We start from the raw sequence: 72089 nt of genomic DNA, 5'->3' as shown, positions 1-72089 counted from the left end.
TATATGTAACTGGAAAATAATAAAATCCTTAAAAGAAAAAAAATCAATACTACGGATGACATCAGGGAAAAGAATGCAAAAGACCATCACTGAAGCTGCACAAGAGAAAGTTCATTATCTACCTGTGGTTTAATCCCATCAGTCCTTCACTGATCTAGGCAAAAGAATCTATCTCCATTCCTTTTGTTCCCTTGGATTTGTCCCAGATGAGATTTGATGAAGTTTCTCAAGAAGAACTGGACCTTCTGGGAGGTGAAGGGGGCAGGGGGGAGAAGCACAGAGAAACTGATCTCTGGTTCCAAGAAATCCATTATTAATCATTATTTTCTCACAGGTACCACACACCATCTCCAAAACCTAGGAGCAGGGGGCAGCTAGGTGGTGCAGTGGATAAAGCGCTGGTCCAGGATTCAGGAGGACCTGAGTTCAAATCTGGCCTCAGACACTTGACACTTACTAGCTGTGTGACCCTGGACAAGTCACTTAACCCTCATTGCCCCCGCAAAACAAAACAAAACCAAACACCTAGGAGTGATCTTGAACTCCTCACTCTCTCACTTCACCACAGCCTCATACCCAAACTGTTACCAAGTCTTGTCATTTCTACCTTCATAACATTTCTCTCCTCTGACACTGCCCCCACCCTGGTCCAGGTCTTCCTTACCTGATGCCTGGACTATTATAATGGCTTTCTTGTTGGTCTCCTTACCTGGAGCCTCTCCCTACTCCAGTCCATCCTCCACTCAACTGCCAAACTGATCTTCCTAAAGCACAGGTGTGAACATGGAACCCCCTTATCCAATAAAATCCAATGGATCCTTGTCACCTCTAGAATCCAATACAAATCCTCTGCTTGACATTCAAAGCCTTCATCACCCAAGTCCCCTTATCCATTTCCAGTCTTCTTACCCCTTAATCTCTACACACACACACACACACACACACACACACACACACACACACAGAGTATTCTGTCCTCCTTACTGTTCCCCATTGTACTCTATCTCCTGTCTCTAAGCATTTTCATCAACCGTCCCCAAGCCTAGAACTTTCTCTCCTCAGCTTTATCTTCTGACCTCTCTGGCTTCTTATAAGTCTCAACCAAAATGTCCCTTGCTACAAGAAGTTTTCCTGAACCCCCTTAATGCTAGTGTACCTTTCTATGGATTATCTCCAATGTATCATTTATGTATCTTGTACATATTTGTTTGCATGTTGTCTGCCCCCATTAGATTGTAAGCTCCTTGAGCTCAGACACTTATGTGAGGGAAAAAACCATCCTCTTCTCAATAATTCTCAGGAACTCAACAGGGATGTGTCAAAGGCTCTTTATTTTCTTCTCATGAGAAGGAGGCACCCTAGTGTGCAGCTAGTGGGTGCCCAGAAAGGGGGCTCAAAGGCCCTGTTTTATACCCTAGTCCCTAAAGCGAATGGGCCCTCCTCTTTTTCATCACTGGTCTGATTACTCAAGGGTTACAATCTAGGGGCAAAAACTAGCTAATTGGAACACAGTATTCCCACCCCTCTTCCTTGTATGGGCATAACTCAGGAGTGGACCTTATACTCCCTTATATGGACACATCTCTGGAGTGGACCTTATTGAGACCAGGGCTCCTTGAACCATATGACCTTGCTAGCCTGAGGGGAAGGAGGGGACCTGAGACTTTTGTCCTACAAACAGGTCAGGAGGAGTATGACTGACCATCATATCCACATTGAGAGGAGACAACTACCCATTTTCTCACACTTACTAGCTGTGTGACACCAGCAAAGTCACTTAACTGCTGTATGCCTTGGTTTCCTCAACTGTAAAATGCATGTAATAATAGCCCCTACCTCCTAGAGTTGTTATGAGGATCAAATGAGATAAGATTTGCAAAGTACTTGGCATACTGTCTGGTACATAGAGGCACTTAATAAATGCTTATTCCCTCCCTACTTCCCCTTCTTGAGAGTAAGGACTATCTTTGTAGCCATAGCTCTTAACATAATACCTGACACCTTATAGACACTGAATAAATGCTTGTTGGTTGACTATGGTAAAAGTCTGAGCGAAAAATCCTTACTCTATAGTTATCTTCATCTGCTGGTGAGCTGCTACTAAAAGAAATAAAGGGGAACCAAGATATGCACTGGTGAAGGATTCCAAAAATGTATTCATTTCGGGGCAGCTAGGTGGCACAGTGGATAGAGCACTGGCCCTGGAGTCAGGAGGACCTGAGTTAAAATCTGGCCTCATACACTTGACACTGCATAGCTGTGTGACCCTGGGCAAGTCACTTAACCCCAATTGCCTCTCAAAAAAAAAACCCCAAAAAACAAAAAAAAAATGTATTCATTTCTCCCCCATAGTCCCAGGCTTACTATTTCTAAGTCTATGGGATTTTATTTGCTTTAGATAAAAAAACCCTTTCTGCTTGCTACTCCTCCTGTTTCTTCCCTTGAGATGGCTAAGGAATGCTATGGCAACATTTCACTACTAGCTTTGTGATTTCCTGAGGAAATTATTATTTTTTGAATTGTCTTCCACTTTTATCCAGACTACTCTTCCCCCAACTTCTATCACCATGACTACCACCAAACAGGAAGCATTGACTAATTTCTTTATTTAATAATTGTAATAAATAGAAGTGAGAAAAGAACAGAGTGGGGGGAATAGCCTGTGAGTAGTCACGGGCAGCTTGACACACTGCAGATTGCAGTAGAGTTAGTTGCTCTAACTTCTTCCATCCCTGGAGAGAGGTTGAGACACATGCTTCCTTCTCTAACTTGGGGATCCTGGAAGGGATTTTTGTCTCTAAAGAGCAGTTGGGAGAATCTCACCAAACTTGGTCTCGTCAGCATCAAATCGCTGGTCTTTCTTGGTCTAGAATCAACTGCCTTGTTAAGGGAAGCCTTCATTACAACCACCTCTTGACATCTTTCTAGGGAAGCCTTGAAGTACACAAATCAGTGGCCAACTAAGTGCTCAACTCTGGAAAAAGTACACATGATGAGAAAATGGAGGATAAAACTCTGAACCCTCTGCCTCTTAATCTGGCTCCTTCTTCTTTTTCACAAGATACTCCACAAAAATCCCAGATACCTCAGTCTCATGTTGACAGCAGCTGGTGGAATTTAACATTCCAAATCCAAGCATTTCTGCCTTAGAGAGAAAAATATTCAAATTGTCATAGTCTCCCCTATCACCACCCCCTGTATCCTCAGACATCTCTCTACCCCTGAGCAATTTGAGTTGAATTGATAGGAATCTTGAACAAGGAAAATGTCACATGTGGTTAAACTACAGGTTTGAGTTAACATTCTGGGACAAAATTTATTTATTTTTAGCCAGAACTGCCACATTCCTTCCCTGACCACTCCCCCAAAGGAATGAAAGGACCTGCAGCCTGTGATCAATATCTTATTCCTTTCTGAATGAAAGCATTTCCATTAGGCAAATCACAAGCCAATTAGGCCAGGAGACTGTACTAGAGGTAGCTTTCATTCAAGGTTTGGTTCCATCCAGTCTCCATAGGAAGGTAGGTGGAGAATAAAAATCCTAATTAAGAGACCTAACTAAGGGAACAAGTCTGAAAAGGGTTTTGGACTAAAACAGTGGTTCTCAAACTTGTCTGCAGTAGCAGAATCCTTTTGTTTAAACAAAACTCTGGCAGAACTATTGTGGTAAGATCCTGTAAAATTATTGTTTTTAATGCTTGTTAATAAGCATATGGTTGATATTTTTTTAATTGGGGTACTTCATGATTCTTGGTAGTATAGTTTGAGAAACACTGGACTAGAAAAATATATATTTCTCAATATCTCTAAAGGAAAAAAAAAAAGGTTTTTAACATGCTTCCAACCTAGAAATATGAGTTACCATTATTGTTATTATCCATTCAGATTACAACCAATATCACACAACTTAGGGTTGATTTGTTTTCTCATTTCATATCTGTAGATTTTGCCTCCCCAACAAGGTTAAGAGCTCTCTGAGAGCAAGGACCATATAATATCATGGGATCTCATCAGCCATCATCAAATTTGACTCAGTGTAGATAAAATCTAAAATTTAGAATGGCATGCTCTGGTATGTTGCCTTATCACACTCCTTCCTTGGCATTTGTTTCTGATATACTAATGCTAGAACAAGTTAAGCTATGATATTTATACCTTGGTTACAAGAACAGAGAGTATCACAGGATGGTTTAGCAAGACACTCCAGTAAAACTGGTTTGTTTACTATTGCCTGAACACTCTTCATTCTTTCTAGCATTCCTAACTTTGCTTGCATTGTTCCCATAAAATGTCCTTCTTGTAAACTGAGGCAAACACTCTCTTGAGGGAATTTAGTTCTCTCTTTCCCCAAAAGGGAAAGATGAATGGAGAACACAAAGGCCAGTTCTCAAGATCTAAATTCCCCTTTTCTCTAAAGGGAAGGAAACCAGAGGAAGATGGTGCCCGTGATATTAAAGAAAGATTTTATTAAGCAGGGAAGAAAAAAAGTATCATGCACATGGGTACTATTCAGCTTACACTGAATAGGATGCCAAGTAATGGATGGGGAAAATTTATATACCTTTTAAACAAAGGAAGGTAAGGAATTTGGGGCGGGGGAAAGGTGGACTTAGAAAGAAATGAGTCAGTGGGCCCCATTTCCAAGGGGAGAAGGAGTGAGGAATTCCAGGTACCAAGGATGTGGCCTTTGATACACAAATCAGAAGACATCCTTGGTGATAAGTAGTTCATCATTCAAGGCCTGATAAGGTAATGTCTTTTTTTAAATTTATTTATTTATTTTTTTAGTAAGGCAATTGGGGTTAAGTGACTTGCCCAGGGTCACACAGCTAGTAAGTGTCAAGTGTCTGAGGCTGGATTTGAACTCAGGTCCTCCTGACTCCAGGGCCGGTGCTCTATCCATTGTGCCACCTAGCTGCCCCAGGTAATGTCTTAATAAGGTGATGTTTCCAAAAACAGTATAATTCTGAGAGCCCCATAACCAAAGTTAGGGGAGTTGCTGGAGATAAGGTAATCTCCAAAAAGACCATAAATAGGATACATCCATAGTCTCATAACCTGCAATCAGGTAAGTCTTTGAAGATAGGGATGTCTCTTGAAGGTCCATAAACCATCAAATGGCTCAGGGTCTGCTTCAAAGCTGGCATGAGCTCGTTTTCTGCATGTTTAGCAAGGTTTACTCTAGGTCACTGCAAAATATTATTGGTATGTCAGCCAATGCAGCCAGTCTTCATATAGTTCTTCTGGTTACCTGGAAAATTAGGGAGCTCAAGCAATTCAAGGTATCCACTTTCACATTTCTTCTCGGTTTTGCCCATCCAATTACTACTCATGCTTTGTATGGCTTTCAAATGGTTTCTAGCTTTCCAATGAGACTCTAAGTTCCTTAGGGTAAGAACTAGTGACCTTTATTTCCACATAGAAAATGTTCAATACATACTTGTTGAATGAAGAAACCAGAAAATTATAGTTCTGTTGTTGAAGTAAATTCTAGTCTGGATATTTCCCTACTCCATAACTAATGCAAATAATTTCCTTTGGGTATACTTTCTTGCTTACTCAAACCTATGATGAATTTGGACCAAGACACAAGAATGTGGTTTTATGAGTTAACAGAACCCATTATCTTTCTCTCCTAACCTACTCCTCACCAGAGCTTCCCTATTCCAGGAATACTACCCTCTTTCCTGTCATCTTGGCTTCCTAACCTCTCTGTCATCCTTCAGGTCTCACTCTCATTCACTAAACTATAGATACGGATCCCTGTGGGCCATATGTTGAATTAGAAAACCACATAACATCTGTGTTTGATTATATTTTAATTTATTTCTTTAAACATTTCCCACTTACATTTTGGGCAGCTAGGTGACACAGTAGATAGCCCAGGCATGAAGTCAGGAAGACTCATCTTCCTGAGTTCAAATGTGGCCTCAGACATTTACTAGCTTTGTGACCCTGGGCAAATCATTTAACCCTGTTTGCCTCAGTTTCCTCATCTATAAAATTTGCTGGAGAAGGAGATGCCAAACCATTCCAGTATCTTTGCCAAGAAAACCCCAAATAGGGTCACGAAAAGTCAGGCATGACTGAAAACGTCTGAATAACAACAAAAGAAACATTTTAATCAGGTTCCTGACTCATTGGGGAGTGTTGGGGTCTGCATGCAGCCTGTGTTCTGAGTCACTAATGTCTCTACTCTAGACTACTGTCATAGTGTCTGATTTGGTTTCCCTACCTCAAGCCTCTCCTCACTCCAATCTGTCATTCACATAGTCACCTGAAGTGCAGGTCAGACCATGTCACTCCCCTACACCTGATATGCAATAAACTTCAGTGGTTCCCTATTACCCCCAGTATAAAAAATAAACTCCTACATTAAACAGTTATATCTGTTCACAACTGGGCCCTTTCCTCCCTTTCCAGTCTTCTTATACATTACTCCACTCCACACACCCAGCGACCCATCCTATCCATACTTGTCATTCCACACACATGAAGTATCCCACCTGGCCTATCTCTGTGCCTTTGTAGAGGCTCTCCTCCATGTCTGGAATTCATTCCTTCCTCATCTCTACCTTTTGAAATCCCTGGTTTCTTTTTTTTTTTTTTTTTTTGGTGAGGCAATTGGGGTTAAGTGACTTGCCCAGGGTCACACAGCTAGTAAGTGTCAAGTGTCTGAGGCTGGATTTGAACTCAGGTACTCCTGACTCCAGGGCCGGTGCTCTATCCACTGCGCCACCTAGCTGCCCCGAAATCCCTGGTTTCTTAAAAAAAACAAAAAAACAAAAAAACAGAAACAAAAACCTCAGATTAAAAAGCTACCACCATAGGGGCAGCTAGGTGGCACAGTGGATAGAGCACCGTCCCTGGATTCAGGAGGACCTGAGTTCAAATCTGACCTCAGACACTTAACAATTACTAGCTGTATGACCCTGGGCAAGTCACTTAACCCCAATTGTCTCACAAAAAAACAAAAAGCCACCACCTCTATGAAATTTTGCCTTGTCCTGACCAGCTGCTAGTGCCCTCCCTCCCCAAACTATCTTGTATTCACTTTGTATATATTTTGTATGTTTATATAGAATTGTGTGGTCTTCCTCATTGAAATGTCAGCTTCTTGAGGAGAGAAACCATTTCATTTGGGTTTCATATCCAAAGATCTTAGCACAGGGTCCTGATACATAGGAGCCACTTAATAAATGCTCATTGACTGAGCAATTGAGGGCATAGAGTCATGAGATTCAAGCCAGAAAGAAACTCAAGACAACCACCCAAGGCCTTAATTTTGTAGATGAGAAAACCTAGACCAGGATCATACAAAATTGGAAGCAGCAGATTCAAAATTTGAACCCAGAGCTTTTGACCCCAACACCAGAGGAGTTTATACTGCACCAGCCTTTGATGTATATGTTGCTACCACATTTCTGCAGTGCCCCATTGCTAATTAATGCTTTCTGGTTTTTCAATTAGGTGGCAAGATCCTCAAGGGGGCAGTATTTTATGCTTTCTCAATCAATCTACAGTCATTTATTCGGCACCTACAGTATGCTAAGCACTGTGCTAGGCACTATGGATGCAAATATACAGAACAAAATAATTCCTACTCACAAGGAGCTTACATGCTATTGTGGGAGACAATTATGATTCCAAGTACAAATATAAGTACATATGTAATAAATATAAAGTAAATAAAGACAAAGGAGTTCAATGCAAAGTAGTCTGGAGGAGCACTAGCTAGTGAGAAGATCAGGAAAGTCTTCATATGGAGCTTAATCTTCAAGTGAAGAAAGAGAAGGCCTCTATGAAATAGACAATCCCAGGAATGAAGGGTGGCCAGTGGAAAAGCATGAGGGTGAAAGATTGGTGTCAGATATGAGAAACAAAGAAGACAATCTGAGTGTTACAGTGGAATCTAAGAAATGTTCAAAGAACTCAATAAAGACATCTAATACACTGGATCAATCTTTCATGAAAAATTTATAAGAGTATATGGATAAGGGGGGCAGCTAGATGGCATAGTGGATAAAGCACTGGCCCTGGAGTCAGGAGAACATGAGTTCAAATCCGGCCTCAGACACTTGACACTAGCTGTGTGATCCTGGGCAAGTCACTTAACCCCCATTGCCCCACCAAAAAAAAAAAAAAAAAGTATATGGATAAGAATCATAAGGATAATAGGGCATGGATGCATTGAAATATTGTACCTATGTACATACTAAAGCTAGTACCACAATGACCAAGGCAGAATGCTCCCTATGCTTGGTAGCATGTGGTTCTGAAGAATCTAATTCCCCTGAGTAGCTTCTCCATCGTCGAAGCCACTTCTAACTGAGGGAGCTCAAGAAAATTGCTTAACCTTTCCAAGCTTTCTTTTCTTCATTTGTAAAATGGGGATAATTATACTTGTATTATCTCCCTCACAGGGCTGCTGAGAGGAATGTTATGAAAGGAAAGTATAAAGGTACATACTAATGACAGCTATTACTGTAATAGAGAGAAGAGATCCCAATAGACCAATTTTTATGCCACTGCTATTATGGAGGTAGCCTTTCAGGGGTCAGAAAACTATGTCTATTTTGGGCATGGGACAGATGAGAATGATGTCACTTACTTTTTTGGGTAATTTGGTGGTATGATAACCAGGGATCTACAGAGAAGATAAAGATAATAGAGTACAGGACAAAGCAATCAGGGATTAGTTCAAACCACCTTCAGGATAATTCTTCATCTGTTGTCCAGTTATATTTCATTGGTATCTGACTCTTCATGACCTAATTTGGGGTTTTCTTGGCAAAGACACTGGAGTAGTTTGCCATTTCCTTCTTCAGCTCATTTTACAGATGAGGAAATTGAGGCAAACAGGGTTAAGTGACTTGCCTATGGTTACACAGCTAGTTAGTATCTGAGGCTGGACTTGAACTCAGGAAGATGAATCTTCCTGACTCCAAGCTAGGCACTCTATCCACTGCAACACCTAGGTGTCCCATTTCTTCATAACAACTATAATAATTCTGATGTCCTCTAGCACAAAACTTCTTAAACTGTGGGTTGTGACCCCACATGGGGTTATATAACTGAATGTGGGGGTCATGAAAAATTTGGCAACAGTAAAAGATTATGTATACCTATTTTATATACCTATATACCTGGGGATATGTAAAAAATTTTCAGGTGAAAAGGGGTGACAAGTGCAATAAGTTTAAGAATCCATGTTCTAACAGAAAAAAAGTATCTTGATCGCTGAGACAGGTATAAAATTTCTGAATGCTTTGTTCAAGAAGTGATGTTTTAGAATGGAAAAATAAAACCACCTTGGCATTTAAAAAATTATCATTGAGTCATTTTGGTCTGGAGGTAAACTCACTAAAACTCAGGGGTTTCTTGTCTAGTACTATCTCTTGAATGAATGATTCTGTATAATCTCCAATGATCTAAATCCTACCTTTCCTTCAAAGACCTGCTCATCTCACCTCCTAATGAAGGTCTTCCTTAATTTCCACAACCCACAGTAATCTCTTCCAGTGGTGCTTCCTACCTCTCTTCCTTAACAGTGTCAAACACAATTGTGTGATATTTTTCATATGTTGCCTTGCACTGTCACTTACCTTTCACATGATGTATATAATTTATCATGTATTGCCTTGCCTCAAATGTGGAAACAAGGAAGATTCCTTCTTCACGAGTTTGGAGCTCAGAAAAAAACAGAATGAACCTCTTACAGAACTTAAAAGTAAATTCATTCTTCCATTCAACAAACATTTATTAGTCACTCACTCTAAGGTCTGGGGGAGAGTCTCCCATTGTTGCCTTTGCACATGCTGTACCATATTCATTATCTCCTCAAGTCATCTTAGAATCTCTTGTTTCTTTCAACTCAGCTCAAATACAGGTTCCTACATGAGGCCTTTGCTTGTTGCCCCTAGCTGCTCCCTGCCAAAAAATAACCTATTACTTATTTATTTGGATCAAATTTGTAGAGAGACATGTTGTCTTCCCAAAACAGGCTCTTTGAGGCAGATGCTCTTTCACATTTGTCTTCATCTCTCCAGTCGGCATGTAGTAGGTATTTAGCAAAATGCTTGATTGAGATATACAGCTTGTATAAGACAGGGTTCCAACTTGTGTGAAACTTCCTAATTTACAAACTTAGTATAATCAATCAGGGGGCAGTTGAGCTGCACAGTGGATAGAGTGCTAAGCTTGGAGTCAGGAAGATTCATCTTCTTGAGTTAAAATCTGTACTCAGCCACTTACTAGCTGTGTGGCCCTGGGTAAGTCACTTAAGCTTGTTTGGCTCAGTTTCCTCATCTGTAAAATGAGCTGGAGAAGGAAATGGCAAACCATTCCAGTATCTTTGCAAGAAAACCACAAATGGGGTCATGATGAGTCAGACACAACTGAAACGACTGAACAACAACATGATCAATCAATCAACAAACCCATTATGTAATTTTACAAGTATATTAGATACAAGTCTAAACACAGCCTGGATTTGAAGATCTTACTCAATCTGGTGCTGTTGAACTAACCTCATTTCATGCTCCTTCCCAATTCTCTCATCAGGCCACACCCTAATTTGTCATTTACAAGTTGTGCTCTATGCCTTGGCTCGCACTGTTACTATGTCCTACCCCAAAGCCCCCTCCCTTCCTTTCATTTAGTTCAAAGGCCCAACCCTTATCCTGCTACTTCCATGAAATATTCCCAACTATACCAACCCATGGTGATCTCTTCCTTCTCTGAATTCTTGCATCATATATCAAACTGTCCCATACAAAACAACTCTTAATCATATACTATATTCTACTGGCCACTGATTGTTTAAGGTATTTCATTTTCTTTTTTTTTTTTTTTTGCAGGGCAATGGGGTTAAGTGACTTGCCCAGGGTCACACAGCTAGTAAGTGTCTGAGGCCGGATTTGAACTCAGGTCCTCCTGAATCCAGGGCCAGTGCTTTATCCACTGTGCCACCTAGCTGCCCCCGGTATTTCATTTTCAATTTAAATCAACAAGCATTTATTAAACGGCAACCAAGTGAAGGCAAAAAACTAGGCTTTGTGGATACAAAGACAAAAATGTTAAGCTGTCCCTGATCTCAAGGAATTTATATTCTGTTGGGGTACAAATTCAACATGTAATCAGAAAAATAAATACTGGTTAATTAGAGGAGAATGTAGCCAGAGTTGAGGCAAGGTTTTCTATAGAAGGTGACAGCTGAATTGAGGATTCTTGAAGGGAAAAGTGAGGAAGAAGCACAATAATTTTAAAACCTGTGAGGCAGCCCAATTCTCTAAGCTGTCTCCTAAATCCTAGCCTGCCCTCACACTGTCAGGTCTGGGGTTTCAAGAGAATGACCCCCACCTATGTCCCATGTATCTCAGTGTCCTATGGCAAACCCTACTCAGACTCCCTCACTCATAAATATACCTCTTAAGCCCCCACCAGTGTGATTTGTATTCATACAAAATCATCTATTCACAATTGATAACACATTAGATTTTTGGTGAGGCAATTGGGGTTAAGTGACTTGTCCAGGCACACAGCTAGTAAGTGTCAAGTATCTGAGGTCGGATTTGAACTCAGGTCCTTTTGACTCCAGAGCTGATGCTCTATCCACTGTGCTACATAGCTGCCCCGATAACACATTAGATTTTAATTGTGACCACTTACTTAATGATAAAGTGAAAGTAATGAGAATCATAGCATCAGAGATACTAATATAAGATGAATGAAGGAATAACAACTACATTCCAATCCACACCTAAACCTGGGTCACATTACTTCGGTTTGAGGCATCTGCTCAGCATGAAGATAGAAACAATGGATCCTACATTTTCTGTTGAGGTGTAAATTCAACTGGAAGCAAAGAATCAGAGAAATCACCCAGTAGGTCAAATAATTTGGCAGAAATATCCTACCTAGTGAGATGTTAGTTAAGTACAGTGTGTAATCTATTCAGCTTAATAGTGGAAGGATCTGTTTAACACTGAACCTATTTCCAACAAGGAACTTTTATGGGTAGCTCTTGAGAAAAAACGGGGACACCAGAATCTTCACTTCCAGATCTATGTTACCCTGAGCATGTGGATTGTCTCTACTAGTGCCTCTCTACTACATTACTATAAGTATGTGTTCACTCTTCTCCACAGTGTAGATGAGGGAGCTGTCTAAGACGTCATCAAGTAATACTATATATTCTTTTGGGAAAAATATTTTATCCTAAAAATTTTACTCTAAAGTTGGCAAAAGTTGACTTGATTCTAATAATTTGCAAGATTCTTCTTTTTTCACCTCCCAACAACAACAGTACCCATGCAGCTAAGTATTTTCTGGTCTCTCTTCTCTTTTTCTTTTCAGCAGAAAATCATTATAGAAAGCTAAATAAATTCTCTTATTAGTATTTTTTTTTCCTCAGCTGCAGGTAAAAGGCACTGGCACTCCAGGCCCTCAGTGGGCGACAAGTGATGGTCTCAGAGCTTGGAGTCAGATTTAACTTCAATAATTTCTTCTTCTAAAACTTTCACCATACCCTGTTAAAGGTCACTCCTTTACTCAAACAGACAACAGTCTTTACAAAGGAACAGAAATAGGAGGTAGAATTATAATTTTGGACATTGCAAGTGGGCTGGTTTGTCTGGAACATAGAATGTGAGATGAAAGGTTCTATGAAATAAATTTGGAAAAGTCAGGTAGAACTACATTGTGCAGGGCTTTAAATATCAAGATAAGGGGGCAGCTAGGTGGTGCAGTAGATAAAGCACCGGCCCTGGATTCAGGAGGACCTGAGTTCAAATCTGGCTGCAGACACTTGACACTAGCTGCGTGGTCCTAGGCAAGTCACTTAACCCTCATTACCCCACCAAAAAATAAAAAATAAAAAAGATGAACTATAAATTCAAATCAAAACTATTCTTTTCACTCACTTTATTTGTGTGTGTGTGTTTTTCCTTTTGATCTGTTTCTTCTTTCACAACTGTGACTGATAATGGAAATATATTTTACATGATAACATCCCTGTAACCTATATCAAATTGCCTATCATTTTTGGAAGGCAGGGAGGGAGAAAAATTTGAAACTCAAAATCTCATAAAAATTAATGCTAGGGGCAGCTAGGTGGCACAGTGGATAGAGTACTGGCCCTGGATTCAGGAGGACCTGAGTTCAAATCCAGCCTCAGACAATTAACACTTACTAGCTGTGTGACCCTGGGCAAGTCACTTAACTCCAATTACCTCACCAAAAAAAACACAAAACAAAACAAAACAAAATTAATGCTAAAATTAGGGCAACCAGGGAGAATGGCAGAAATGGGTCAGGTCCACTGACTGGGTCCCTGCATGGAATTGGGACCCAAAGTCAGTAAAGTCTGGTTAGTTTTTATTGGTTTCTTTTCTGCACTGAGCAATATCAGACCTTGGAAACAGGGAACAAAGACTCTGGACCTAGAGACTGGTGCTGATTCATACAAGTTGGGGCCGGGGTCAGGGGGGGGGGATTCCTAAGGGACTGTAATGATAGTTGATAGCCAAACTCTCTAGAAAAGTGGCTTTCAATCATTCCTATCGGTCTTATTCTGACAGATTAATTCAAGGGATTTGAGCTTTCCCAAGGCATCTTCAGTTTAATGGCGTGAGGAGGCTACTCAAGTCCTTAGGGATTTTTTATTTGACCCTGGAGATAAAAGGAAGCTTATTGAGTAGGGGAAGGGGAGAGGTGATATTATCAGACCTATGCTTCAAGAGCATCTGAGTATGGAATGAACAAGATTGAGGAGAGATACTTGAGGCAGAGAGACCAACCTAAAGGCTAATGCAATTATCTAGATGTGAGGTGATAAGTGCCTGCACCAGGAAGGCAGTAGTGTGAGGGGAGAGAATGGGGTGAAAACAAGAGACTTGATAGGACTTGATAATAGATTGTATATGGGAGATGAATGAGAGTTAGGAGTAGAGAATGATACCTAGGCTGTGCACCTGGGTAACTAGGAGGATAGTGCTGTCCTCAACAATAATAAGGCATTTCAGAAAAGGGAAAGGGAAATCATCCCAGACTCCTAGATTTCAGCCATACCCCCTCAAGTGGTGCAGTGCATAAAGCACCAGCACTACATTCAGGAGTACCTGAATTCAAATCTGGCCTCAGACACTTGACACTTAACTAGCTGTGTGACCCTGGGCAAGTCACTTAACCCTCATTGCCCTGCAAGAAAGAAAGAAAGAAATGACAAGCAGGATGGTTTCAGAAAAACCTGAGAAATCTTATATAAACTGATGATGCAAAATGAAGTGAGCAGAACCAGAATGATGTACACAGTAATAGCAATATTGTAAAAATAATCAACAGTAAGATACTTAATAACTCTAATCATTACAATGATTGACCATAGCTTCAAAGAACTTATGATGAGAACTGCTGTCCATATATAAAACTGATGCACTCAGAATGCAGATTGAAGCATATTTTTTCCACTTTATTTTTCTTGTTTTTCTTTTTTCTGAAATGGCTAATGTAGAAATATGTTTTGCATAACTTCATGCATATGATGGGTATAGTTTTTCTTGTCCTCTCCATCGGAGGGGAAAAATATAGAGAGGGAAGATTTGGAACTCAAAATAAGAATGGAATTTAAAAGAAAAAGATGCCAGTTATTTCAACCAGTACTCATTTGGCATGATTAAATTCAACAAATATTTATTTGTTAAGTGCCTTTTATATGACAGGATCTATGGGGATACAAAGACCAAAGTGAAACAGTTCCTGCCCTCAGAGAGTTTATATTTTTTCTCAGTCCCCAACAGCCCTTTATTAAGGGGCAGCAACTCTTCCATAGAAGAGAATACTATTGCTTTTGTTGTGTCGAATGAGGAAGAGAAATGGGTGGTCACAATTAAATTCTTCCTTTCTAGAAGAGTTATATCCAATCACTATACCAGTGGCAGCTGCTGCTTCAGTGCCCTCCTCATTCACCTCCACATAGGCTTTATGGATGATTTTGGACACAGCCAAGCCCCTATGGGTTGTCATTCCTGAAAAGTCAGCACTTTGTGTATCAAATATATCTGTCATCCCCATAGCTTCCAATGTGGGCCTCAGAGAGTAAGTCTCTTCTACTCGAAACCGTGGAAAACACACATTAACTTCTTTTAGGGCCATATTCTCAGGATTCATCAACTCTAATAATTTCTCAAAGGTGAGATCTTGTTCCAACTACAAATGAAAAAGAGGACAAATGCTAGAATTATAAGGGAGGTTTTAAGTCATCAGAATTGTAAATGGTGTATGTGTCTATGGAGAAAACTGGTTTCCATTCACATTGTGCATGAAAAAACTGTGACATGGATTAATGATGTATTTTTATGCTTTAAAAGCATTCTTATCCCTGTTCCCCAGAGTCAAGAGAGGGGTCTGCCAGCAGCTGTCTGTCTTCCCCTCACCTTCTCCTCTTCCCTTCCCCTCCCAAACCATTCTCCTGCATTCTCTCTCCCCCTCTCCTACCCCACTCCTCTCATCCATCCCTTACCACCTTCCCCTACCTTTCTGGTCCTTTACCCCGCTCTCATCACCTCACAGATCCCTATGGATCCTGTGTGTACATGCATGTGCAGGAGGGTGGGGGGAAGTCAGCCCAACTGACCTATGCATTCAGAAAACATGTGCAATGTGTAACACCTTGGGGACCTCTCAACTCCAGGAAGGAGCAGGAAAAACAAATGTCAGCTCAACTATATAACACTTAAAGGACAAGATATTGGTGTCTAGAGACAATATCCCAGAGAATGCAAAGGTTACCACAAGTTTGCTCTCTGTGGAAACGCATCTAGTCTCAAAACCCTAAGAGGATAAGATACTTGTGCCAGGAGACACTGTCTCTGAGATCATTCCCTATTGTAGAGCCTTGCTCTGTGTGGAAACACATCTAATCTCAGAACAATGAAAAGACAAGATGCTTGAAGCATGATCCACAATATGAGATAACATTTCAGTTGCCTTAGGCTTGGTCTTTGTAAAAGCTAATATTGTTTGAGAAAACTCAGACCTCTCATCTTGGTCATGTTCCCTGAGAAATAAAAGTAGCCTGAGGCACCAAAAAATAAAAGTGTTCTTTTCAAGTGTTCTTTTACTGTAATCAGTCATAAGGAAGGTGATTGTGTCTATTTGTGGTTTCATAAACTTAAAAGCAAATTGCAAGAAAATGTTTGAATATACTCTGAGCAAAGGGCTCCATTTCTTTACCTTCTCTAAGCCATCGGCATCAGTAGGCAGCAGCACGAACATACTCAGATGTTTGTTTGTATATGGTAATTCAAGAATCTTCCCCTGAGATTCCTCCATGTATCCCATATTAAAGAAGCCCGTCTGTTTCATCATCTGCACAGGCCTGTTTGTGTCCTACAATAAAAGAAAACAGCACATAATTATGCAATAATATTTCCCTCAGAATTTAGCCTTTTAAAAATTAATTAATATAAAAAATGTCAGTATATTTTTAAAAAAATAAGCTAAGAACCCCGGCAAACTGCTCAGCTATGGCTATGGCTGCATGGGATTAACTAATGGATCATTTTAGAACCAGATTTAGAATGCAGGCCACTTTAACAACAGATTTCTCCAGAAAGAGTCAGATTAACAATCCTGTTCTACCTTGAAAGTATTTTTTAATCCACTCTTGGAAGGCATATAAGCATAACCATCAAACCAGGAGATTTGATACATATAGTTCTACATTAAAAAGTCTTGAAAATATATATTAAATACAGTGATTAAGGAGTAATAGCATGCATTTGGACCCTCAGAAAAGTGGCTGGTTGTTATTTCTGCCTTCCCACAAATGAAATTTTGGAGAAGCCTTGCAAATAGGGTAAACAAAGTGGCTAAAGGCTAAATTTGAGCCAGTTAATTAAAGCAGATTCATTAAAAATCATCTATTCATTTCAATCTGGGGGGGGGGCAATGAGGGTTAAGTGACTTACCCAGGGTCACACAGCTAGTCAGTATCAAGTATCTGAGTCCAGATTTGAAATCAGGTCCTCCTGAATCAAGAGCTGGTGCTTTATCCACTGTGCCTCCTAGCTTTCCCCTATTCATTTCAACCTTAAAATAACTCTTGATAGCCTTTCATGACTAAAATGTTGTCATAGAATACAAAACAGGAATTTTTTTCTAATCTTGTCATCAAAGTTCTCACAGTTGTTCATTCATGTCCAACTCTTTGTGACCCTATTTTGGGGTTTGCTTGGCAAAGATACTGGAGTGGTTTCCTTCTCCAGCTCATTTTACAGATGAGAAACTGAGGCAGATAGGGTTAAGTGACTGGCCCAGGGTCACACAGCTGCTAAGTGTCTAAGGTCAGATTTGAATTCATGAAGATGTCATCCTAATTCTAAGCCTGATGCTCTATCCACTGCGCCATCTAGCTGCCAACATTAACAAACCAACTAATAGAAAAAAAATTATCATCGCTTAAAATAACATTAGATTATGCTAACATACTGACCATTTTTCATCTCTAACATTGTTGAAATGTGTCAAGAGGAATGGCATTAACAGGGGGTGATTTTTTTTCTTTTAATGGATGGTGGTTAAATTATTTCAAAATCAAGGAATTATCTCAATGCTAGAGTCAAAGCACTCACTCTTCCTTCCCTTCCCCTTTTCCATCTCCCCTTTATGTGTTGTTTCCCTCCCATTAGAATGTAAACTCCTTGAGGTTAGGACACATATACCATATGCCTGCATGTATACATGTGTGTATATATATACATACACACGCATATATACATGTGTATATGTATATATACATGCACACACATACATACACAGAGGTATGTGTATATATAAATGTATATATTTATAAACACACATAGACATATAGTCACTCTTTAACTTTCACAGGGATAACATTCCTAGAAAACAGCAGTCAAAAACATGAATGCTGATACACTGAACCTATAAGGGGGTCAGGTTTCTGTGATCACCAAAAACTGTAATCTTTCATTAGGGATAGCTGAAAATACACTTTTCTCAATGTAATTCTCTATAAGAAAACATTGATTCTGATAATATGCACTTTCCTAACCCAGTAACCATGAAATAACCCTTAAAATGCAGTACACAAAATAAAATTGTAACATGCAAAACAATTTTCTTGCTAGTAATTCCCTAGAATTCTGTGACCTTTTGTGCTAATATTTTTTAATTTTAAAAAATTGTATTCCCACAAGAAAATTTATTTCAGACAATATTCACTTTTCATAACATGAAATCTCCAGTACGATAAATGCTGCATAGCAAATAAAATTCTTAAAAATAACTTTTTTTTTTAACCTGAATCTTACCTTCCATTGTGTCAGATGGTGGTATGAGGGTGTGTTACTACTTACTCTATTACCATAAACCTCTCTACGTTAGCTGCCCTCTGAAAACCAAGGGAGGTGTTGCTAGGACTTTAATTATTATTGTACATGTGTGTGTTCATATGTGTGTGTGTCTATATATATGCAAATGTGTGCATGTATAAGTGTAAATATGTATTATCTTCGAGATATTATTATAATTTATAATATATATCTTAGAAAGATGTATTTATCTCTTTCTACATCTCTATCTCCAACACCAATCTCTCTTCTGAGCACTAGTTCTACATCACCTATTTCACATTAAACTTTTCAAAGTTGATGTGCCAAAGACATCTCTACTCAAAATGTCCAAAACTAAACTTAATATCTTTACCTACATCCATGCCCTCTTTCAAACTTCCCCGTTTCTGTTAATGCCACCACCATCTTTCTGATTTTCCAGGTTTGTAACCTCAAAAATTATCCTCAACTTCTTTGTCTCCCTTTTACCATATATACAACCAGTTGCCAAATATTGCCACTCTTTCCTCCACGAGATCTCTTGCATCCCTTCTCTCCGTTCATGTAACTACTTTATTTCAAGTCCTCATCCCCTCTTGTCTAGATTATTAGAAAAGACTTATCATGGTCTCCCTAACTCAAGTCTCTCACCACTCTAATCCACTGTACATACTAGTTGGTGCCAAACCAATTTTTCTTCAACAAAGATTTGACCATGCAACTCCCCTAGTCTATCAACTCCAATGGCCTCCTATTGCCTCCAGGATATAAATTAAAATGATTGTTTAATTTTTATAACTTCACAACTGACCCCTATCTTTCCAAGCCCCAAATCATCTTTCCAGGTACACTGGGGATTATTTCTCTTCCTGCACTGTATAATCCAGCCAGCCTGTCTTGTCTTTCTCTCTCTTCCATATATATAAAATCTCCCACCTCCATGTCTTTGCACTGCACATTCCATGTGTATGAAATGCACTCCCTCCTTATAGATGCCTCATGGAGTTCTCTTCCTTTAAGACAGATCTAGAGCTGGAAGTTACCTCTGATGGCATCAATTTCTAACTCCTTCATTTTACAGCTGAGAAAACAGAATAAAGCAGGTTCCCTGACTGAGAACCAAGAGCCACTTTTCTTTCCACTGTACCAAGACTCATCATAATCACTGTCATCAGAGATGTTTGATCAGGCATGGGGATCTAACTCTAAGAACCTCTGACTGTGTACTAGGTGTCAGGCATATAGACCTGAAATAAATCTGACTCCTAGGGTTAGGTCCACTTGCTTCTTCATGCAGGAAATAGTAATGCCATTTGTGTTTGCATGGAATTTCTAAAATTACAACCTTTAGCTTGTCATCATCCTTTCCAAGTAAAACTTCCTTTGACCATATTCTGTTTTCCATTTGTCTAGGACACCCTCCTTCATCTGCTCTGACTTCTGAAAGCCTACCTGTCTTGAGCATCCACCTCAAATCCTTCCACCACCAAACATCCCAGTCTAACCCACAGTGATCTCTCCCCACTGTAAACCACAGCATTTTTATCTGTAACCATCATTCAGTAATGAAACTGTCTTGAGAAATCTCTTCCATTGCTTCCAAGACACTTATTGGTGTCTTAATTGTAAACTACTTGAGGACAATAGCTGTCTTTCATGCTTCCTTGTGTGGCACTTCCTATACCATCTGGCACGGAATTGATCACTAGTAACTACTTGTTGGTTTGCTCCTTGGTTAATAGTCTTTGTGAATGGATGTAGTCTTATGATATAAAATTACATTTTTTTGAGCCAAGTGATATAAAAATCTCTATTTTTCTAACTTTCTGCAGGTAAAACAGCAAATATCATTGAAAAGTTTAACCACATTGCTGTGTTGGTCGGTTTTTCTGAAATGCATTTTTTTCCTTCATTTTTTATTCTTTTTTAAGAAGTAGGGCTTGTTGATTAAAGGAGGAGGGAAATAAAGGTAGTGTAAAAACAAAACCTAGGGGCAGCTAGGTGGCGCAGTGGATAGAGCACCAGCCCTGGAGTCAGGAGGACCTCAGTTCAAATCCAGCCTCAGACACTTAACACTTACTAGCTGTGTGACTCTGGGCAAGTCACTTAACCCCAATTGCCTCACCAAAAAAGAAAACAAAACAATAAAAGATATCAATTAAAATAAAATTCATAAAAAGAAACAGAAAAGCTTAAACAGAAGATGTCTTTTCAGTACCTTGTTTGTCCTGAAATTTGTTTCTTGAGTGTTTTCTTCCTTAAACTTCATGGCCCACTGTCCTTTGAAATAAATGGCATTTGCCAGTACCAGGACAGTAGCTGGGTCAATAGTACCTGCTGAAAACAGCTCCTTGATTTTTCCTTAGATATAAATTAAGAGACAAAAGAATAAATATCACATTTTATATCAATTTTTTTTTCATTTACAAAAACCGAGCCAAGAAGTTTGCCAACAAAAGCTACAGCTTGGTATGTCAACAGAAGCCATTCTCATGACTGGTAAATGGTTCTCTCCCTGGGGTGGAACTAGTGTATAGTCTCTGTAGGGTAGAGATGGGGTCAGAGAAAAGATTTTTCCACATTTTGAAACTGCTCACATTTCTAAGACCAGCTCTTAGAAGGAGGTCACAATGCATCAGTATCCTCCCCATGCCCCCACCCTGAGTACCAAAGGCTCACCTATTCTATTCAATTCAACCTTCATCTGCCTTCTATAAGCAAAGTACTACACTAAGCCCAATTAGAGGAAGAGGCACTTGGTCCCCAAGGAGCCATATATGTCTAACCAAACATAATAGCCTTCAATGTGGAACCATTTCCTTCTAAAAGATTTGACTACAATCATTAATTGATTAGACAACAAAAACAAGCACTGTCTCATAAAAAGCTTCAGTTAATATTTCTTTCTTTCTTTCTTTCTTTCTTTTTGCAGGGCAATGAGGGTTAAGTGATTTGTCTAGGGTCACACAGCTAGTGTCACGTGTCTGAGGTAGGATTTGAGCTCAGGTCCTCCTGAATCCAGGGCCAATGCTTTATCCACTGCACCACAGTTAATATTTCTTGGGAGCAGGTCCTCTAGCTCTATCCCATTAGCAAATTACCACAGGAACTAGTTTCTTACTTTAACTGGTTAACCTTTTGAGCCAGAGGAAATTAGTTTCAGTAGAGACAGAGTTTAGAGCAAAGCAAACACAAGAAGTTAGACTATGAGGAGAAAAGCATACACCATAAAGTTTCTAGGGCGTGTAGGTGGCAGAGTGAATAAAGCACAGCCCTGGTGTCAGGAAGACCTGAGTTCAAATCTATCCTCAGACATTCACTAGCTGTATGATCCTGGGCAAGCCCTTTAACCCTGTTTGCTTCAGTTTCATCATCTGTAAAATGAGTTGGAGAAGGAAGTGCCAAACCATTCCAGTCTCTGTGCCAAGAAAACTCCAAATTGTATTTTCTAAAACAGCAACAAATAAAGGTTCTAAACCAGAGAGAGCATGTGAGAGAGCCCCTACTATGGGAGAAAAAACATTTTCTGAAAAGGTAAAAAGCACTAATAATGGAAGGAAGTAGGATAGAACCAAAAACTAATATCTACTTTACATTGTTGCCTAAGGACATCCCTGAATTTAGACACCACTTAAAGGATTCCAAGGTTGAGAAGATATCTCGACTTTGTTGATATCCATCTTTTCCCCTGAGATTATTTGTCCCTTATCACATCCTGAGTCAAATTCACATTGTAAACCTGTGTCATTAGGAGCTAAGTCACATTTAGGAATTTGGGTTTCTAGGGCAAATTCAGTTAAAATGTATCCCGATCCCCTAATTCCACCCTACCCCCAGCTGATCCTACATAGATGGGGCATGCCATGTACTACCAGGTCACCAACTCCATGCCAAGCTGATCCTTTAGGGCTGGAGAGGGGCAAGGAGAGCAGTTAGTTCCATCCTGGCAGATCAATGCTATAGGACCCTAAGGAGTCCTGGACCAGGCAAGGGAGTGGGCAAGGAGCTGGTTGGCCTAAAGGTGGGAAGGGGGAAGGAGAAGGGATTTCCCCATCCTTTCAGGATCCAAGGCCCAGCCTTGTTGCCCTACGTTCATTCCTGCTTTGAACTGGGACCGTTCAAAATTCTTCATTCTATAAGCCCTGCTGATACACTGTGGATACTTCACATTTAGAGATTACATCCTTGCCAGAGGACAGACCATTAATGGAAGGTCATGGTTCCAGGTCATCCCAGAGGAGGATCAGACTGTGTATAAGCTAATACTGTACTTCAAAGATCCTTTCTTTTAGGAGAATATGGAGCTGTCTTTCCACTGCAGGAGACCCCTATTGGTCAAGTTGCACAAGCCAATAAACACTGATCATTATGTGACTGGAGGAGAGCATCAGTAACTATCACCCATGCATCTTCCTCTAGAAGTGCCTCTGCTATAGTGTCCAGCAGTGAGAATAGCTGAGGGACAGAGACAGCAGTCTTTGAAATCACAGACAGTCTGGGGTGGGGGGCATATTCAAGAGCAATCATAAGTGAACTGCTGAAGAGGGATATAAATAGAGCTAGCTTTGATGCTAGATTCATCTTAGGTACTAGAAGTTTGACAAGCCATTGACCAATTCCTCTCATCAACAGCCTTGTCTAGAGCATTGGAGAAGACTTAGAGGTTGTCTACTTGACACCCTCATTTCCAGATTTAGAAATTAAGTGAGTTACCTAGATTGTTACTAATTACTTAATTGGCAGAAATCGGACAGAACCCAGACCTCCCGGCAATTCCTAGACCACTCTTTTTTCTACTAGTCCACTGTGCCTCATTTAATGTCCACCTAAATATTACCCTTTAAAAATATCAGGAAAAGTAAAGCTCTTATTCCTTACTTACCATTTGTTTGATTCTCAACCCATGAATTAATCTTCCCTCGACTTTCTTCTGAAGCATGCAAGAAGTCCATTGCTTCCAGCCCTGCTTGGTAAATATTCTTTACAGCATCTAAGTAGGGCTTTGAAACAACAGAGAAATATGAAAACCATACATCCATGGATTGGCCAAGTAAAGAGAATAGAGAATACAAATAGCTAATGCCATGGGGGAAAGTGACTTACCTTAAACACTATGGAATTCAAAATCTAGACACATAGTCTCTCTGGAGCTACTGTGCTACTTGACCCTCCTAAAACATGGCCCCAGTGGTTACAGACTTAGAGCTGGAAGGAATTTACAGATTATCTAATCCAACTCCATCATTTTGCAGATGAGGAAACATCTGTAAGGAGGGGTGAAACTTGCCCCAGCTCACAGAGGTAATGATTGACAGAGAGAGGATTCAAGGCTAGGATTTTGGGCTCCAAATGCAGGCCTCTTTACATAGCCCCATGCTGCCTCAATGGTAATTGGTCATGAGTTTCTATGGTTAGTCATAAGGAAAACAATGATCAGTCTATCTGGCAAGTTCAGGTGGAAACAAAACTGAAAGCATATTAATAATCCATGCAATGTTTACAAGTACTTTTTAAATTATAAAAGCTGTAGTTATAAATATAGGTGATTCAGCTACTGACAGATTAATGAAATGAGAAAAGTGCCATCTAGATAAATAATTACAAAAAGCACATGAAGGCATCTCATAGACTACTCCTACAATGGGACAGGAAAAAATAATTGAGTATGGATGGGTGTGGAACTGAATAGAGTCAGAGTTATGTTCTTGAGTCATCACTGATGATGGCTTGGGAACCCCACATGGCTGAGGGGTTGGAGGGGTCTTCTTTAGAATTAAATGGTTTCTTCTAATAATTTCCCCATTGTCAGATATGGCTTTAAGAATTGCCATGTTGGGGGCAGGTAGGTGGCGCAGTGGATAAGGCCCTGGATTCAAGAGGACCTGAGTTCAAATCTGATCTCAGACACTTGACACTTGCTGTGTGACCCTGGGCAAGTCACTTAACCCTCATTGCTATACACACACACACACACACACACACACACAAATTGGCATGCCGACACTTCAAAAAGTTACACAGATAGTAAGTGGCAGAGATAGGATATGACTCCATATTTCCTGACTTTCTAATCCAACCCACTTTCTACTGTTCCAGGCTGACTTCTAACCTTAGACATCTGGGCCATTTTCCTCAGGTTCTCTGTAGGTACAGATCAGACCCATTCTTCAGAAGCCTCGAGAAACTCTAAGCTTGCCAATTGGAGCAACTCGAGGCAAATGCTTTAGAGAGGTCAGCAAAAAGCCTTTCGAGATCCAGTTCCACAGCTACAGGGAAGAGGCCTCAGAAAATGGATGAGATACTATGGAAACAACCCACCATGATATAGTGACTACATTCTTTTTGGTCTGGACATATGACAGATTTCATAGTATCATTATAGGAAAAATCCCTCTTACAATGCAGAGCAGCAAGCATGCTTGGAGGCATTGAGAGGTTAAATAACTTGCCCAGGGTCATGTAGCTAATATGTCCCACAAAGATGGAACTTGCACTCAGGTCTCCCTAATGCCAAGGCCAGCTCTCTAAGATTCCTTAAAATCTCATCAGAAGATCCTACTCTAAAAGGTAACCAATGTAAGATAAAGCTGGAATCTTCAATACTGCAGCATGCCCATGATAAAATAAATATTGATGTGATGGTAATGTCAGTGCTTTGGACATGTCAACAACTTAGGCAACAAAGAGTACCACAGATCAGCTGGCAACATCAAAAGTGGCATCCTACCCATGATGTAACCACTGATAAGCAAAGCCACAATCATAGCTATTATGCCTACCAAATGAACATGTTGATCCTGGCATTAGAAAAGTCATGGTAGCAGACTCTTTTTTTTTTTTTTTTTGCGGGGCAATGGGGGTTAAGTGACTTGCCCAGGGTCACACAGCTAGTAAGTGTCAAGTGTCTGAGGCCGGATTTGAACTCAGGTACTCCTGAATCCAGGGCCGGTGCTTTATCCACTGCGCCACCTAGCCGCCCAGCAGACTCTTTAAGAACTAGTAAGGGGGCAGCTGGATGGCGCAGTGGATAGAGCACCAGCCCTGGAGTCAGGAGCACCTGAGTTCAAATCCGGCCTCAGACACTTGACACTTACTAGCTGTGTGACCCTGGGCAAGTCACTTAACCCCAATTGCCTCACTAAAAAACAACAACAACAACAACAAAGAACTAGTAAGGACCAAAAAAACCCCACAAAGAACTAGTAAGGAGGGGGCATCTAGGTGGCACAATGGATAAAACACCGGCCCTGGATTCAGGAGGACCTGAGTTCAAATCCGGCCTCAGACACTTGACACTTACTAGCTGTGTGACCCTGGGCAAGTCACTTAACCCCCATTGCCCTGAAGGAAAAAAAAAAGAACTAGTAAGGAAAATTCTTCCTTGTTGACAACTATCTCTACCTTTATGGACAGTACCCCACCCCAGTTTTCTGGGTTATTTCTTGTGTAAATGCACGAAACTGGATAGCCTATACAGGAACAATATTCTAAGAGTACCTCTGGACATCTTTGTAAATAGTGTTTTAGCCTTTGCTTTGCTCAGAATCAAGGATTTTGGTCAGATATCCAGGGCAGGGTTTTCCCGTCTTTGTTTCTCAGGGAATGGTGTTTGTTTTGAAGAGGCCTGCTGATCTGTGTGCACTACCAAAAGGGGTAAATCCATTTAGGAAAGTGTATAACTAATGCCAGTCCCTGGTCAGTGAGGAAGTTTGACTCGCAGATTATAACTGAGATGGAGCTAATTAGAGACCACACTTTGCTCAGGAAAAAGGTCAAATGGTAGAGGAAGTTTGTATATAACTGAAAAAGACACTTTTGGTGACCAAGAGGCAGCTGGGGGTGCAGTGCATATGGTGCTGGATTTGGAATCAGAAAGAGCTAATTTAAATCCTGCCTCATCCACTTACTAGTTATATGACCCTAGACAAGTCACATAACCTCTTCAACCTCAGTTTCCTCATCTATAAAACAGGGATAATAATTGTACCTACATCACAGGGTTGTTGAAAGGATCAATATGTAAAGTGCTTTGCAAACCTTAACACTCTATGTGTTATTAATCATCATTCTTATTATCAATAAGGAATATTGAGAAAAAAATCTGATTGCATAGTAAAAAATCCATTGGTCTATCTACAAAGTGCATATGTATAACCTATATCTGATTGCTTACTGTCTCAGGGAAGGGAAACAGGAGGGAGGGAGGGAGGGAAAAACAGAATGTGGAGCTCAAAACTTTAAATTAAAATATTAAAATATTGAAAAAGTTAAAAAACTGGTATTCTGGTTTATAAACCAGCCTCTAGTATGCTCAGTGCTAACCATTACTTCTGGGCTAATCTGCACAACTGAGTTTCTGAACCTAAAAACTGAAGTACTCTGACCCCTGAATACACAGTGACCCCAAAAAGGTAAAAACATTCTCTGAAAACCAGTGAGAAAATGCCAATCACCTGCTGTACATTTTCACCTAACACCTCTCATGACCTCTATTAATTGGACATTGTTTAGGTAAGAGAAAATGATGTGTTCTTGAGCAGCAATGTATTCAGCATCTAAATTTAAATTATCTGTGATAGAGGGGCAGCTAGGTAGCACAGTAGATAAAGCACTGGCCCTGGATTCAGGAGGACCTAAGTTCAAATCCAGCCTCAGACACTTGACACTAGCTGTGTGACCCTGGGCAAGTCACTTAACCCTCATTGCCCTGCCAAAAAAAAAAAAAATTATCTGTGATAGAGCCAGAACACCTACCTGCAGGAACTGAAATGTCTGGCTTCCATAGAGTCTGTTAGCAATGGACAGTGAATAGTCATCATTAGGTCTGTTGATTTCTTCCAAGAGGGCATGAAACTGGGAATGGATCTCTCCGGGTTTGCCACACACAGCCTTCAGATAAAGAGAAGATTCTCGCGTTGATCCTAGGTCAGGAAAAGCTTCCTTCTGCTCTCTTCTGTATATTTTTAACGTGTCATACATGTTCTTTTTTTTTTTACTTCACTATCAATATCCCTCATAATTCTTCCTACTACCTCCCCCCAAAAAAACAAAAGCTCCCTTACAACAAATAAACAGGTGGCACAGGTCTGTTGTCAGGAAGACTCACCATCCTGAGTTCAAATCTGTCCTCAGACACTTACTAACTGTATAACCCTGGGCAAGTCACTTAACCCTGTTTGCCTCAGTTTCCTCATCTATAAAATGAGCTGGAGAAGGAAATGCCAAACCACTCCAGTGTCTTCCCCAAGAAAACCCCATATAGGGTCACAAAGAGTTGGACACGACTGAAAATGACTGCACAATGACAACTGTATCTTTTTCTTTCCTCCACACCCAGGGTGTATTATTACCACATCTTCCCACATGGAGCGAACATTAGAGAAAGAGAGCTTCTTCTTTGAACATTAGAGAAGAGCTTCTTCCCTTATGAGTCAACAGAAGGATCCCAGACCCCAGACCTTTCCTTATCATATGCTAGTCTGCATCTCTTTTTGGGGAAATGGGTATGCTGGAAGAGCTAGTTTTTCTGACACTCCCATTTGTGTAATGGGGGGCCCAGTTTGGAGCATGCATTGGTCATGGATGGGCCATCCAGTCCCTTCTGTCACGTAGCTCACCTCTGATGATTTACCACGACTGTCTCCAACACTTGGCTTGCTACCTTCTGTAACTTCATCTAAGTGAAGCACCTGAAAAATATATTAAATATTGTTATGAGGAAAGAAAATATATGCATCTCTCAGTTATATGTTTAGGATATAATAGTCAATGGATCACAGATGTATAGTTGGAAGGGACTGTAAAGATCACATCCAGCTCTCTCATTTTACAGCTCAGAAAATCAAGGTCCAGAAACTAAGACCTACAGCGAGATGAAAATGACCTTCCCATGGTCACACAGAGAGTAAAAAAACAGAGCTGGGATTTTGATCCAGTACTCTAAATCCAGAATTATACATACATCTGGGTTTTATTTTCAGTCTCTCAGTTTCAGTTAACACCCTTTTCCAGAGATGTTAACACTTCCTAAATAAAAAAAAAAATCTTCACTTGTGATATGAGATCAGACTGATATTTCCAGATTTCTAGCAAGCAGTCTTGTGCCGGTTTATAGTTAATAATAGGTATGCTCTGTATACTTTTCAGATTAAGAAAATAAAGTTGCATAAAAAATGTTTTAACTTCCCTCTGATTTGGTGTATGCTAAGAAAATTTAAACATATCTTACTTGTAATCTAAGCCAAGTGCAATTCAGAACACACTTCAACTGTGTGATTGAAATAAGCTTTAGGCAAATCTGACATGAAAGTCTGTTTTGTATGCCTGAACAGGCTATGCAAAAATTACCCTGACTTAGGACATATTATAAAACTCCCTAAGTCTGTATTTGGAACATAGCCTAAAAAACAAAAACAAAAAACCCCTCTTTCTGTAACAAAACCACATAAAGGCCATTTGAGGAAATGAAACCAAACAGTTTGCACTTACTTACCTTCTGCATCTGAAATGCAGTTTTCTCTCTGGCTCCATATAAGACCATGGCCATTACTGCAGAGACGCTCAGAGGGGACATGATCAGGTTATCCTCTGCATTTTGCTTCAATTCTCTGAAGAGCCTAAAGCCAAATTTGGAGTTTGCTTCACTGAGAGAAGTCATCGTCAAGCTGCTGAGGCCTAAGAAAATAAGAGACCCCAAACCCCGAATGTCAATCAATCAGGCCAAGTGCTGAACTAGATACTAGGGATAAAAATAAAGCAGAAAGTTGAGAGAGGAGAGGAGAGGAGAGGAGAGGAGAGGAGAGGAGAGGAGAGGAGAGGAGAGGAGAGGAGAGGAGAGGAGAGGAGAGGAGAGGAGAGGAGAGGAGAGGAGAGGAGAGGAGAGGAGAGGAGAGGAGAGGAGAGGAGAGGAGAGGAGAGGAGAGGAGAGGAGAGGAGAGGAGAGGAGAGGAGAGGAGAGGAGAGGAGAGGAGAGGAGAGAGGAGAGGAGAGAGGAAGAAAAAAATCCCTACCCTCAATGATTTTTCCATATGTGATTAAGTCCTAGAATTGAATTCCACTTTTGATACTTGCTAGTTGTGTGACCATAGGCAGGTCACTTTACCTGTCTAAGCTTCAGCTCATCCTTCTTTAAAACGAGGATGATAGTAACTGATCTCAGGGCTGATGTGGAGGGTAAATGAGCTGCTGTATGTTGTGACCTTCATTTGGAAACATCACCTCCTCACCGGGGTGATGAGTGAAGGAGCTGCTTTGGTGGAGGGGTTGAGATCCCAGCCACCTTCCACACTGATGAGAAGGTGTGACCAGAGAGAGAGTGAACCTAGATACTTCAAGGATGAGGAGCCGCTTCTCCACAAGACCCTCATTGAACCCTCTTTTTTCAGTCTGCCATCATGCAAAACTATCTGGGGACATTTCTGGTTGTATCCTTCCCTTGTGGTCCCTGCCTACCACCCAGCCCCTGTGCTTCAACTCTTGCCTGTCCCTTTAAGCTTCAGATCTTTTGTAAATTAATAGAAACACAATTTAAAAATCTCTTATTTTTAGCTTCACCAGATGGCTTTTATAAATGATGCTAAGCCCCTTACACAGAATGGGATAGAGTAGGAAACACTTTGTAAACCTTCCATCACCATACAAATGTCCATTATTATTATTCTTCTATGTAAACAACCCCAGCTCACATTACTATAGCACTTTAGAACTTACAAAGGCTGCCCCAGAACCATCCAGTAAGGTAGAGTGCAATGATCACAAATTTAAAGCTGGAAGAGACCTTGGAGGTCATCCAGTCCAGCGCCTGTATTTTAAGGATGAACAGTGAATTGGGAATAAGTGGTTGAGCCAGTGCTCAAACCTCTCAGTCCAGTGACTGTTAGCCTCATTTTATAGTTCAGAGCAGTTAAGTAGATTGTTGATAGCCACAAAGTTGTTAAGTGTCAGGAACAGAATTCAATCCATCTCCTGAGTCCAGTGGTCGCTACATCCCATTGCATGGTCTCTGAGCAGACCGGTCATTGGCTTTGTTTTACAATTTAGTTATTGTTGTTTGTCCTTCATTCTCAAAGAAGACCATGAAATCCAGGAGGTGATGTCATGACTTGTAATGAATTGGATTTAAGTGAGGAAGGAAGGGCTATGCCTCACTCTCTCCTCCAAAGTCATTTGGGTCCAGTGGCAAGATACATTATCAGGCTGACTGGAGATGGCCCCACATGTTTAAGGCAATTGGGGTTAAGTGAATTGCCTAGGGTCACACAGCTAAGTATCTGAGGTCATATTTGAACTCAGTGCTCCATCCACTGCACCACCTGGCTGCCCCACACTCTTAGTCTATCTACAAGAATGTAATCATACAGGGACCTAATAAGCACATTTAAATATTGTCAGTGACCAATAAGAAAAAGAAAAGCAAATGTTCTCAATTTAGAACATGGAAAAGTCAGTTATTCCAAAATTTTGTACGATTTATATTAGGTTGGCTAACAAGCAAGAAACACAAAACTAAAAGGATAAAATTACTTAGATTCATAGATTTGAGAGAGATCTTAGAAATATGTAGCCCAATTGTCCCTTTTTATGAAGAAGAAAACTGAGGTTCTTAGAGGTTAAAGGACTTTCTGAAGATGTAACTTAATGAATTAACAGAGATGGAACTACAACCCAGGTCCTTTGATTCATGGTCAAGGGCTCATTCCACTTTACCACACTTGCAACAACCCATTCTTTATTATCTTTGTTATTCCCAGAACTTAGCCTGGAACATGATAGGCCGTTAATAATGTCTCCTGATTGATAAATAGCAGCATCTATTTCAGGAAGGAAAAATGTCCCAGGTCAAAACTGATTTAGTCAACAGAGTTAAAATGTATTTTACATGACCCATCATAACCAATGCATTCAATATACAGGATGTGGTAGGCCCACCGACATTAACCTTTGCTTCTGTTTTGCTTTTTTTTTTGTTTACTGAGAAGCTAGTCAACCTTAAAATTTTACATGCTTCCCAAGGCTTCTTCTTCCTGAGAAACTATTTACAGTGTTTACTTCTGACAGAACTGCATGGCAAGACAACACCCTAAGGAACCTAGGAATAACAAAGAATAGAAAGGAATAGATTCATTTTACCTTCTTATTTTCAGCTGCAAAGTTATCAGTCAGTCTGGTGAGTTTGAAGCCTCTTTCTGACCAGAGAAGAATGAAAGTATAAAAATCCCAGAGTGGCCCCACCCACTCTGCTAGCTAGCCTGACCAGTGATTCATCTCTGTGGGGTGTGTGAGTGTGTGTGTGTGTGTGTGTGTGTGTGTGTGTGTGTGTGTGTGTGTGTGTGTGTGTGTGTTGAAGTGCCTCCGGGACAACTTTGTATTAAATGTGAAGTGTGCAGTAGGGAAAAGGGCATTAGATTTAAAGCTAGAAGACCCAAGTCTGAAACCTGGACCTGTTAATTACTGTTTGTCTGTTGCCCTCAGTTTCCTCATCTGTAAAACAAGTGGGACATTCTAGTTCTAAAATAGATAATACTTTAAAGCAGCTAATTTCTCCCTAATTGATCTTTTTGACGATTAGAAATTTCCACATAGGATTTGCCTACAGTGAGTTAAAACTTATAGAAAAAAAATTTTTGATTAGTTACAACAGGGTGTCTGTAAATAGGAAGTTGTCTTAATTTCTTAGAAATTTGATTCCATTTGCCATAAAAATAAATTGTCATGGAACTATTCAAGAATACATCTATTTCATGTAGTAAGGTATGCCTTTACTGCTTCGAGACAAGAAAAAAAACCAGATGCTTCTTTTGGGAAGAATGATCAGCAAGACAATCGAGAAGCAGCTACACAGGTCTTCAGAGGGTCCCACAATCCTACTTCTAGCACAGTGTGTAACACAGAATAGATTCTCAATACATACTGGCTGAAGTGGAAGCTGTAACTTAAAATCTGCCATCCTAAAATGCCAACCCATCTGCAGATAAGACACTTTCCCTGATGTTCACTTGACTTAACTTAAACACTTCAGCAATTGGTGATTTCATAGGCTATCTCCTCTATTGCTACTGACTATAGTCTGTCCCTCTAAGCCTTAGTAGCTGGTCTTTGATAGTTGTTCATCTCCCTTCTGCCCTCATGGGGGAAAAACAAAATTAAAAGTGTACACCCTGAATCCAACCTTCTGCTGATGAACTTTTCTTAACTGGAGGAACAGCTAGGTGGCACAGTGTATAAAGCATTGGCACTGGATTCAGGGGTACCTGAGTTCAAATCTGGCCTCAGACACTTGACACTTACTAGCTGTGTGACCCTGGGCAAGTCACTTAACCCCCACTGCCTGCCAAAAAAAAAAAAAGTCCTTCTTAATTTAGCTGGACAGCTCCTGGGACAGCACAGATGCAATTTGTTGCCAGACCCCTATTCAAAATAGAGTCTTCCAAAGCTTGGGCTTGGCTACCATAGGCTAGGGAAACTCAGTTGTAAATGTGAGATGATAATAATAGCACCTATGTCCCAGGCTTGTTATGTGGATCAATCAAATGAGAATATATGTAAAACATATATATGTATGTCTACACACATATATATTAATATATGTAAAACATTTGCAAGCTTTAAATCACCATATAAAAATTAACCACTAAAGTTCATAACCAGTCCCCACAAAGTCCTGCTCCATTGCTTCATTGTAGCACAGAAGTGAGTACAGGTTCTTGAAGGCTATGTCAGTAAAGCATCCCAGAGACAGTCAGTTTTCTAGAAGCAGCCTAGAAAAGTAAGGAGAATCTCACTCTTTGCAGAATGGCCACCAAGGGATAAATTCTTTGGCCATGGCAATCTATGAAATAAAGGAAAATATGAAATGACTCTCTGCAGCCTCCACAGTGACAGTGGCCAAGTAGTACAAAAAGGCACAGGGAACACTAAGAATTACATGGTTTTTAAACAAGTAACATTAACTGTTATAATGTAATGTCCCAGGGAGCCCTCTCCATCCACCCTCTCAGTCAACAATTTTGCCTCATTTGCTGAAATATTTAAGACCATTTGCTGAGAACTCCCTTTTTCCCTCTCCTCCTCATTTCACACCATTCATTTCTCATCCTCCAGGATCTCTTCCTTCTCCCTTATCTCACATGAAGAGGTGGCCCTTCTTTTTCCCAAGGCCAACTCCACTATATGTACCATTGATCCCATTCCATCTCACCTTCTCCAGCAGATTGTTCCCTCCATTCCCACTCTATCACCTATCTTCAATCTTGCCCTGTCTATGGCTACTTCCTTTCTCCGTACAAGCACACTCATATCTACTCCCCTCCTTAAAAACAAAACCCTCTCATTTGATCCAACCAACCCTGACAGCTATCATTCTACATCTCTCCTTCCTTTCATAACTATATTCTTTGAGAAAGCCATCTACAATGGGGGCCTTCGTTTCCTCTCCTGTCACTCTCCTCTAAATTCTCTGCAGTCTGACCTTCAACCTCATCATTCAACATAAAAAAAACTACTCTCTCCAAAGTACCAATGATCTCTTAATTGACAAATATAATGACCTTTTCTTGGTCCTCATCTTTCTTGACTTTTCTGTAGCTTCTGACACTATCACCCTCTTCTCCTTGATCCTGTCTTCTCTCTGTGGGTTTTCATGAAATTGTTATGGTTCTCCTTTAACCTGTTTGACCACTCATTCTCAGTCTCCTTTGCTGGATCATCATTCAGGTTTTCCCTGCTAATTATGGGTGGCTCCCAAAGCTCCGTTCTGGGCCCTTTTCTCTTTATTCTATTTTGCATGGTGATCTCATTCATTCCAGTGGATTCAATTAATGTTCTGCTGATGATTCTCAGGTATATTTACCCAACCTTAATATCTCTCCTGACCTCCAATCTTGCATCTCCAACTGCTTATTGAAGATCTTGAATTCAATATCCCTAGAACATCTTAAATTCAACACGTCCAAAACTGAACTCATCCTCAACTTGTCACTCTCATTCCATATATCAGATCTGTTGCCAGTTCCAGTCTATTCGACCTTTATAACACCTCTTTTAGAGTACTGTCCTCTCCTTTGACAAAAGCCATCATCCTGATGTAGTCAGTCCTTCATCACTTCAAACCTGAATTACTGCAATAGCCCTTTGTTTCATCTCCATGCCTCAAATCTCTCCCCACTCCAGTTCTCAGTTGCCAAAGTGATCTTAAAATCCTCTTTACTTAATAAACTCCAGTGACTCCCTATTATCCCCAGGACCAAATATAAACCTGTTTATTTGGCTTTTAAATCCCTTGATACATTTCCCGTCTTCTTGCACCTTACTCTTCTCTACATACTCAACTATCTAAGGACACTGGCTTCCTAGCCATTTCTTAAAAATGATACTCCATCTCCTGACTCCATACATTTCTTTTTTGTTGTTGTTTTGGGGGTTTTTGTTTTTTTGTTTGTGTCTTTTGTGGGGCAATGAGGGTTAAGTGACTTGTCCAGGGTCACACAGCTAGTGTCAAATGTCTGAGGCCAGATTTGAACTCAGGTCCTCCTGAATCCAGGGCCAGTGCTTTATCCACTGGGCCACCTTGCTGCCCCTGACTCCATACATTTTCATCGGTTGTCCCCTATGTCTAGCATAATCTATGTCCTCATCTTCACCTCCTGGCTTCCCTGGCTTTCTTTAAGCTTCAATTCAAATTTCACCTTTTATAAGAAGCCTTTCCTGGGTTCCCTTTATCCTTCTGCCTTCCCTCTAACATAATCTCCAATTTATCTTATTTATATCAAGTATATACATAGTTGTTTTCATGTGGTCTTCCCCATTGGGATGTGAGTTTCTTGAAAGGAGGGGCTACTTTTGCCTTTCTTTCTTCTCTAGCACTTAACACAATGCCTGGTGAATGGTAAGCACTAAAGGAATACTTGTGAACTTGACTTGACTTGAGATTCTTGTCCAGTGGCCCAACAAGTCATAATAATGCTCAAGGAACTGAATTATCTCAATATTGACATTCTTACAATAAATAAAATCAGAAAACAAAAGGCAGTTAACAGCTAAATGGAAGCATAGATCAAAGATTCCTTAAAGAGGTAAATAAATGACTTGACAGGATTGGTTTTCTCTTGCTTCCATAGGCAAGAATAAGCATCATTTCATAGGATACTCTGGGCTTTTACCACTGTAGTACCACCATAAGAAGGATATTGATAAAACAACCAACCAGAAGTTAATTATAGGCTATGTACCAACATTAGGAGGCAAAGAAATATGAAGAATTTGGTAAGACCCTCCAAATCAAATCCACATATACTTTAATGACTTCAGTACAGAGCAGTCATACAAGGGAAAACTTTATCTCTTTCTCCTATACAGTGACAAAGACTATACCTAACAATAGAGTCTTATTTATGCAAAATCTACAATCAGACTAAGAGTAGCTGGGAAGGAACCAAACTATCCTTGATTCAAAGTGACTAAGATTTCATTTTTCTGGGGGCCAGAAGTATCTGTTTAATTTCTAAGAATTGTGTGGTGAGTTCTTTGTTATTCTTTGCTATATCAATAAAACATTCCTTCTTTTATTTGTGATTCTTTACAAGTGGAAATTAAGGCTCACCATTTTGTGAGATACCAGGCACACATTTTCACACATTTTAATCCCATAAAATCTACCAAGGCCTTTTGTGTCAGGAAAGAGTCCCAAAGCTGGAGTAACACAAATGCTTTTTTTAAAAGTGTTTTTAAGTTTTACTCATGCATTTTGGTCATTTTGGAAATACTCCTCAACTACAACCATTCATTGTGTTTTCCTTGTAACAAAGAAAAGCAGTTAAAATCAACAGAGAGACAAACATTCCACACCCAACATTCCACATAGTCTAACTCTCCATGGAAAGGAGTAAAGTTTAGTTCCTCATCTTTTAGTTCCCAGGACCAAGATTAGTCTTTAGGATTATGCCCTTGGCACACAGCAATCACTTAATAAATGTTTGTTGGTTGATTAATTACCTAGAATTCATTTTATACATCATTTTTGATTAATTTTTTTCAATTAACAATTTTTTCTTTTCTCTCTCACCCATACTAAAAAAAAAAATCCTTGTAGCAAACATGTATGGTCAAGCAAAATAAATTTCCCCATTTGCTATTTCCAAAAATGTGTCTCATTCTGCATAGTTAATCCATTACTACTTTGTCAGGATTTAGGTAGCATGGTTCAACATGAGCCATAATCATGGCAGGAAACTGCCTTGATCTGTGTTGTCTTTCAAAGTTATTTGTTTTTTGGTTTGGTTTGGTTTGGTTTGGTTTTGTAGGGCAATGAGGGTTAAGTGACTTGCCCAAGGTCACACAGCTAGTAAGTGTCAAGTGTCTAAGGCTGGATTTGAATTATGTACTCCTGAATCCAAGGCTTTATCCACTGTGCCACCTAGCTGCGCCCCCCCCCAAAGTAATTTGTTTTTACAAAATTTTTGTTACAGTATAAAGTGTTCTCTTGGTCCTGCTCACTTCATTTTGCAGGAGTTCACACAAGTATTCCCAGGATTCTCTGAAACTGTGCCTTTCATCATTCCTTATGGAATAATAGTATTCCATTACATCCATAAACCACAATTTGTTTAACCATTCCCCAACTGATGGGCACCCCCTTAGTTTCTAGTTATTTGCCATCATGAAAAGTGCTTCTCAAATATTTTTATAGGTATAGGACATTTTCATCTTGTATCTCTTCAGGACATAGACCTAATAGGCAGTATAATTTGCACATATCTTTTAAAAATTAAATTAGTGGGGCGGCTAGGTGGCACAGTGGATAAAGCACTGGCCCTGGATTCAGGAGTTCCTGAGTTCAAATCCAGCCTCAGACACTTGACACTTACTAGCTGTGTGACCTTGGGCAAGTCACTTAACCCCCATTGCCCCACCAAAAAAAAACAAAAACAAAAACAAAAACAAAAACAAAAAATTTAATTAGTAAGTTACCTATGTATCTGCATCAATCTCTTTAGATCAGTAGAATCAGTAATACCTGAGTTCAAATCCAGCCTCAGACACTGTATGTGTAACCCTGAGCAAGTCACTTAACCCTGTTTGTCTCTGTTTCCGCATCTCTAAAATGATCAGGAGAAGGAAATGGCAAACTACTCCATATATCTTTGCTGAGAAAACCCCAAATGGGGTCCTAAAGAGTAGGATGCTACTGAAAATGACTAAACAAAACATCAAACTGTACATTGACTTAGAAAACCACAAAATAACATTATGTTTGTATTGTATTTTTATTTATTTTGTTAAACATTTCACAATGACATTCTAATCCATATTGGCCACACTAGTTATGTCAGTAGAATTTCATCCTTAATTTTATCCCATAGCTCAGTAAAATGAGGAAGTTAGAATAAATAACATCTAAGTTTCCTTCCAGTTCCTGATCCATGATCCAGGGTCAACTTCCACTAAAGAAGTTTAAAGAACATACCTGTTCTTCTTCTGAATTGCATAGTTAAGTGACTTCATAAAGCTAGAAAAAGCCAAGTCAGGATTTGAACACTGATCCTTCTACTACAGAGTGTATGTATGTCCTTTGCTCCCTTTCTTCTAGGATCCTCAGCATTTCATTGCCTATGCAGATTTCTTATAGGTAAGGAATGCTAGTCAAGAATTTTAGTAGAAAAATAATACTGCTTTTGTTGTTATTAAGTCATTTTCCAGTCATGTCTGACTCTCTGTGACCCATTTTGGGGTTTTCTTGGCAAAGATGCTGGAATGGTTTTCCATTTTCTTCTCCAGTTCATTTTATGGGTGGTGAAACTGAGGTAAACAGGGTTAAGCGACTTGCCCATGGTCACACAACTAATAAGAGTCTAAAGCCAGATCTGAATTCAGATCTTTCCAGCACTAGGTCTGACACTCTATACACTGTGCCACCTAGCTGCCCATGCCTTACCATAGTAGATATTAGATAGATGTTGGATGAATAGAGGGATTCAATTAGCTAAGAGTCAGAAGACCTGGTCTCTAGTTCAGATGCCTCTAACTATAAGGGTAACATTAGGTAAGTCACTCAATGACCCTGGGTTCCAGTCACATCACTTGTGAAATGGGAGTTATGATACCTGTCTTGTCAACCTCACAGACTTGTCTTGAGGATTAAATAAAATAATTATAGAGCCTTATGAGATACCTTGAACACACCAAGTACCTCATAAATTTATCTTTTGAATAAACAAATAGCATCAGTGAAGAGTCTGTGCTTATTTGTAACAGAGCAACATCACTTTCTTTATCGTGTTTATCAAAGCCATATCCCACCACTTTTCCCACTGGCAAGTAATATTGTTGTTATTGTTGTTCATCCTTCATTTTCGAAGATGAACAATGACATAGAGTAAGGCGTATGAAGCAGAGAAAGTGGGCAAAGAAGAGAATTACCCAGGAGCCTCAGACCAGAGTCCTCTTCATACCCTTGTCAAAGACCCAGTTTCTTCCACAAGAGGGCAGCAAGAATCCATCTTTGCTCATCTACAGGTCATGTCCCAGTGATTCCCCAGGTCAGTTACAGCTTCCTCTTACCCAGTCTCCCTCAGAAATCTAGGCTGTTCTCTTTTATTCACTAGTTTTTCTTAATGTTTAAATAACTTAAATCCACAGTTGTTTTTTTATTTGACCTAGTATTTTTTATAAGATACTTCTCTCCTGTAACTTCCTTGATAGAAATGCAAGGCCTGATTGCCCAGGCTACAGCTTTCTACAACTTGTCCTTCAAAGATCTGAGAAAATCTTAATGAGCTGTTTTCTTATCAAGGATGCTGAACTCTCTTCTCTCATTCTTGTGTAAACTGGACAAGACTTACAATGAGGATCAGTAATAATGGGGGGGGAGGGGCCAATGAGGGTTAAGTGAATTGCCCAGGGTCACAAAGCTAGTAAGTGTCAAGTGTCTGAGGCCAAATTTGAACCCAGGGCCTCCTGACTCCAGAGTCGATGCTTTGTCCACTGTGCCACTTAGCTGCCCCCTCAATAATAATTTTTTAGGTTCCCTGTGTAACCCTGATCAAGTTACTTCATCTTTCTTGACTTCAGTTTCGTCTTGTTTAAAACTGAGGATGTTGTACTAGATCAGAGTTCTTAACTATGCTTTTTTCCAGGTCCTCCTCCATTCCACTCACTCCCTTTCTGTTTCTAGCTTCCTCTTAAGTGCTGTCTTCCCCATTAGAATGCAAATTCCATGAGGGCTGGAACTGTCTTCTTTTCTACTTGGATTTGCATTCCCAGAATTTAGCACAGGGCCAGGCACAAAGTGAGTTCTTTTTTCCTTTTTTTTTTTTTTTTTTGCAGGGGCAATGAGGGTTAAGTGACTCACAGCTAGTGAGTGTGAGTCTCACAAAGTGAGTTCTTAATAAATATTTGTTGACTGACTTACTAACAAGACAATAGGATCAATGATGGATTTAAGGGGGTCCAAGAATTTGGAAGAAGAAAATGCATTTTTTAAATTTTCATTTACCCTTTTACTAAAACTTAACATTTCCTTCAATTATGAATTATTCCAGGAAGTCCATGGACTTTATTAGACTTCCAAAGAATTTCAGATAATTAAGTGTTAAAGTTAGATAGATTGTCATTAAGAGTTATTTCTGGGGGGCGGGGGGGGGGGGGGGGGGGGGGGGGGAGAGGGGCAGCTAGGTAGGAGGACCCGAATTAAAATCTGACCTCAGATACTTGATACTTACTAGCTGTGTGACCCTGAGCAAGTCACTTACCCCTCATTGCCCCACCAAAAAAAAAGAGTTGTTTCTATGACTACATGATTATGTGATTTCAAGGCTTTCGCCCAGTTCTAACTCAGTGTGGTGTAATAGAAATCGCACCGTACTTGTTAATAGATGACTTGAATTTGAATCCCCAGCCCTGCTGCTTGCAATGGTGTGCTAGAGCTGGCTCAGAGAGCTCTGAGAGCTAACAGTTAAATTATCCATCTGAGCATTTACAATTCAGAAATCTGCAAAACCTACACATCTGAACCTGATTTGCTGTTTTATTGATTGTCTAGACTTAACAAAGTGATGGAGAAAATATTAGTAATGCATATTAAACTAATAAGTGCTTTATAGACATTCCCATCCCCTCCCCCAGCCTGCTGTTAAACATTTATCAGTCCTACATAGGCATATCAGCAAATCACTTCACCTTAAAGGGCTTCCTCTGCCATAAAGCAAGGGGTTTAGCAAGAGGACACCTAAACTCCCTTCTAGCTCCAAAATCTAAGATTTTGATAGCAGCTTCTACCATTGATCACTTATTTAAATATGGAACTGTGGACTTTGGATAAGAGGAAGGATTCTTTGCCAAAGGTAATAAGTAAGTGCTGAGTCATCCACACCAACCCCTGGCCCTGCTCCTTCAATGTATCATCATCATATGGCATGGACTCAAGGCCTTTCACCATTCTGGTTGCTCTCCTCTCAATACTCTCCAGCTTTTCAATGTCCTTCCTAAATAACTATGGTGCCCAAAGCCAAACACAGTATTTCCAGTGTGGAGTAATCAGGACAGAGTACAGCAGGACCATTCCCCACAATGCATTCCAAGATCCAATCCAACTTTGGACAATTATTTTACATGATTGACTCATGTTGAACTTGGAACCTATCAAAATGCACTCTTTTTAGACAGACTGCTGTCTGAGCATACATTCCTGTGTCAGAACCAAAAGAACTTTAACTAGGGGCAGCTAGGTGGCTCAGTGGATAGAGCACTGGTCCTGGAGTCAGGAGTACCTGAGTTCAAATCCTGCCTCAGACACTTAACACTTACTAGCTGTGTGACCCCGGGCAAGTCATTTAACCCCAATTGCCTCACTAAAAAAAAAAAAAAGAACTTTAACTGTGGCAATGCTTTTCTTAATGTCTGGTCTTTGTAGCTTAATAACCTAATTAATAATGAAAATAAGGAGGAATTTGCTGTTTAAGATTTGCATCATTGCAAATGTCAGTCTTTCTCAATGAATTTAAATGAATTAAATTGCATGCTAGAGATTGTATATATGCCAGTATAGGTAGTTATATTGTTCAGTTGAGGCCTTTTTCTACTGAACCTCAAAATCCTTGTGAAGTCCCCCACCTCTCATCCCAGTGTAGACCAACATTCATATGCAGAATCCAAGGGGAAGGCCATAACTTTCTTGTAGCAATGGTTTTTGATTTGGGTTGGTTAAATATTTCAACCAAAAATATTTTAGTAACTTATATGGACATAATGTGTTTCCTTTGTAATCCTACTATTTTAGCTTATGCATTTAAAAACATTATTCTGAGAAGGGGTCCATAGGCTTCATCAGATGGCAAAGGGGCCCATGACACAAAAAAGACTAAGAATCTCCACCTTAAAGTGAAGGGCCCTTTTTCTCTCTCGAAGACCAAGACTTAAGGCCATTCCCCTTGGCTTTGGTCATGCCAGTCGAAGACAAACAAATAAATATACAAAGTTCTTAGGATACTTTGATCATTTGTCTTCTGACTTATGCAATTTTGCTATTTTGTCTTATATCCCTAAACTACTGGGAAGGATTTGCCCTGTTTTGCAAAACTGTGTTCAGTCCAAGTAAAGTGGTATTTTGTGGCCCCCTGCTAATATAATATATTACTGCAGAGAGAAGACTAGACCTTCTGATTCTATTCTCACCATCCCATTCAGCCAATCACTGCCCTAGAAGCCCAGGGAACAAGCAAACTAAATATCTCTAACACGCATCAGAGATGGGATAGCTTGGAGAACTGCTTCCCTTCCTCTACATCTTTTCCCTATTGCCTGATCTAAAACTACAAGCCTCCATGGTCTGGGCTTTAATGATTTGTGGAGACCCGACTCAAGACAAAGACCTAAGGAACATTTCTTTGTATTTCTACTGGGCCTGAAACCTCTACTGGCTGGGAAGAATATTCTTAAATAAACCTCTTATTCTTTAGTTTTATGTGTGAGATGTGCTTTTTCTCTTCTCTCAGTGTGATAGTTTATCATAAATAACTTAAGAGGGGAGTTGCTGATAAATTTAGGAAATGATATAAATAGGAGTTGATCAATCGTCTCAAATTATTTTCTATCACCCTCAAGAGTCTGAATCCAAATGGAAAATCTAGAATCCAAATGGGGGAAAAGGACACTAAATCACTCCTCATTTTGTATTTATGAAGTTAATTTATTGAACCTGAATGTAAGAATTGTATCCCTATTAGATTTCATCTTATATTCAGTTCAGCTTTCTGGCCTTTCAAAATCTTTTTAGATTCTCACTCTATGATTCTGTCTGTTCAATCTTCCTTCCAGCTTCCTATCCTCTGTAAGTCTGATGAGGTGGCCACCTTTGCCTTCATTCAAATCACCAATAAAACATTAACCAACACAAAGACAAGCACAGGTGCACGATGTCTGCCACTAGAGAACTTCTTTCAAAATGATGTGAAACTGTTAATGACTACTCTCTGGGTTCAGCCATTCACCATTTTCAAATCCATCTGATTGCATTAATAGACATCTCTTCATCTTTTTTTTACAAGAAAAGCATGAAGGGGGCAGCTAGGTGGTGCAGTGGATAAAGAAAGCACTGGCCATGGATTCAGGAGGGCCTGAGCTCAAATCCGGCCTCAGACACTTGACACTTACTAGCTGTGTGACCCTGGGCAAGTCACTTAACCCTCATTGTCCTGCCCCCCCCCCAAAAAAAAATAAAAACAAGAAAAGCACTAGACATTTTAACCAAATAAAAGTAAACTATATCTACAGCTTTCCTCTCATCTGTCAGGTTAATAATCTTGTCAATAAAGGAAATAAGGTCAGTTTGACATGACTTGCCCTTAATAAAATCATGTTGGCTCTCTGTGATTAATGAAAGCTAACTTTTCTTTCACTGGAAACTACAGAATACTTTATGCCACTTTTATGTTGATAGCATATTTTATATTTGTTGTAAGTGTATGTAGCACACAGAAGACTAGAATAGACAATTATTTCTATCTCCTCAGAGGGAGCTTTCAAGTAGCAAAGAGAAAACTCAATGTATAATCTCACAGAGGAAACCTTGAGAATTATGACTGGAGGACACAGAACTTTAGTTATTAATTAATAGTGTGGCCCCAAAGAAATTATGTAAACACACACTATTGTTGTTGTTTTGTCTTTCGTTCTTGAAGAGGACCATGACATTAGGAGGTGATGTCATGACTTGTAGTGAATTGGATTTAAATGGGGGAGAGCTGTGCAAAGTCACTAGCCTCACTCTCTCCTCCAGAGCCATCTAGGTCCAGTGGCAAGATATACATCAGGGTGTGGTGGATGAAGTGAGCAGAACCAAGAGAATGTTGTATACAGTAGCAACAACACTGTGTGATGATCAACTGTGATAGACTTAGCTCTTCTCAGCAATACAATGATCCAAGACAATTCTAAAAGACTCATGATGGAAAATGCCCACCACATCCAGAAAAAGAACTATGGAATCTGAATGCAGATCAAAACATACTATTTTTACTTCTGTTGTTGTTGTTTTTTGTTTGTTTCTCCTTTCTTGTGGTTTTTTCCTTTTGTTCTGATTCTTCTCTCATAACATGCCTAATGTGGAAATATGTTTAACATGATTGTAAGATATATCAGATTTCTTGCTGCCTTCAGGAGGGGGTAGGGGAGGGAGGGAACTCAAAATCTTACAAAAATGAATGTTGAAAACTATCTTTACATGTAACTGGAAGAAATTTTAAATGAAAGTATAAAAAAAAAAAAGATATACATCAGGAAGACTGGAGATGGCCCTGGATTTTTGAGGCAATCAGGGTTTAGTGACTTGCCCAGGGTCACACAGCTAGTAAGTGTCAAGTGTCTGAAGCTGAATTTGAACTCAAGTCCTCCTGACTCCAGAGCCAGTGCTCTATCCACAGTGTCACCTAGCTGCCCTTAGACACATACTAGAAGCTTTGCAAAAAGCTTTTGTATAAATCTTTTTTTTAACAGGATGTCCTTCAGGCCCTACCTTCTTCAAGAATTTTTCTTTGTCTATACCAGCCCATCTGCCTCTCTCTTACGAATTCCTCAGAAAGGCAGTTTGACAGAAAAGAAAAGCATAGGATATAAAGTCAAGTTCTGGCACAGACATTTATTAGGTTTGTAGCTATGGACAAGTCACTAAATCTATCCCCACTTCCCCCAATAGAGTGTAAGTTTCGTGAGGACAGGAACTCTTTCTTTTCCTTCTTGGTTTATTTACTTTTTAGGGTTGAAGGGGTGCAGTCATTGTATGCCCAATGCTTTGCACATTGTAAGGTCATGGAGAGTCAGACATCACTGAAACATGAGTGAACTGAACTAGATCTCAGTTTCCTCATCTCTTAAATAAGGGCACTAGACCAGATGATATCCAAGGTTCTTTCCATCTCTGACTTCCTTATGATTTTACATTTCTTTGTATCCCTGTGACTCCTAACATAATACTGGATACAGAGTAAATGCTCATTAAATGCTTATGAATAGATTTATCCAACAGTAGACACCAACCAATATGAGACGTCTCAGATCATGAGAAAGATCTGAGGTCCGCTTCATTAGAAGGAGCCATGGACCAGTTAATAAAATGCTATCGGCTTGGAGTTCTGCCTCAGTGGTTTTTCTTGCAGTTTGGATAATCTTGGACCCCACAGAATCTAACTCTTGGTTTTAGTGAGAGTTCATCCTACTGGGAAGGATTAAAAGTATTTTCCTTGTCCAGTTAAGAAAAATGCCTATTAGCCCCCTTGATTAGACCCTTATTTTATTCCACTCAGTATTTATAAGTTTGATATGATTCCATAGGGGCAGTGATGAAACGTTCTGTATATTAAGCCCCAGAGATGTGAACTACTAGTTATAAAGTTCCTAACCACAGAATGTTGATGACCAAACCCAGCATGGATGGGATGCCCTGGCATGATGTGGAAAGTCCTCCAACTTACTTCTGTACCTCCACTCCAGAACATCCTCATGTTACCCAACATGAGCAGGTGACCATCATTAGTGGTCACTAGACCACTTAGTGAAGATGTCCCTTATCTTCCCCATAAAAGCAGAGATGACCCTTGCCATGCCCACCCTATGACCACCCATGCTGATGCATCATTTCTGGCCTTCCTGGAGGGTCAAAATCAAGGTCTATCAACCAATGAGACCATGTACTTTACTATGCCTCTTCTGAGTGTCTGTGTATCTATCAAGTCCTATAAAAGTAAGGTCCTGGGGAAATGAGGCATCTCAGATCATGAGGAAGATCTGAGGTCCACTTCTTTAGAGGGAGCCATAGATCAGTTAATAACATGATATGGGCTTGGTGCTCTGCCTCTGTGGTTTTTCCTGCAGTTTGGATAATTCCCAACACCACAGAATCTAACTTTTGGTTCTAGTGAGAGTTCATCCTACCGGAAAGGATTAAAAGTATCTCCCTAGTCCATTCAAGAAAAATGCTTATTAGCCTCCTGGAAAAGAAGAGCTAATGGGGCAGGTATATACTAAACTAGGTGAAAACCACATGAGCTTTCACTGTTGATTCTCAGCCTCAGCTACAATGATGTCTCCCTACTTTGGTTCTGCAGATTTGAATTTGGGTTAAGAGCTCTAAAATATTTCTAGAGCTGGAAAGGAACTTTGGCAATGATTTAGTCTACTCTTAAAGAGGAGAAGTAAAGGGGGCATCTAAGTGATAAAACACTGACCCTGGATTCAGGAGGACTTGAGTTCAAATCCAGCCTCAGACACATGACACTTACTAGCTGTGTGACCCTGGGCAAGTCACTTAACCCTCACTGCCCGCCCCCCCCTCCCCCAAAAAAGCGGGGAAGTGAAACCATTGAAGGCAGGGAGAGCTTATCTAATATTAAAATGGATTAAAATGAAACCTCAAACAAACACAACAGTAAAGATAGAATTTAGGGTTAGTATAGTTGGGAATTAGTTAGGAGACACAACTTCTTACTGACATTTTTTAGTCTCTAATGGCACTAACCAAAATCATCTTGGTGGTGCAGGGGATAGTGTCAGAATGTCAGACCTAGAGTTAGGAAAATCTGAGTTCAAATCCAGTCTCAGGCAATTACTAGCACTGTGACCCTGGGAAAGTCATTTAACTTCTGCCTCAATCTTATTTGCAACATCTAGATGAGTCCCTAATCATCCAGCGACCTAATAGTAGAAAATCTCCAAGGAGAAATAAAATATGACAAACTATGTATGGATATAGTAAAGTGAATGGTCTTAAACACTTATAATAACTACTTGCTCTCCTTGAACAAGACACTGCAGTTTAGTGTAAAAGGACTGTTTTCACAGTGATAAAAGTATTTGGTCACTTCCCCTTGTTTTCTGCCCTTTAATAGGAAATGTTTTCTTGTTCTCTAATAAATCCTATCAGTTGCCTTCCGAATACTCCCCTTTTCTCCCCCGATTGGTCCTCCTCTTTCTCAATGCCTCCCTCTCCTCTGTTTGTTTCGATTTGTAGCTTGAAAAGAAATCTCCTCTGGTTTTGGATGACCATTTATTAAACACTTACTATGTTCCAGGCACTGTGTGCTAAGTACTAAGCATGTAAATAAGACAGTGCTTCAGTTTTTAATCTGTAGTATCACAGCATATCCAGGCTGTTTAAAATAGGCATGGACTGTCCTTGTCCTTTTCCAAAGCATTTGTTTCTTATTGCACCTTTCTTTCCACTGTCCTTTATTCCTCCAGGTTACATGGGAAAAGCAGCATCAAGAGGTGTGGGCCACAAGCTCTAATGGCCTTGCACAAGATTCATGAATTACACATTGGCTCACCTGCATTACACTATGGCAACTACTATGTCCTAGATAATTAAAGTATACTATATAATCCCTGAAATTAAAAATTAATAAGAAGGGGCAGCAAGGTGGCGAAGTAGATAGAGCACTGGCCCTGGAGTCAAGAGGACCTGAGTTCAAATCTGGCCTCAGACACTTGACACTTACTAGTTATGTGACCCTGGGCAAGTCACTTGACCCCAATTGCCTCACCGTCCCCCCCCCAAAAATAAATAAGTAAATGTTGAGTGACCCAACCAAAACCTTTGGAGTAGCCAAATGGTTTTAGATGTCAACCTTAGGCAAAATTAAGGCTCTTAGGGGCAGCTGGGTGGCGCAGTGGATAGAGCACCGGCCCTGGAGTCAGGAGTGCCTGAGTTCGGGTCCGGCCTCAGACACTTAACACACACTTGCTAGCTGTGTGACCCTGGGCAGGTCGCTTAACCCCAATTGCCTCACTAAAAAAAAAAAAAATTAAGGCTCTTCCTGGATATTCTCTTCCTTTGGCTACTGTGACATTTCTTTTTCTTGGCCCTCATTCTACTTAATTATTCCATCTCAATCTCCTTTGCTGGACCATCATCCCCCTTCACGTACTTTCTGTGGCACCTTCCAATTTTCTCCAGGAAGATCATCAGGACCTATCTTTTAGTTGTTAGCTACCTACCTTCTATCAGCTCCCTTATCCTACAAAGACCTTCTTTTAAGAAAAACTAAACATCATTCCTCAATAGATAACTGAACCAATGATATAAACAAAGAATTCTCCAAAGAAGTATACATTTTACAACAATATGAAAGAATGTCTCAAACTACAAATAATAATAAAATACAAATCAAAATAACTCTAGGATTTCACCTCACACCCAGCAAACTGACAAAAAGACACAATGTGAGACTAGTTTAATGTTGGAGGAGTTGTGGGAAAACGGACATACTAATACACTATCAGTGGAGCTGTAAAGTGATCTAAACATTCTGGAAAGCTATTTGGAATTATGTTAAGAAAGTGATTAAAATATGTCCATATCCACTGACTCAGAAATCCCACTGCTAAGCATATGCCTCACAAAGGTCAATGATAAATATTTATATCATCACCTTTTGTAGTAGCAAAGTACTGGAAACAAAGTACATCCCTATGAGTGGGGAATGACTAAATGAATTGTTAGACATGAACATAATAAAATATTGTATATTATATAAATGTATAAATAGAATATATATAAAATATTTGTACTCTAAAAAAGAGTGAATATTATTTATAGAAACTTGGTTAGATATATGAACTGACATATGAAGAAAAATCAGGAAAATATTAATGTAAAGAACACCCCCAAAATACTCTGTTATGAAATGGCTCTCTAGGAGGGAGAAGGAGAAGGATAACAGGGGAAATTATGATGTTAAAAAATCAATAAAAATTAATTTTATAAAAAGAAATTTAATGACAATCACCAAGCTTGGCCCCAAAGATATCCTTCACCCCATTTTTACAAAGGTGGGGAGTCTCAGCTATAAAATACTATATGTAATGTCAAATATTTTCAGTGTATTAGTTGGTTTTATTGGGGGGGGTTCCTCTTTTCAATTCTATAATATACAGAACAGTCATCTGTGAGGAGGGGAAGGGATATATCAGGCAACATAAGGGACGAGAAAACAATAATGACAACAACAACAAATTGAGTTCTTTCATCATTTCTCCTCAGGTACATTTGCTCATTGAACTTCTTCATTCCTTTCTCAATTGGTGGCCCATATACATGGACTATATTCATCAGCCCACACGACCTCAGATTTTTCTTCTCTTTCACGAAAAGTTATATACAAATATCTTTACTTAAGCTACCCCCATCGCTCCTTCCATAAGAACATAGCCAAAGTGGATAGAAGTAGCAACTACAGCCAAATCTCATCCTTCCTCCATTCTTTCTACTAAGCACTGAATTCATCTGTCTAATATTGTGACTCCCATTCCTTGTACAACCACTATCTTGTGGTGAACTTCTGAAAATCCTCAGTTTCCCCTGGTTTTGGACCTACGTACATATAAATCCCTTAGTTCTCCAAATGGATTACATTGTTTCAAAGGGAAATTTATTAGGTAAGAGAAAAAATAAAACAAAATCCAAAAGTGTGAGGATTTACAAGTGTACAGAACTTGAAAATCTTTCCCTACAAAAACTATAATCTAGCTACAAATTTGCTGGCAGAGTTGACCCATCCCTATTCTTTTTTTTTTTTTTATGTCTATTTGAAGAACCTGATTGAGAATGGACCCTTATCTGGATTCTAAGGGAGCCTGGGATTTCTACATAAGTTGTTTCAGGCAGCTAGGTAGTGCAGTGCATAAAGCACCAGCCCTGGATTCAGGAGGACCTGAGCTCAAATCCAACCTCAGACACTTGACACTTACTGTGTGACCCTGGACAAGTCACTCTACATAAGTTGTTTCACCTTTCAGGGTAGCAATATACTCATCTGTAAAATGAGAAAGCTGTAGTAGATGATCACTGAGGTCTCTTCCAGCTCTAAATCTAATATTTTATGACCCTATTACTTTCTTGCCCTTCTCCTAGAGATCTGTATTGCTGTTGTCCCTAGAAAGTCTGTTCTCAGACATTTTTATATCCAGGCCAACAGTGCAAAATATCCTGTTTAGCCATAAGGCTGATGACATTGCCCCCTTTCCATTTAACAAACTCCAGTGGCTCTGTATCACCTCCGGGATCAAATATAAAATTCTCTACTTGGCTTCTCAAGCCCTTCAAAATCTAGCCTCTTCCTAACTTTCCAGTCTACTTATAGCTTCCACATACTGAGATCCAGCAACACTGGCCTCCCTTGCTGTTACACAAGACACTTCATCTCTGGAATCTATGCATTTTCCCCAGCTGCCCTCCATGCTCGGAGGCCCTCCTCTCCTCCATCTCCTGGTTTCCCTTAGCTTCTTTCAAGTCTTAGCCAAAATCCCATCTGCTGCAAGAAGCTGTTCCTAGTTCCTCTTAATGATAGTGGCCCTGAGGTTATCTCCAGTGCATCCTGTATACACACATACATATATAGTCACCATGCTTCCCTGAGCACTTAGAAGTCAACTAACTTTTTCTTCCTCTCTTAAAAGTTTTGCTTCCTGTTGGCTCTCCGTGCCTGTTTCTCTTTCCAGACATCTGGGATAATTAGAGTTGTCCATTCCCAGAAAAGAAACGAGGGTCACACCCTGGGCTTAATGATCTTACCTTTCCCAGGACTGATTATCAACTTCAACTGTTTTCTCACTGTAAGTCATAATTTAGGTGCCTTTTCCTTCCCAGGTGAGTGACTCTCCATGATCCCACAAATGATTTAAATATATAGTAATAATAATAAAGATAATATCCTCCTATGAAAAGTGTCCTCCCACCTGGAAGGACTGAAATTCACCTCCCAGATACACATTAACATTGCTAAGTTAATCATCTAGCCTAATATTATCCTTTTCTTCATAATATATTTCCAAACCCACATTTAAATTTTATTACATCTACACGTCCATCCCAACCTGTCTTGGGTCACCCTTCAATCCATCACATATTTGGGGAGGGGAGAGGGAACAGTAAAGGAATTCCCTTCACTATAGCCTTTCATGGTCCCTTTAGTAGTCGGGAAGATTTCGTTCTGATCTGCTCATTTGTAACTTTCTTCATAAGAGTTCATTGTTTCTTTCTAGCTATCTCGACAATGTGCCAAAGACTTTGGGAATTCAAAACTCATCCTGAAATGAGCTAGCTCTCCTGTTGTTGGCGTTGTTGTTGTTTTGTTGTTTGTCCTTCTGGTAATGCTTGACTTACATGTGAATTGGATTTAAGTGAGATAGAGTTGCACACAGTTGTCAGCCTCACTCTTTCTTCCAGAGTCATGGAAGTCCAGTGATAAGAAAAAAAAAAAATCAGGATGACTGGCAATGCCCTCCAATGCAGCATATATAGACCTTGGTGTCTTTGATGTCTGACCAAACTCTGAGTGTACCCCAGCACCTCCTTTAGCAGCTTTCGTGGCTGTTGAAACAAATGGTTCTTATCTTCCCATTTCACTGAGGGGAAGTCTTCACATGCTTGGGGTAGACACACCCTAACTCACTGACAGGTTTTGAGGCCTGTCAGTTAACCTTAACCTGGTTTAGTCTGTGTGGCAAAACAGTATGGCCACTGTGCATGCTACAGCTTTTGGGAGCCACAGGTGAGAGTTGGGTGAAAGGTGGACACCAAAAATGGATGAGCAAGGGCAGCTAGGTGGCACAGTGGATAGAGCACCGGCCCTGGGGTCAGGAGTACCTGAGTCCAAATCCGGCCTCAGACACTTAACATTTACTAGCTGTGTGACCCTGGGCAAGTCACTTAACCCCAACTGCCTCACTAAAAAAAAAAAAAGTGGATGAGCAGCCTTGAGAAAAGCTTAGTAAGCCATCATACCAGAGGTACTAGATCTCTCTGAATACTCCATATGACCCAGCTTCCTTATTACCCCCAATATGGCATCCTTTAAACTTGGTCAGCATAATTTTTATTATATAAAAATAAGTTCCCAGGATAAATATCTTTAGAAGAACAATGTAAACTATGTACTTTTCTATAATGGACATTCATATTCTTCCACAAAAGTTTTGCTATATAAACATGTACATTTATAAGCATAGCTCCAAATTACTTTCCAGAAATCTTGTACAAATATATAGCTTTGGGGCAACTAGGTGGCGCAGTGGATAAAGCACCAACTTTGGATTCAGAGGACCTGAGTTCAAATCTGATCTCAGACACTTGACATTTAATAGCTGTGTGACCCTGGGAAAATCACATAACCCTCACTGCCCTGCAAAAACAAAACAAATATATAACTACACCAATAGTACATTACATATGTAGATAAATATATTGAGTAATAGAGTTTATAAAAAGAGAAAGATTACTAGTTATACAATATACAAATAGTAACAAAATTAAGATACTAAACTGTTAAAATATATGAATCATATATATGTATATAGAACTACTCATAATAAATTAGCAAAACGATTCAGATACCAGTACTATGCCTAAACACCAAAGAAGGGACCTGGAGCTACAAAAATGTTTATACAAGTTCTTTTTTGTAGTGGCAAAAAACTGCAAACTAAGTAAGTACTCTTCAATTGGGGAATATCTGAACAAATTATGGTAAGTTAATTTAATGGAATAAACTTGTCCTATAAGAAATGATGCAAGGATGGTTTTAGAGAAACCGAGGAAGAATTTTAGGAACTGATGCAGAATAGAGAGAATGAAAGGAACTAGGAGAATAATATAATACTAACTCTTACAAACATGACTAACAATGATTCCAAACATGCTACTTACCTCCTAATAGACAGGTAATGGACTCAAAGTGCAGAATAAAATACATATTTTTGGACATGGCCTATGTAGGAATTTGTTTTGCTTGACCACATATATTTATTATAAACATTTTGAAAGAAAAATTGGGAGGGGGAAGGGAGAGAAAATAGCCTTTTGTTGAATAAAGAAAAATAAAACCAAAATTCTAAAATCCTCAGATATTAATCAGTAATTAAGCTAGAATGGGTGAAAGTAGTTGACTTGCTTTAATCAAGAAAGTGAGCTGTTAGACACTAAGTCTGTGTGTCTATAGAATGTTTACATCCTAAATATATACTTCCTGCCTCTAAGTATTAGTTTACATTTCCAATGATTCAACTTTTAGTTAATGTAAAATATTTCCTACAGGAAAAATTACATGAAATTTATCACATAACAAAAATTATGTACTTTTTTTTTTCAAAAGTATATAGGGAAAGGTAAGATTCTGAAAGAATTGTGCATGGAGGGTTGAAACTTTTATTGCACCAGTAAAATGAACTTCCAGTGTGGGGAATTCTTGGTGTGGAAATGTCTTCCTCTGATGTAGATCAGTAACATATCTGTCATTTCTAGTCTTAGAGAGTTGGCTGGAAAACAAAGAGGTTAAGTGATTGACCCATAATCACACAGTGTGTCAGAAGGATTATTTGAACCCAGATCTTCCTGACTTCAAGGCTACCTTACTGTGCTCTGAGATTATTTATCTAGATTAACTATTTTATTAGGTTAACCACAAGATAGTGGTCATAGCAGGAATGGGAGTTACTATACTAGACAGATGAAGAATATATATAGATATATACACGCATATACACACACACACACACACACACACATGTCCTTAACTATGAGAATAGGAGTTGTAGAGCCCAGGTACTTAACTACTTGAGAAAGGAAGAAAAATGACCTGGGAACTGATCAATATATATGTCATTGTCTACTGAAATACCCTCGCCTCCCAGGCCATCAAATTCAATTTCCAGGAAAAAAGCAGCCTAGCAGTACCAGATCTTAAACTATACTACAAAATGGTAATCAAACATTAAAAAAACAAAACTCTCATAACCTACATCTTCATTCTACCTCCACCAAACAAAGATGATCACAACTTAGATTTCACCATCACCCATAATTCTGCTATGACGAAGAACTCTGAAATTCCACTCTCTGATCATAACTTTCTTTCTATATTTCCATCTTTCCTCTTGACTGATTCTCCCTAAACTTATTAATCTCTACTGGGAACCCAGTCCCTCTACTTCACCCCTCAGTGTTCTCCCCGTTCATTATTACCTTGTACTCTGGCCTCATTTTCCTCTCTTCAGCATTAATCCTAGGGTTGACTAGTTCAGTTACACACTAATATATGCTTTTCAATCTCTTTCCCCTTTGTCCTGTCTCCAGTCACTACCAATCAAATCCCAAATCTGTTACCTCCACAAAATGACTTCCTTACCGCTTCTGTACTCCTCAAAAAATTACACAACCTTACAAATTACATAACCTTATCAAATAGTTTTATATAATTTTAACTGAGTCTTTGCTGCTTCATTGCAATTCTTCTATTCTCCCCATGGACTATATGTGATGTGCTCAATGATGATTATTTCAAACATCCTCTTCTCTCAAGCCCCTTACATTATCTCCTCCTACTCTATACCTTTTCAGTGAAGAACTTCTCTTCCTACTTTACCAAAAAGAATCAAGACTACCCATTGTGAGTGCTGCCTTTTCCCTCCTCCATGCCTCAAAATTCCTTTATTTTGTTCTCCATTTTCTTTTCCCTTCCACCATTCACTTTTTTTTTTTTTTTTTGAGAGCAATGAGGGTTAAGTGACTTACTTGCCCAGGGTCACACAGCTAGTAAGTGTCAAGTGTCTGAAGCCGGATTTGAACTCAGGCCCTCCTGAATCCAGGGCTAGTGCTTTATCCACTGTGCCACCTAACTGCCCCTCCCAGCATTCACTTTTACCCTTGATCAGATTCTCTCTTGTCTCATCTAATTTATCCCCTATATCATTCCTTCTCTTTATCCCATCTTAACTTTCTATTTATTTTCTCATTTGCTGCCCATAATTTTGACCAGATTTCCCCCATTAAAATTTTTTTTCATTTGACCTTTATCTTCCCAAGCTATGATGTTGTTTCACTTTTCCCTTTCACACCCAATCCCTTGAAAAACTTGTGTACATTTATTAACTATTTCCTCATTTTCTACTCCTCAACCTCTTACGAGAATGTTTCCAACCCCACTCCTTAAGTAAAATTGTTTTATATAGGGTACCAATGATCACTGAACTTAAATTCAACAGCCTTTTCTCAGGTTTCATTGTATCTTACCTGTTGATTTTGGCATTGTAGACTATCCACTCCTGGATATTCTCTTCCCTTGGCTTCTGGAACATTTCTCTTTCTTCGCCCTCATCCTGCTTGAATATTTCCTCTCAGTCTCCTTTGCTGGATTATCATCCATCTCCAGTAAACATTTTTGTACCTATGAGTCACTTTCTTCTTTCTTTAATCTCTTTGCTATTTAGACCTAGTGCAGGTAGCTCTGAGGGTCAAAACGAAAGTGAATGGGTATGTCCTAAGGCACTGTCTGATCTTCTGCTGCATTCTCCCTTAGTAATCAGCTCCCACAGGCTCAGTTATCTTTATGAAGATGGCTACCAGACCCTAATACCTCCATTACTAATCACTCTCATACTCCAGTCCCATAACAACAACCAACCTGGAGGTTTCATTGGTAACTCAAACTCACTGTCCAAAACTGGAATCAGTATCCTATCCCCTAAATCCACCCCTCCTCCAAATTTACCCATTTCTACAGAGGCACCACCATTACCTTCTGATCACCTAAATCCAATCAAAGAATCTCAGCATTGGAAAGAACTCTAGAGGTCATCTATTCCTACCCATGTGAACATAAATCCGATAAATCTACAAGCCTGACAAGTGGTCACTCAGACATTGCTTGAAGACCTCTCTTTAATTCTCAACCTCAGAGTCAGCCTTAACCCTTCAACACTCTTCCTTGCCCCAGCTTCCATATCCAGATATGATACTACCTGCTCAACATCTCTTATTTCTGTCCCCTTTTCTCCACTTACAGACTTGCTACCCTAACCTAGGCATTTTTTGCCTCTCATTTGGACTATTGTGATAGCCTCCTAATTGGACTTCCCAGTTTCTAGTCCCTTCTAGTCTTCTGTCCATTTTTCACAAAGCTTCCAAATTAAAATTCCAAAAGTTTAGCCGTCACTTTTTTGAATGCTTCCCTGTTACCCCTAAAATACTCAGCCTAGCATTACTCTACAAACTACCTCATTTATCTCTCCAGACTTAATTCACATTATTCTGCTTTCTATTCATTATGTTCCAGCTCAACTAGCCTACTAGCTGGTCCCCAAATTCAGTATCTCCATGCCTTTACAAACCCTGCCCTCCCCCACCAAAAACATCACAGAAAGAGGAAAAGGACCCATATGTACAAATATATTAATATAGCAGCTCTTTTTTTTTTTTTAAGTGAGGCAATTGGGGTTAAGTGACTTGCCCAGGGTCACACAGCTAGTAAGTGTTAAGTGTCTGAGGCCGGATTTGAACTCAGGTACTCCTGACTCCAGGGCTGGTGCTCTATCCACTGCGCCACCTAGCTGCCCCTATAGCAGCTCTTTTGTGGTAGCAAAGAACTGGAAACTGAGGGGATACCAACCAACTGGGGAATAGCTGAGCAAGTTATATGGATATGACTGAATAGTATTGTGCTACAGGAAATTATGATGGGGATAGTTTCAGAAAAACCTGGAGGAACCAATGGAAAATGAAGTGAGCAGAACCAAAACAATTTCTGCAATAGAAATGATGCAGGAGGCAAAAAAGGGGTTAACAGAAAAAACCTAAGGCTCAAGCTCTGATTTAGATCTGAGCTCTAAGAGGGATTCAGACCTCAGTTAATGGATAACCTAAAATCTTGGGCCCTCATCAAAGACAGAGCCTAGATTCTTGTTAACTGGTACCTTGAGGTCTGGCTCCTATTAATTACTCCCATTAATCACCATCCACAATAAAGAAAGAGATCATAGAGACCCTAACTACAACAAAAATGCAAAGAGACAGATCACAGAGACCCTAGCTGAATACCCAAAAATTAGGCCTAAGAATAAGAAAGAGATCAAAAACACCAAGACACTCTGGCCTTGCCAAGTTGAGATATGCCTTTTAGGAACATGCACAGAAAAGCTCAGATTTATCCCCAGATTCACCTTATGACACGTAAACCCCCAAAACACACCTCCACAAAAAACGGTACCCACCTTGGCGTTGGCTTAGGACCCCAGGAAGTCCAAATTAGGATAAACCCTCCCCTGTACCTCCCTAAGGTGGAGATTATTATAATGAGACTGATAATCAGTTTACCCATACTATAAATATAACTGTCTTTCCTTATTGGAGAGATACCTTTCCACTTTTCTGGTTCTCTCTCTGTGTTCACTCACAGTATTGGAATAAAACTTGGGAAACTGAGTCACTGACTCTTGTAATTCTTTTGGGACAACTCACGATCAATGTGACCCTAAATCCATCCCCCATCAGAAACAATATCATGATTAATTTTGAAAGACTTAGGAACTCTGATACACACAATGACCAACCACAGTACCAAAGGACTCATAATAAAACATGCTATCTACCTCCACATAAAGAGCTGAATGCAGATTAAAGCATATTTTCTTTTTCTTTTTTGGACACTGCTGATACAGAAATTTGTTATAAATGACTATACATATTTGTAATGGATTTTGTTTTTCTTGCCATCTCAATGGATAGGGGAGAGGGAAGAAGAATTAAGAATTAAAAATTAAATTTAAACAATGACAACAAAAACAACAATCAAGCCTGTCCCTCATGATTCCCAGCATATAGTCATCCTTAACCTATGTCTGGAGTCCTTAGCTTCATTTAAGGCTCAGCTCAGTTGCTTTCTCCTAGGCAAATCCTTTCTTAATACCCCCAATCATTAGTTCTTTCTCTCTCTTGAAATTATCTTTTACTTAGTCACCTGTGTAGATGCCAAGTCCTTTCAGTAAAATGTACACTCCTCCTATGGATTGTTTTGTTTTTATCTCCATACCCATAGCTCCTTGAACATAGTAGATACTTCTTGTTCAGCTGTTTCCAGCTGTGTCTGACTCTTCATGACTCCATTTGGAGCACTCTTGGCAAAGATACTGGAGGGCTTTGCCATTTACTTCACCAGCTCATTTTGCAAATGAGGAAACTAAGGCAAACAGGGTAAAGTGACTTGGCCAGGGTCACAAAGCTAGGGTCTGAGGTGAAATTTGAACTCAAGAAGATGAGTCTTCCTGACTCCAGGCCCTGAAATCCATCCACTGTACCATCCCACTTCCCAGTAGGTAATGTTTACTAAATTGATGGACCTAAACTACGAACCTTCAGGCAGACACTAGAAGGTGCATGCCTAAACTGAAGACAAGACTACTACTCTTCTAGAAAAAGTGGGCACTAAGATGAAGTTCAAAACCAATACTAAAAGTAGAAGTAGAATGGCCTAGATAGAAGAAATGACAACAGTGACTGAATTTAGACACTCTTGCAAGCATCAAAGCAGTCCTGGGCCTGGAGGGATAAGTGTTGGGAGTAAATGTAAGCAGGGGGCAGCTAGGTAGCAGCTAGGTGGCACAGTGGATAAAGCATAAGCCCTGGATTCTGGGGGACCTGAGTTCAAATCTGGCCTCAGACACTTGACACTTACTAGCTGTGTGACCCTGAGCAATCAATATAAACTAGGAGAAGGGAGGAATAAATGTAAGCAACTATGGTATTTTTGAACTTATACAAAGGATTAATTTAAAAATACCTAAGTATTGTGATAGGACTTTATATGCTGCTATAGATTCTTAGGAATGTAAATTTCTGGGAAAGATAATGAAAAATTATAATTGGCTTGAGTTAAATTCTGATATCTTCAGAGGATACTCTACATGAGGACAAAAGCCAAAATGAAAAATAAAAAAGATTGAGTCTAGTCTGTCTGAACCCAGAGCTTAAGGTTCTTGGTAGGTCATGGCTAACAGAAGCAACCATCAATTCCTATCCTTTTGGAAAAAAAGGTAAAAGGAGTTTAAGGAATACCTGTCATCCTATCAGGTTACCAGGTAGAATGAAGAATTGTTTTTTAAAATACTTAAAGAAAAAAATTATCATAGGCAGCCAAGAGACTGGAAGGTAGAAGAATGTGACAGAGCCAGAAAAAGGACTCCTGAACACTTGTAGTTAAGTAACAAATATGAGACTCATTCAGTAGAGGGAACTATCTTTTCAAAGGAAGGGGGGGGGGACAGCTAGGTGGCACAGTGGATAAAGCACTGGCCCTGGACTCAGGACATGAGTTCAAATCCAGCCTTGACACTTACTAGCTATATGACCCTGTGCAAGTCACTTAACCCTCATTGCCCTGCTTTAAAAAAAAAAAAATCTGCTTGTTTTCAAAAGAATAAAGAAAGGGAATCCATAGGTCTCATCAAGAGAGAAAGCATTAAAAGCCAGAGGAAGAAGAGGCAAGTGATGGTAGCCAGCAACTCTCTGCTGAAGGGTACTAAAGTAACTATGTATCAACCTGAAACTAAACAATAGAGTTCAGTAGTATTCCTAAGGCATGTATCCTAGATAGGATGGAAAACCTACAAAGATTTATCAAGCTTGATAGCTATTATCAATTTCTGTTGATTCATCCAGGGACAAATAATGCTGCCAAAAGTATCTAGAAAGGCATGGTCAAAATAAGGACCTCAGCAGTAGAGGTGACATTTTAATCATTGCTGATGATAAAAGGGCTTCTGAAGAGATTTGGGAAGTAAAGAGAGAGTTAAGAAGGTTTGGGGAGGACTTGGGACCTGGATCAGGGGCCTAGCTCACCCAAAGAATTGGAGGCTCATGATGAATCTTGTAAAGTATAAAGATATTTTATTAGAAGAGAGGAATAATGGCCAGGTACATATCACCTTATTGACTGTCCTGCCTGAGTAAGAGAAGACATGGTCTTTTGTATCTTTACAAAACAAAATGGAGGGAAGAGCATTACGAAAAACTAGGAGGGAAATGTAAGATATTTTGGAATAATGGGGTATAAGATATGAAGCACCCATCCATATCTTGTATATCATCTCGAAGACCTTGATATAGCTTATCAGTATACTGGGGTCATGTGCTGCCACACCTCATACCTGAGGTGGGAGAGTTGTTTTTCCCTTGGCCTTGGGGTAAGGAGCTTTAGGTTTCTTGGGGTCCCACTGCATTCCCATAACGAGAAGATGGTATTTGAGAAAAAGGTTTGTATTTCTGAACCTGGCTTAAGATATAAATACAGAATGTAATTAGGAAAAAAAAAAAGCAAATGCCCAATAATCAGGAAAAATTTAAAGAAAGGAGCTTACAATAAAACTCAGGGCTTTAGGTTTTTGTATACAAATGCACATAGTTTGGATAATAATGTATAATAGAGATCTAAATTCAAGGAAGCAAATTTGACCACAGAGGTATCACTGAGACTTGGTATGGGGTCCATGTCTAGAAAATCACTCTGAAAGGACATGTATCTTAAGACTAAAAGGGGAATGGAGATGAACAATGAATTAAGAAAAAATATTTATGTGAAAAAATCCAGGAGTCAGAAGGGGAAGCACAGTGAAAAAGCATTTGAGCTGCAGGAGAAAGAATATTGTTGTGGGAGTATACTATGGCTCAAACATACACAAGATCTTTGGAAACAGATCTTTTTAAAAGCCCTAGCAATGATGATACATTAGTAATAGCAAACTACACTTACCCAGACATCTACAGCTTTCTCTGCCCAAACAAGCGCAGCCAATAATTTTTTGGCTTGCCTTCCTAACTTTATCCTTGAAAGGGAAGCAACAAGGTGAGCTGTATTCTAGAGTTGATTCTAACAAAGAGAAACTGGCTACTGAAGAAGAAATGATAGCAACCTGGAAGAGAAGTGACCATTCCATCTTAAAGTTTATGAAAGATTAGCATTAGATAGGTGAACAGATTTCGGAATTCAGAGAAAGTAGGATCCCATGGAATAAAATTTTGCGAAGAAGTCGGCCCAGGAGGAATAGAAGGCTCTCAAGGACAAAATGCTGAAGATATGGAAAAGAAGCAATGCTGAGAAGGAAAAGAAGGCTATCTAAAAGTCTCATGTAGATGCACAAGGAACTCATTAACCAACTGATTTTTAAAAGGTAGAAGGTTGCAAGAAGGTTAGAGGTAATTGAAAGCAAACACAAAAGCACAGTATGGTACTATAAAAACAACAGTAAAAAGCAGTAAAGTTCGGAATAAGCTGAGACTGACCAGGAATATAAAGACAACAAAAAGATGTATTTAGCTTATATTGTTAAAAGAGAAGGATAAAAGATGGGGGTAGTACTACTGTCTAGAATGGATAAAGCTATGGTAACAATAGCAATAACAATAAACATATAACACTTTAAGGTTTCCAAAGTGCTTTACATCATCTCATTTGATCCTTAACAAAATTACTCAGTTCTTTATTTCTCTTCCAAATGGAATTGTCTTTGGACTGGAAAGGACAGAACAAAAAGTAGATAACAGATAATAGAAATAAGATAAGCAAAACTATATTGAGAACACGACTGAATAAATTCAAGTTACTAGGCACACATGAACTACTTTCCAGGGCACTTCATTTAACAGACTTAGAAGGATGTGATTGCTAAACCACTGGTCACTGATATTTGAAATAGTTGATATTTATATATTTCTTTTAGGATTTGCAAATCACTTTACAAGCATTATTTCATTTGAGTCTCATAACAACCCTGTGAAGTAAATACAGGTATATTTTAGTGATGAGGAAACAAATTCAGAGACATTACATGAGTTGCCCATGATCATATAACTAGTGTCAGAGAAAGGACTTGAAACCAGGTCTCTTCCAAATATCTAGAACTTTTTCCAGAATAGGAGTGCCCCAGACTTGGAGAAAGGTAATGTAATGATTTTCAACAAAGGACCAGAGAGAGTAACTTTGATACCTATCAAAACAATAGAATCTATTAGAAAATAAGTCATTCCTGACTATCTAGAAAAGGGTATAGTGCTCATAGCAAACCAGCATGGCATCAAGAACAGATCATGCCAAACTACCTCTTTTCCTTTTTTGATAGTGTTGCTATACTGATAGATTAAGAGGAATGCTAAGGATACAGTTTATCTAGATTGTTTAAATTATTTATTGAGATCTAAAAATTAACTTTTATTAGTTGAGTGACCAGGAATTGACAACTTAAAGATCATACATTTTAATGACACCAAGGCCTAGGCTCTGAGGTTTTGCTCAGCCTCTTCCAGCCCTTAAAGGGGTTTTATGGGAGAAGCATCATAAATAGAGACAAGGCAAGGTTAGCAGAATGGCTTCAGGTCATTACTTCCCAACCTTTGGACAAGCTGCTCACTTCTTGGCCAGGGTGGGGAAGAGACCAACATTTCACAAGAAAAAAAAAATCCAATAAATAATTCCATATAATACCATCCTACTATTACAAGTTTGAAAGTTTTTGTTCCAGGCTTATTTGCTTATGATCTAAGTTCTTTTCAATGTGTCCTTCACCTTCAATAAATAATCTAATTTCCTATGTATGAATATAATCAACCAAGCAATCTCTCTAATCACATAGTTCAAGAAAAATTCTCAAACTTTAACAGCTTCATCTGGCTGCTCTCCTGGAAGGGGAAATAAAATCACCCTGCTTCCCTCCTATAGAAGAGAAGGCCAAACCCATCCAGAGAGTAGAAAACATCTAAAATATAATTTATGACATTGAAATAAGCACAAAAGCAGCTGTTTTCCTTAACTGGCTCATTAAACAAAGTCACCCAAAGTGGGCAACTTTACCATTCAAACAAGTTTCTTTGGAAATTTCCCCTTCCTCAAAAACAGTAAGTAGTTCTTTAAAATGATCCATGATTGTGTCCAAAAGTCTATAAGGTCCAAATAAATGCTGCTTTGCCATCTCATGAACCAGGCTCAAGACTAGCATGGGAATTATTGGGATGAAGAGGTACAGTGGCTCCACGTGGTGTTACTTCAATAATTCCTGGTTTGTCGATGATGCGAGCTGTCTGGTTTCCTTTTTCCACAATGCCAATAATCCATGCTTGGTGACCCTCTCCATATTTAGGAGATTTAATTTCAGCACAGAAGCGAGCTGCATGCTCTCGGGGCAAACAAATCAGAAGACCCCCAGAAGTTTCTGCGGATGTTCCCTGGAGAAGACCAAAACGTCCACTGGCCTTACTAATCGCAGCCATCTTGGCAATGATGGGAAGATTGTGAATGACAAAGGATACTTGACTTCTTTGTTGCTTTGCAAGGTTCTGAGCATGTCCCAAGATTCCAAAGCCAGTGACATCAGTGGCAGCATGAGCATTAAAAGTGTGCATTAATCCAGCAGCAGTTCTATTCAGCATGGCCATATTAAACATAGCTTCCTGATAGGCCAATTCTACATCTTCTCTGGTTACCACCAACTTTATCTTATTCCACCTCTCTGGATTATCCAGCCACTGGTGGGCATTGACGGCCACTTGAGTTCCTAAAGGTTTGGTCAACACCAGCACATCCCCAGGAACTGCACTGTCTGGCATGATGAACTCATTAGGCTGACAGACCACAGTCGCCACCCCTCCAATTATGATCCAGGGGTTTACCACGGTCTGTCCCCCGGTCACTGAGGTCCCTCCTTCCTCGGCGGCGTCCCTAAAGCCTTTGATCATCAGAGGCATGATTTTTTCCCTCTCCTCCTCATTCATCTTCTGGCTGACGCTGAGTAACATCAGCATATTGTCACATTCGGTAATGCCCATGGCATAAAGGTCACTGAGCACATTGGCACAGGCGATTCGTCCCATCATGTAGGGGTCTTCAACCAAAGGGTAAAAGAAGTCGGTGGTCTGCACGAGCGAAAGCCCTCCGTGTCTCAGAGGGATCACACACGAGTCCATTCCTATGCCTAGGGTGGGGGAGGAGGGGCCGGCGCCCGCCGCGGAGGACACGAAGGGCCCGGCGTCCGGCCCCGGCTCTGGGACGACCGACCCCGCCGCCTCTTCCGCTGTGCTGTCCCCGAAGCCGAGGCCTAAGCCGGGGGCCCGCGGGGGCCGCTCCTCCGGCTGCGTCAGTCCCGCCAGGAGCGTGAGCAGCGCCTCCTGGGGGACCTTGCAGCCTCATCCCTTCATGTCGGAGAAGCTCGTCAGGCGCCAGTTCGGGCTCAGCCCCAGCGCCTGGGGCTCGAAAGGGCGATAGGAGCCCGCCAAGGAGCCGCCGATCGCGGGGGGGACGGCTCCGTTCCCAACCGTCGCTGCCGCCGCCGCAGCCATAGCGCCTGCTCAGTCCCCCCCGCCCGCGCCCGACTCTCGCGAGGTTACTGGTAACTGTCCTTTTACCGAGCGTTCCTTCCGCTGAGCTTCTGACGAGTAGAATGAGGGGAGCTGCTCATGCTACCTGGTGCGCGAGCTCCCGGGCTGCTGCCGAGCCCCCGACCAGGAGTGTTTCGTGCTGCCCGGGGCGCGAGTTCCTGGGCTGTGGCTGAGGGCTTCTCGTGCTGCGCCGGGGCACGGGCTGCCGCCGAGCTGGTCTCCTGCTGCCTAGTGCGCGAGCTCCCCGGCTGCTGCCGCAGAGCGCGCGACGACGAGTGGGAGGAGAGGATGCGGAATGCGCTGAACGGCCCCACGCAAAGAGCCCAGCTTTAACTGGCTCTGGGCCTTCTCGCTAAGAGGCTGCTGGTGCAAATTCCTCTAGGGGGAGGGACTGTGCTCCGAGGGCCCGCCGCGGTTTTATCAATGAGAAAGGCACTCAGGCAGTTAATCAGTTTATGATTGGCAGCCGGGTGTCGGCTAAGGAGCTGCCTAATTTTGCTGATAGGAAAATGTGAGGGGATTAAGTGACTTTCCCAGGATCACGTGAATCCTTTTTGGAGACTCAAATCCCGGACTGCCTCACTACCGGGTCTACCAAGTCCAGCCTACCCACTGCAGCTTGTCCGCAGGTGAAGCAAAGCTACAGCAGCAAGGATCCGAAAAGCTCTTGACCGACTGTATGAGTTAGGTCAGTTTAATACGATGAAATTTAGTAAAGACAAATAAAAAGTCTTTATGTTTTAAAAAAAATCAAATTTACAGATAATGGCAGTCCCCCTTTCCCCCCCCCCAAAAAAAAAGATCTGAGGCTTTTAGTGGACTGCAAACTCGGTATGAAACAACAGTGTGATATGACAGCCAAGAAAATATGATCTTCACTTGCATTAAGGGTCAAAGTGTCCAGCACTAGGTAGGTGGTGCTCCTTTCTGTACTCTGGTCAGATCCTAGACGCTAGACTCTAGATTCTATCTAGAGTACTATATTCAGTTGTAGGCAGCACATTTTAGAGAGGAGATTGATAAACTAGAGTAGAGAGGAGGGGAAATTCACTAGGGGTTTGGGATTCAGAGCTGAGGTCTGAGGCAGCTAGGTGGCCCGGGTCAATACAACCCAGGGCTTGGAGTCAGGAAGAATTGAATTCATAATCTAGCCTCAGACACTTCTACCTGTAGGATCCTAGGCAGATTACTAAAATTCTGTCTGCTTCATTTTCCTAAATTGTAAAATAATAGTGCCAACCTCACAAGGCTGTGAGGAAACAAATGAGATTTTTGTAAAGTGCTTAGCATAGTGTCTAGCATATAGCAGGAACTATACAAATGCTTGTTTGCCCCCACCCTACCTCCCTACCCCTGCCCAAATTCCTAAAGGAAATGTTGATATTTAGGCTAGAGAATAGAAGACTATAATGGAGAGGGGACATGATAATGGTTAGCAGGTATTTTATAGTCTGTTCCTCAAGGACAGAATCCATTCCTTTTCCTTGACTGGGTAGAAAGGCTATTTTTTAAATTATTATTTATATCTATAGCAATGGTCATTATAAGTAGTATCACAGAAATATGATTTCAATCCAGTTAGATTTAGTGTGGGCTGTCTTCCCATTCAAAATGATTAGGAGAGGGTGTGTAGTTCAATTGGATTCCCATGAGACAGAAGATTGTTAATGACTGCTTGTAGCTCTTCCTACCACCTCTCCCTCCTCCAAACCCCATTTCAGATAGGATAACACCCTTCTACGTAAGCTAGAAGATTGTAGATGTAGACTAGGAAGAATAGACCTCAGAGCTAACCTAGTCCAATCTCCTCCTTTACATAGATGAGGAAAACCTAGGCAGGTAGAGGTAGGCCTAAGTAGCAAAGCTAGAAATTAAACTGGGACCATGTGACAGCTCACAAGTGTTGAAGGTTAGGGTGGATCTTGGGTATTTCTCTGTGTAACTCTTTAACCTAACACAGACTATGAAATGCATACAAGTGACCTGGCTCCTACCAATGCCTCCATCCAATACTCTCTATGTATGAGTTTTTATATGGTCAGAAAAGATGTCAAAAAGTATGAAGACAGCCGCTGCTCTTATTATATGTGGGATCTAGATAATTTTGCCTGGGAGGAATTTCTTTTTCTATATTGTATGAATGAATATCCTCATTTGAAACCTTTCTTTGAACTTTTGACAATGTAACAACTTTAACTGTAACCACAGCTTCCCTGGGATACTTGGGATTGAACTCAGCAATTCCACAAAGTAGAAGCCTTTCTTTTAATACCCTTTTATACTTAGCTCTATGACGCTGGGCAAATCACTTAACATCTGTCTGTCTCAATTTTCTCAATTGTAAAATGGTGATCATAATAGCACCTGCCTCCCAGGCTTATTATAAAGATTAAATTAGGTAATATTTGTGAAGAATTTAACATAATGCCTAGCACAAAGTAGGCACTTAATAAATGTTTATATCCTTTCTTCCTACCTTAACTATTTAAATAACATAGGCAAAGGCTATATGGTTTGTAGTTCACATCTTTATTGTTTTGTTAATTCAGTAAAAAAAAATTTTTTTTTCATTACTTGACAACATGATTTGAACGTTTAAATGAGCAGTCAAAATATCCTTTGTTTACTTAAAAGGAACATTTTAAATCAATACAGATGATATATTAGCAAAAAAGAAAGGTCAGAAAGGTTAACTATCTATCCCCCCTCCCCCAAATTCATCAGTATATAAATGTGAGGATTTTATGTCTCAGCATTTATGGTGGACAAAATATGATTTTTATATGACTCAAGTCCTGAGAAATTTCCTCATCTTTCTGAAGAGGATGCATATTTAACACACTCCAGTTCCCAAAGGAGAGAGTAAGTCTAAACTGGTTCACAACTACATATGTTTTTCAGCCTTTGGTAAATGTAAACCTAGGTGTGTTTAGGTTTGTTTTTCCACTTTAGGGTTTGTGCAGGCTGGAGCACTTTTTAAGTTTTTATAGTAGGCATTTAAATGTTTATTAAATGAATTAGCACAGTGTCTGACATGATAACTGCCTGTGGATTGATAGATGGTAGAGAGTGATTTTCCCTGCAGCACAAAGATGTAAGAAAGAAATACAGTATATTTTCCCTGCAGATATACCCTTATATCTGTCCCCCTCCCCCCCCAGGGTGGTTATCTCTATTGTAAAGGCGTGTAACTTGTGGGAAACATTTCCCTTTTAACTGTAATCCCAAGCTTCTATTTTTCTTGGGTTGTTCTCTAATAGAACCAGCCCTTTTCCTGAGTAGTCTACAGAGTCTGATTTGCTTGGTTCTTTAGTAACACAGAAAAACAAATTAAGAAAGAAAATAAACATTTTTCTGAACTTTGTTGATGTGGAAATCCAGGGGTCAGTGAAGATAAGTAGACCTGGGGGCTGGCCGGGGAACTGTCAGCAAAGAGATAAATAGTGTTGGCTAACTATTGTGTTGAGTAAACCCCCAGAAGAGGAACAGGAAGTGACAGTGGCTCATACCTGGGGGTTGGGGCTAGTGGGATTGGACAAGTGACTGATTGGACAAGCTCTAATACAGGTCCCTATTACCTATGTTACAGAAGGGAGGCTATGCTACATTTTTCTTGCTGCTCCATAAAGGAAAAGGAAATAGATCCATTCTCAAGGAGAAGAGACTTTGCCATAGAAAAGGATGGTGTTTGTTTTGTTGTGTCTGATGAAAAATAAAAATGGGTGATTGGCATTAAATGTCACAAAAGGTATTGCAGACTTTGTAGCAATTCCAGCTCCCGTGGCAGCGGCTGCCTCGGCACCATCCTCATTAACCTCTACAAATGTCTTGTGGACAGCTGTTGACAAATACAGGTTGGAGCTTGAAGACATCCCACTAAGATCACACTTGGCTTCATCAAAGACATCTATGATCCCCATTTTTTGGAGAATAAATTTGAGATCCAAGTTGCTTTCCGTGGTGAATTGGGGGAAAGAGACATCAACCTTTTCTTCACACATAATAGTAGGACTGGTCCATTCTGTTATTTTCTCATAAGTCATCTGCTTTTCAAGCTACCAGGATAAAAAAGGATAACCAGTGTTAGTAATGAGAAGTCTATTTCCCAAAAGTGAGGTCATCATCCATGGCTCCTGAGCACTACCTGGGTTTCCTTCAAGTATATTTCATTTTAAAACTCTTCCAGGTTAGTCCCTTTCTGGCTTAAAAAGTAATCCTACTTCTGTCCTCAGTTGGAGTAGTGACACACTACCTGATCCTTTAGCTATGTCTTTGGAGTCTAATCCACTTGGTAGTCTGGGTTGCCAAGCAACTCCATAGCTTCATTGAAAAACTCATACCCCAAACAGATTTCTCTTGTGAGTCTAATGTTGAAGCTGAAGCATGCTTCTCTGAGACAAAGGTCTAAGCCCTTTCTATACTTGGTATCCACCTTCCATTGATCTGTAATAGAAAGAGGTAAGATTGGAGAAGATACAAATTTTCCCTTTAGCTATGAAGAAGAGAAAAAGAGAAAGATCCATTTCGTTTGAACAGATTCTTGTCCTTTTGATAATTTACTGGACAGATGTTTAATGATTGTTGTTGTTATTTGCTATTTGTTCTCAAATGTTCTTCAAAGTATTTCTGACAGTTGAGGTGCAGTTGGACTTCAGAAGTAAAGTCATCAGGTACCCCTTCCATATGTATAATACATAGAATCACAGAATTTTGGAGTTAGAAGAGACCTAGGGGACCAGCTAATCCAATGCATATCCACTGCATGTCCCTGATAAGTGGTCATCTGGCCTCTGCTTCAAGACCTCTGAGAAGAACACAAATGGAATCCTTGAGGATCATAATTCTAGAAATCATTTCTAGCTGATTATTGAAGAAAAAGAAATATTTCATATATGAATGTCTTGTATAACAGGAGAGCATATTGTTATCTTTTTGTTTTGTTTGTGCCACTCCTGTCCATAAATATAGAAGGGATATTTATAATGGATATCACAAGAAAATGATAGAAATTAAAGGGAAAATGGTAGAATTTTGTTCAAGAAAAAAAAAAAAAAGACCTCTGGGAGAGAAAGGCTCTCTGATGGCTCTGGAGAAGAGAGTGAAACTGGTGACTGCGCACCCTCCCTGATTTAAATCCAATCCAGTGCAAGTCATGATATCACCTCCCGATGTCATGGCCTCTTCAAGAACAAAGGACAAACAATAACAGCTTCACCTACATACAGGGAGGGAGAGACTCCTGTAACGTCTTCAATCATTCCATTCCACTTTTACAATTCTAATTGTTAGCAAGTTTTTTTCTTTATATTAAGCTAAATTTGCTTCTTTGCAACTCCCACTCTTTGCTACTGGTTCTTTCCTATAGAGCCAACAAGAACAAATTTAATCCTTTTTCCACGTGACAGTCTTTGAAATTCTTGAATGCAGCTATCATGATGTCCTCCTGAGTTTTCTTTTCTCCCCCAGTTATTTCAACTGCTCTCCCTTGTGGCATAGACTCAAGACTACTCACCATTCTAATTGCTCCATCTCTCAAACTCCCTTGTTTATGAGAGTCTGTGTTTAGTTAATTTGTTCGCTTTTCTGTGGCCTATGATTTCATTGGTTCCTAACAGAGAGACAAAAATAATAATTTACCTCTTCCAGTCCGGTGGAGTCCTCGGCAGGAAAAGTGGGCAGCAGCACAAACATGCTGAGTTTTCCCTTGATGTAGGTCATCTCAAGAATCTGTGTCTTTAATTCCTCTATGTAACCAAGTCTAAATGTATTCTGCTGCCTCATCATCTTCACATTTTTCTGCTCATTCTGTCAACAAAGGCAATAAAGGTTAAGAGGGAACTAATCTTTCTCACAGACATTCAATCTTGCTTATGGCTGCTTCTGGAAAAGAGGCACATTTCCCAGGAATTCAAAACCTTGCTGAAGTTAGAATGATTAACAGATCTAAATTACACTGAATTCAGGCTAGTATGTGGAAGTGACCATATTATATTAAACATTAGTGAGGGATGCTAAGAGGGGCGGCTAGGTGGCGCAGTGGATAAAGCACCGGCCCTGGATTCAGGAGTTCCTGAGTTCAAATGTGGCCTCAGACACTTGACACTTACTAGCTGTGTGACCTTGGGCAAGTCACTTAACCCCCATTGCCCCGCCAAAAAAATTAATTAATTAATTAATTAAAGTAAAGTAAGGGATGCTAAGAATAATGGCAGATTAGGATTACATTAAGATGCATCCCACTCTTCCCACTTACTCCAATTTTTAGAATAATAATCTATGGGAAATTAAACAAGTAAAACCAATATTCTATATATTTCATTCTCCATTGAGTTACCAATGTCAATAGTTGTTTTTTTTAAGTGCACAAAAAAGGTATTTAATGGCTCTTGGTATTTGCACTTATGGGAACATGGAAAACATGTTTAACCATAGTTGAATAGGTCAAGGATGTATTATCTCATCCATGTAGAAAATCCTTTTACTAATATAGAGCACAAAACACCACAACTTAGTAGACAGATTTTAGGGAATTGCCTGACTCTCAGAATGGCAAAATGGTCATGGTCATGATCACACAGTGTCAGACACAAGACTTAAACCCACTCACAAGTTCAGCATTCTATCTGTTAAGCCATAATGCATATGGTTAACCATAGGGATAAGGACAGAACCTGTGATTTCATTGACTCTAGGAACTCACATGTGAGGAATATCCCTCTCCTAATACAGGTTAGCATTTTCTCTACAATTTATACTCTTAAAAAGTTACCTAAGTCAGGGCATATAAAACTCCTTCAACTGCTTATTGACTTAGAAAACCACAAATTAATATTATCTATTTTGCATTGTATATTTATTTATTTTGTTGAGCACTGAAATGTTTCTGGCCTTGCTTTTGCTGCCCCTAGGTATGAGTTTGACACCTTTGGCCCAGAATACCAGTTAAGTGACTTGTCCAGGGTCACATAGCTAGTATGTAAACACACAAGGTAAAACTTGATCCCAGTTCTTCCTGGCTTTGAGGTGGAATCTTTAGCCACCATTCCATGCTGTATCTGTTTAATATTATTCTCAAAATTGAAATAATGACTGGTATCTTTTGAGTAACATGTATTTAGAGTTTGCTACCTTATTTATCCAGAAAGGTGAATCTTCTGTTTTTTCATGGTCAAAACTTTTTTCCCATTTGGCCTTGAAGTAGACAGCATTCACCAGCACCAGAACTGTAGAATCAGTGATGTTGTCTTTCTCAAACAGGTCCTTGATTTTACCTGAAGGAAACATCCCAGAACACATTTTGAGTGTGAAATTTTTTGTTGTTTAGTCATTTATCCACGTCCAAGTCTTTGGGTACCCCAAAGCTACTGGAGTGGTTTGCCACTTCCTTCTCCAGTTCATTTTACAGATGAGGAAACTGAGACAGATAGAGTTAAGTGACTTGCCCAGGGTCACAGAAATAATGAGTATCTGAGGCCAGATTTAAACTCAGGAAGACGAGTCTTCCTAACTCCAGGCCCAGCACTTAATCCACTGCACCACCTAGCTGCCCAAGTATGAAATACAGCAGTTATGTTAAAAATTATGAGCTGATATTTTTAGCACCTTAAAGTTTCCCATTTTAAAGAAGAGGAAACTGAGACTCAGAGCTTAAATGATTTTCCATGGGTCACACAGCCAGTGTCTGAGGAGGGATTTGAGCCTGAGTCCCTACTCTGAGTCTAGTACTCAGCTTCAACCAATCACAAGCTAAGGTTTCATGATGGATTTTTGTCTGTCCATCTATTTGTTTTTAACTTTTTAAGCAGCTTTAATTGTTCACATGAAAAGTGTATGCCTCAGAACACTGAGTGGGCCACTTTCCCCTCTCTGTAATGTGCTTAAGGCTTGATCTTTTTTTTTTTTGGTGAGGCAGTTGGGGTAAAGTGACTTGCCCAGGGTCGTACAGCTAGTAAGTGTCAAGTGTCTGAGGCCAGATTTGAACTCAGGTCCTCCTGAATCCAAGGCCAGTGCTTTATCCACTGCACCACCTAGCTGCCCCTGTTATATCTTTAAGACATAACAAA

General features: G+C 39.9%; 3 protein-coding genes across 5 annotated transcripts in view; all 3 read right to left on the bottom strand.

The window, feature by feature from the left end:
- Window positions 1-14558: 14558 nt before the first annotated feature.
- LOC122742367 (serpin B4-like) lies at window positions 14559-56056 on the bottom strand. 2 transcript variants are annotated; one of them, XM_043986577.1, is made up of 8 exons: window positions 54904-56056; window positions 28849-29030; window positions 27974-28045; window positions 27111-27245; window positions 23239-23356; window positions 20575-20717; window positions 16234-16389; window positions 14559-15207 (listed from the first exon to the last, which is right to left on the bottom strand). In XM_043986577.1, exons 1-8 carry the CDS (start codon window positions 54917-54919, stop codon window positions 14806-14808), a joined length of 1224 nt encoding a protein of 407 aa, XP_043842512.1. In that variant the 5' UTR covers window positions 54920-56056; the 3' UTR covers window positions 14559-14805. The 2 variants fall into 2 exon arrangements, with proteins under 2 accessions (XP_043842512.1, XP_043842522.1); XM_043986587.1 differs by lacking the exon at window positions 54904-56056 and adding an exon at window positions 31485-31540.
- A 3474-nt stretch (window positions 56057-59530) lies between these two features.
- Window positions 59531-64396, bottom strand: LOC122742349 (selenide, water dikinase 2-like). The gene has a single exon (XM_043986546.1). The coding sequence runs from the start codon at window positions 63985-63987 to the stop codon at window positions 62626-62628; it is 1362 nt and encodes a 453-aa protein (XP_043842481.1). The 5' UTR covers window positions 63988-64396; the 3' UTR covers window positions 59531-62625.
- A 2382-nt stretch (window positions 64397-66778) lies between these two features.
- The window catches only part of SERPINB12 (serpin family B member 12), a 19868-nt gene continuing 14557 nt past the window's right edge, over window positions 66779-72089 (bottom strand). For both annotated transcript variants that reach the window (XM_043986558.1, XM_043986565.1), the window contains exons 5-7: window positions 71155-71297; window positions 69664-69831; window positions 66779-68081 (exon numbers count right to left, since the gene is read on the bottom strand). In XM_043986558.1, the coding sequence (XP_043842493.1) occupies window positions 67677-68081; window positions 69664-69831; window positions 71155-71297 (716 nt within the window). In that variant the 3' untranslated portion in view covers window positions 66779-67676. The remainder of the gene's footprint in view (window positions 68082-69663; window positions 69832-71154; window positions 71298-72089) is intronic.

The sequence above is a fragment of the Dromiciops gliroides genome, chromosome 1 (genome assembly GCF_019393635.1).
Source record: "Dromiciops gliroides isolate mDroGli1 chromosome 1, mDroGli1.pri, whole genome shotgun sequence".
In the NCBI taxonomy this organism is placed as follows: Eukaryota; Metazoa; Chordata; class Mammalia; order Microbiotheria; family Microbiotheriidae; genus Dromiciops; species Dromiciops gliroides.
The sequence above is the reverse complement of the archived record's forward strand: the minus strand, read 5'-3'. Positions and strand labels throughout refer to the sequence as shown.

Coding starts and splice junctions, on each gene's coding strand:
- LOC122742367 (XM_043986577.1), bottom strand. Junction 28,046..28,848: donor CTGCATTTCAGATGCAGAAG/GTAAGTAAGTGC, acceptor TATATTTTTCAG/GTGCTTCACTTAGATGAAGT. Junction 27,246..27,973: donor GTCGTGGTAAATCATCAGAG/GTGAGCTACGTG, acceptor CTTTATCTGAAG/GCTGTGTGTGGCAAACCCGG.